The sequence below is a fragment of the Rhinopithecus bieti genome, unplaced genomic scaffold (assembly GCF_001698545.2).
Source record: "Rhinopithecus bieti isolate Rb0 unplaced genomic scaffold, ASM169854v2 scaffold_68516, whole genome shotgun sequence".
Lineage (NCBI taxonomy): Eukaryota > Metazoa > Chordata > Mammalia > Primates > Cercopithecidae > Rhinopithecus > Rhinopithecus bieti.
This window is the reverse complement of record NW_016825834.1, coordinates 99663-171751: the sequence shown is the minus strand read 5'-3', so window position 1 is coordinate 171751 and position 72089 is coordinate 99663. Positions and strand designations below refer to the sequence as shown.

At 41.4% G+C, this 72089-nt stretch overlaps 1 protein-coding gene and 1 pseudogene across 1 annotated transcript; one reads left to right on the top strand and one right to left on the bottom strand.

The window, feature by feature from the left end:
- The window catches only part of LOC108522752 (glucose-fructose oxidoreductase domain-containing protein 2-like), a 17416-nt pseudogene extending 11037 nt beyond the window's left edge, over positions 1–6379 (bottom strand).
- Positions 6380–29048: 22669 nt separating this feature from the next.
- Positions 29049–51003, top strand: RAB33B (RAB33B, member RAS oncogene family). Its single transcript, XM_017863171.1, has 3 exons — positions 29049–29309; positions 29552–29819; positions 49805–51003. Exons 2-3 carry the CDS (start codon positions 29571–29573, stop codon positions 50243–50245), a joined length of 690 nt encoding a protein of 229 aa, XP_017718660.1. The 5' UTR covers positions 29049–29309; positions 29552–29570; the 3' UTR covers positions 50246–51003.
- The last annotated feature ends 21086 nt before the right edge of the window (positions 51004–72089 follow it).

Here is a 72089-nt window from a genome sequence, read left to right as displayed (position 1 = left end):
TTTATTAGTTACAAACCGGATTAGAATTATTCTGTTTTTCTGATGAATTCAACCTTTTATCAGTAGGTAATGACCTTTTTATTCTAACAATCTTTTTTGTCTTAAAATCTTTTTTCTGATATTAATATATGTATGTGAATTCTTTGTATTAAGATCTGCCTAGTATATGTTTTTCTATCTCTTATCTTCTACTGTTTTGCCTGTATGTTTTCAGATTCTTGTATATGTCATACAGCTAGATTTTTCTTTTCATTTCAGTCTGACAAACTCTGTCTTTTAATTGGTACATGTCATACATTTATGTTTACTGTGATTCTTGATATTGTTGGATTTGTTTATACACCTTACTTGTTTGTTTATATTTGCCTTGCTTTCTCTGAGCTACTATTTTTATAGCCCCAATTTTTTTTTTTTTTTTTTTTTTTTTTTGAGACGGAGTCTCATTCTGTTGCCCAGGCTGGAGTGCAGTGGCGCGATCTCCACTCACTGCAAGCTCCACCTCCCAGGTTCACGCCATTCTTCTGCTTCAGCCTCCCCAGTAGCTGGGACTACAGGTGCCCGCCACCACGCCTGGCTAATTTTTTGTACTGTTAGTAGAGACAGGGTTTCACCATGTTAGCCAGGATGGTCTCGCTCTCCTGACCTCGTAATCTGCCTGCCTCGACCTCCCAAAGTGCTGGGATCACAGGCGTGAGCCACTGTGCCCGACCTGTTTTTGCATTTTTAAAAAACTGCTTTTATGGTTAGATTTTTAAAATTTCATTTATTCCTTTTTTTTTTTTTGGAGACGGAGTCTCGCTCTGTCGCCCAGGCTGGAGTGCAGTGGCCGGATCTCAGCTCACTGCAAGCTCCGCCTCCCAGGTTTACGCCATTCTCCTGCCTCAGTCTCCCGAGTAGCTGGGACTACAGGCGCCCGCCACCTCGCCCGGCTAGTTTTTTGTATTTTTTAGTAGAGACGGGGTTTCACTGTGTTAGCCAGGATGGTCTCGATCTCCTGACCTCATGATCCGCCCGTCTTGGCCTCCCAAAGTGCTGGGATTACAGGCTTGAGCCACCACGCCCGGCCTATTCCTTTTCTTACAACTGTCCCTGCACTTTATAAGTGTCTAACTTAACAAAATGTAAAGGCAAACATATCTTAACCTTCCTTCCAAACGAAGCAATGATCTTAGAATAATTTTAATTACATTGACCCCTCCCCAAATGCCTACATGCTATTGTTATTGAAGGCATTAGTTCAAAACTTCACAAATCAGACCTTATTTTTCTAGACTGATTAATGTTTGTTTGGACTGACAAGCTTGTTCACCATTTTATTCACTCACCATTCTGTTTTGTACTTCAGACCATTCTTCTATGATAATTTCCTTTTTTAAAGTTCTGACTTAACAAAGCACTTATATTCCAGGTTTGGTTCTAAGTGCTTTATTTTATATTAGTTCATTTAATCCTCATAACAATTCCATGAAGTAAATATAATTATGGGTCAAAATTTTACAATATTCACAAAATATGGGGGCAGGGAATATGTTCTCTTTCTTTTTTCCTTCTTTTCTTTTCTGAGATTTCCAATTAGTCATATGTGGGACCTTTCTGTATCAAGCTTCCAATCTCTTAATAGTTTTCAATATTTTACTTCCTTGCCCTTCTTAGTATGCTCTGGGTCTAATTTTAAAAGATATCTTCTCATTTACTTTTTTAATGAGACAAGGTTCTCACTCTGTCGCCCCAAGCTGGAGTAATCATAGATCTGGCATAGATCATTAGCACTCTGAAGCCTCAAACTCCTGGGTTCAAGTCATGCTCTGCTTTACTTGTTTTGGGGGATAAAGCTTAGAAAAAACAAAACGCACAGAGGTGTAACTCACTTGTACCAGTGTTCACAGCTTAGCAAATAGTAGAACAGGGATTCCACACCTATGGAGTCTCCAAACTGCGCAATTCTTGAATCCTGTAAAAGAGTACTTTATCTCGTCAACTACGCCACACATCACGTTTAATGATGGGATACATTCTGAGGAAAGGTGAAATGTTGTCTAAGCGATTTCATCATTGTGCAGACCACAGAGTATACTTACACAAACCTCAGATGGTATAGGGCCTACCGAACATGGCATAGCTACCTGCCTCCTAGGCTACAAACCTGTATAGCATATTACTGTTACTGAATGGGTTAACTGTAATACAGTAAGTATTTATATATCTAACATAGAAAAGTTCAGAAAAATACAGTATTACAGGCTGGTATCCATTAATCCTAAATTTAGGACAAGAAAATTTTTTGGTTTGAATTTTTTTTTTTTATTTGGAATATTTGCATTGATACTTGGTGTTGAGCATCCCTAACCTGGAAATCCAAAGAAATGCCCAAGAACATTCTCCTTTGAGTATCATGTGGCACTCAAAAATTTCAAATTTTGAATATTTTGGATTCTGTATTTTTTTGGATTAGAATACTCAGCCAAGTGTAATCTTACGGGACCAACCATTGGTATACGTGTCTGTTATAGATCAAAACTTGGTCATGTAGTACATGACTATGTGTCATTTAGGAGTTCCATGGCATATCTCTGAGCTAAACTCTCAATTATCACTTATCCTTAAATGATCCTCTATTTCACTTTTGTTCTTAAAAGGTAGGTCTGGGCAAGTATAATTCTAGTTGGACCATTATCTTTCGGCACTTGAAAGATATTATTCCGTTAACTTCTGGTTTCCATTGATGCGATAATCAATTCACTGTCATTCTCACTGCTGTTCTTTCGCAAGTGATCTGCCCTTTCTAGCTGCTTGTAACAGATCTTATGGATTCTGCCATTTCTTATATAATTATGTCATTATATCTCCGTTATGTATCCTGCTTTCATTATGCTGTGATTCCTAGATGTTAAATTCATTTTTTTCAATCATTTTTGCCAAAAATCACAGCACTATTGTATCTAAATTTGAACCTTCTCATTAGAAACACTTCTTACCAGTGGGGAGGTAAAGGGCAGGGATTGACTAGTAAGGGGCATAGGGAACTTTCTGGAAGAGCAGTATATATATATTTTTTTGATGGTTTGTGTTACACACTTGTAAAAATTGACCAACATGTTGCAACTTAAGATCTGTGGCATTTTCATTAATATGCAACATTTCTAAAATACAAAAAGCTATAAACAATATTGATACTAATGATGAACATAGTAAAATGTTTAGTGGTGATGTCTCAACTTACTCTGAAATGCATATAAAATAGGACTGATAGATGGATAAGTGGATACCTATATGATATATAAATATAACAAAATGTTCTGAGATTAATGGTAAATGTAAAAGTTCACTCTATAATTCTTTCAACTTTTCTGTATGGTTGAACAATTTCCACAAAATATTGGGGGCAGGGAAATATTGTCTCTTCTTTTTCCTTTTTTCTTTCTGAGATTCAATAGTCATATGTGTGACTTTCTTATCCAAGGCTTCCATCTCTTAATAGTTTTCATATTTTGTTTACTTCCTTGCCTCTTTTTCTAGTATGCTCTGGGTAATTTTTACAAGATATCTTCTCATTTATTTTTTAAGAGACCAGGTCTCACTCTGTCGCCCAAGCTGGAGTAATCATCAGCAACTCTGGGCATTAATCCATAGCACTCTGAAGCCTTCATAACTCCTGGGTCAAGTCATCTCTGCTTTAGGCCTTTTGATTAAGCTAGGACTACAGGCATGCACTCCATGCCAGCTATTTTTTTTTTTTGAGACGGAGTCTCACTCTGTCGGCCCAGGCTGGAGTGCAATGGCCGGGATCTCAGCTTCACTGCAAGCTCCGCCTCCCTGGGTTTAGCCATTCTCCTGCCTCAGCCTCCCAAGTAGCTGGGACTACAGGCGCCCGCCACCTCGCCCGGCAAGCTTTTTGTATTCTTTAGTGAGACGGGGGTTTCACCATGTTAGCCAGGATGGTTCTCGATCTCCTGACCTCGTGATCTGCCCGTCTCGGGCCTCCCAAAGTGCTGGGATTACAGGCTTGAGAGCCACGCGCCCGGCCCATGCCCAGCTAATTCTTAACTTTTTTTGGTAGAGACAGGGTCTCACCATGTCCAAGTTGGTCTCGAACTCCTAGCCTCAAGTGATCGTCTTACCTCGGCCTCCCAAAGTGCTGGGATTACAGGCATGAGCCACCGCAGTGGCTTCATTTATTAATTCTCTCTTCATCTGTATCAAATTTGCTCTTCAACCTTTCCATTGAGTCTTGTTATTCTAACAATTATATTTTATATTTCTAGAGCATCTCCCCATCTCCCACCTACCTTCCAACCTGTCTGTTCATTCCTGGTAATCTCTTGCTCATCTTTATAACATCCTTTACCTTTTAAAACATTTGGAACACAGAAATTCTATACTTTTCATATCTGTCAATTCCACTACCTATAGTCCTTGGAGTTGCACATCTATTGAAGGTTATTTCTGCAGACACTCATAGCAGTTTGGCTTTCCGGTATATTTTTCTCTGTGTGCTACAGCTTGAATAGCTTCTATTGCTATGCTTCAAGGTCACCAATTTTTCTTCTACATTAAATTTGCTTTAAACTCCTACAGTGATTTAAATTTTTTTCAGATATTACATAAGTCTAAAAGTTACATTTGTTTTTCATATCTTCAACTTTTCTTATGTTCATGTTTTCTTGTAAATTCTTAGTTATATTAGTAATAGCTGTTTTAATGGCTTTTTTTCCCCGCTAATTCCATGATCTCTGTCATTTCTGATCCTGTTTCTATTGACTGATTTTTCTTCTGGTATGGATCACATTTTGTTGAATCTTCATGTGTCTAGTAATTTTTTATTGTATAGTGGTAAATGTTACATTGCTTAGTATCTTGATGTTGTGAGGTTGTTTCCTTCTTTTACACAGTGCTGAATCCTGTTTTGCGGGGCAGTTTTTTATTTTTTTTGAAACAGAAGTCATTACTGGTGACATGCCAGATGCCACAGATGGTAGCATTCTGCCTCATGTATGTCTTGAGCAGTGTGTGCACCTTCTCAGCTCTCCAGAAGGTCGGGTGGGTCAGTAGGTCCATGATGCAGGTCCCCATTGTGTCAGGCCCCTGCTGCCCATGAGCTTGTCACAGATCCAGCTATGGCTGGGGCTCAGCAGGCTACCTGAGTAGATGCAGCTGTCGCAGATCATCACCACTCCTGCGTAGTGCTTCGAAATTGGCTGGTTCACGTGCACACAAAGGCAGGTAGCAAATGCAGCACGTTCCCCACCAGGCTCATCAGCTGCAGGCAGTAGCACAAGGCCATCACCATCCAAAAGGCATCCACTGATGTTGCTGTGTTCTTGCAAACCACGTTCTTCCCAATACCCTAATGGACTGTGTATTAGTCCATTCTCACACTGCTATAAAGAAATACCCAAGACTGGGTAATTTATTTATTTTTTCAAGATGGAGTCTTGCTTGCTCTGTCGCCCAGGCTGGAGTGCAGTGGCATGATCTCGGCTCACTGCAACCTCTGCCTCCCGAGTTCAAGCGATTCTCCTGCCTCAGCCTCCCAAGTAGCTGGGCCTACAGGTGTGCACGACCACGCCTGGCTAATTTTTGTATTTTTAGAAGAGATGGGGTTTCACTATTATTAGTCAGGCTGGTCTTGAACTCCTGACCTCGTGATCCACCCGCCTCAGCCTCCCAAAGTGCTGGGATTACAGGCGTGAGCCACCGCACCTGGCCCGAGACTGGGTAATTTATAAAGGAAAGAAGTTTAATTGACTCACAGTTCCACGTGGCTGGGGAGGGCTCAGGAAACTTACAATCATGGCCAGAAGGTGAAGGGGAAGCAAGGACCTTCTTCACTTGGTGGCAGGAGAGACAAGGGCAAGCAGGGGAAATGCCAGAAGCTTTTAAAACCATCAGCTCTCATGAGAATTCACTCACTATCATGAGAGCAGCATGGGAGAAACAGCCCCTATGATCCAATCACCTCCTACTGGGTCCCTCCTTCCACACATGTGGATTATGGGGATTATCATTCAAGGTGAGATGTGGGTGGGGACAGGAACCCAAACCATATCATACCAAGATGGATTCTGTTCACACAAGCTCGGGGGGGAACTTATCTGGCCAGCTTGCAGCAGAAACAATCATAGACACAGACAATAAATCTAGAGCCTTGACATGTATCTGCTGGGTGAGTGGAGGGGAGATGGTGATGCACACCAGATCCATATCTTGGTGCAGCAAGATGTCATTGGTCCGGCTAACACAGAAGCAGCAAGCTGCTTGCCTCCTCCTCAGTCTTTCTGCAAAGGGTCTCACCAGTGAACCCGTCTGCCCTCAGCAGCGAGAGCAGAACCTGGGCGGAGCTGCCAGTCCCAAACAGGCCCACTCCTGGAGGCATCTTCATCCTGGCCTCTCTCTTCACCAATTCATCTCCTCACAGGAACCTCCTGCATGGCTATGACCTTCCCAATGTTCTGGTCAAATATGGCTTCTGGCACACTGGCATCACCCATTACATTGGAGACCATGGGTCCGGATGGGTCTCCATGGCCACCCATCTGCCTTCAGGGAGGCTGGTGGGGATGCGAGAGCCCGGAATCCAGCCTGCCACCATCGGGAATATGCAGCCTGGTTTCTAAAGAATGGGAAGCTGTGGAAAGGGTGCTACTTATTTTTGTATGTTGATTTGTATCTGCAACTTTACGGAATTTATCAGTTCTAATACTTTTCTTGTGGCGTCTTTAGGTTTTTCCAAACGTAAAATCATATTGTCAGCAAACAACAATAATTTGACTTCTTCCCTTCCAATTTGGATGCCTTTTCTTTCTCTTGTGTGATTGCTCTATCTAGGATATACAGTACTGTGTTGAATAACAGTGGTCACAGTGAGCATCCATGTTGTGTTCCAGATCTTAGAAGAAAGCCTTTCAGTTTTTCCCCATTCAATATGACACCAGCTATGGGTCTGTCATATATGGCATTTATTATGTTATGTTCCTTCTATACCCAGTTAGTTGAGGGTTTTTATCATGAAGGGATGTTGAATTTTATAAAATGATTTTTCAGCATCAATCGAAATGACCACATGGTTTTGTCCTTCATTCTGTTGATATGATGTTATCATATTATCACACTGACTGATTTGCATTTGTTGAAACACCCTTGCATCCCAGGGATAAATCTCACTTGATCATGATAAATGATCTTTTTAATGTGTTGTTGAATATGGTTTGCTAGTATTTTATTGAGGACTTTTGCAAAAACGTTCATCAGGGATATTGGCCTGTAGTTTTCTTTTTTTTGATTCATCTTTGTCTGATTCTGCTATCAGAGTAATACTGGCCTCATAGAATGAGTTTGGGAGTATTCCCTCCTCCTCTATTTTTTGGAATACTTTGAGAAGGATTGGTAATAGTTCTTTAAATCTTTGGTAAAATTCGGCAGTGAAGCCTTCAGGTCCCAGGTTTTTTGTTTTTTTTTTTTTTTTTTTCTGAGGCAGAGTCTCTGTCGCCCAGGCTGGAGTGCAGGGCCTGATGTCAGCTCACTGCAACCTCCCCCTCTTGGGTTCAAGCAATTCTCCTGCCTCAGCCTCCCAAGTAGCTGGGATTACAGGTGCCCGCCACCACACCTGGCTAATTTTCTGTGTTTTTAGTAGAGATGGGGTTTCACCATGTTGGCCAGGCTGGTCTCGAACTCCTGACTTCAGGTGATCAACCTGCCTCCACCTCCCAAAGTGCTGGGATTACAGGCGTGAGCCACTGCACCCAGCTTGATCGATTCATTTTTATTGTTCTACTTAAGATATGAGTAATTTACACACCACAATTAGTTATAATATTCTTTATTTTTCTGTGTATTTACTGTTACCAGTGAGTTTTGTACCTTCAGATGATTTCTTATTGCTCGTTTAACATCATTTTCTTTCAGATTGAACTCCTTTTGGCATTTCTTGTAAGAAAGGTCTGGTGCTGATGAAATTCCTCAGCTTTTGTCTGTCTGGAAAAGTATTTCTCCTTCATGTTTGAAGGACATTTTTGCTAGATATACTACTTGAGGGTAAAAGTTTTTTTCCTTCAGCACTTGAAATATGTCATGCCATTCTCTCCTGGCCTATAAGGTTTCCACCAAAAAGTCTGTTGCCAGACCTATTGGAGTTCCATTGTATGTGGTTGTTTGTTTTTCTTTGAGACAGTCTCACTCTGTCACCCAGACTGGTAGAGTGGCACGATCTTGGCTCACTGTAACCTTTGTTTCCCATGTTCAAATGATTCTCTTACAGGCGTGAGCCACCGCACCTGGCCTAGAAAGTTCTAATGCTGTGCTGGGCTCAGAACCAGTGGACTTGGGGGACATGTGACATAATGAGACACCAGCCCAACTTCAAAAGATATCAATATTCAGGCCGGGCATAGTGGTTCATGCCTGTAATCCCAGCACTTTGGGAGGCCAAGGCAGGCAGATTGCCTGAGCTCAGGAGTTCAAGACCAGCCTGGCCAACATGGTGAAACCCCGTCTCTACTAAAAATACAAAAATTAGCCAGGTGTGGTGGCGCGCACCTGTAATCCCAACTATTCGGGAGGCTGAGGCAGGAGAATCGCTTAAACCCGGGAGGCAGAGGTTGTAGTGAGCTGAGCTCACACCACTGCACTCCAGCCTGGGCGACAGAGTGAGACTCTGTCTCAAAAAAAAAAAGCCTCAGCCTCCTGAGTAGCTGGAATTACAGGCACACACCACCATGCCTGGCTAATTTTTGTATTTTTAGTAGAGACAGGGTTTTGCCATGTTGGCCAGCTAGTCTTGAACTCCTGACCTCAAGCAATCCACTTGGTCTCAGCCTCCCAAAGTGCTCAATTACAGGTGTCAGCCACCATTCCTGGCCTCCACTGTATGTTGTTTCTTTTCTCTTGCTGCTTTTAGGATCCCTTTTTTACTCTTGACCTTTGGGAGTTTGATTATTAAATGCCTTGAGGTAGTCTTCTTCGGGTTAAATGGGCTTAGTGTTCTATAACCACCTTGTACTTGAATATTGTTTTTTTTTTTTTTTGAGACAGAGTCTCACTCTGTCGCCCAGGCTGGAGTGCAGTGGTGTGAGCTCAGCTCACTACAACCTCTGCCTCCCGGGTTTAAGCGATTCTCCTGCCTCAGCCTCCCGAATAGTTGGGATTACAGGTGCGCGCCACCACACCTGGCTAATTTTGTATTTTAGTAGAGACGGGGTTTCACCATGTTGGCCAGGCTGGTCTTGAACTCCTGAGCTCAGGCAATCTGCCTGCCTTGGCCTCCCAAAGTGCTGGGATTACAGGCATGAACCACTATGCCCGGCCTGAATATTGATATCTTTTTGAAGTTGGGCTGGTGTCTCATTATGTCACATGTCCCCCAAGTCCACTGGTTCTGAGCCCAGCACAGCATTAGAACTTTCTAGGCCAGGTGCGGTGGCTCACGCCTGTAATCCCAGCACTTTGGGAGGGCGAGGTGGGTAGATCACAAGGTCAGGAGTTCAAGACCAGCCTGACCAAGATGGTGAAACCCCATCTCTACTAAAAATACAAAAATTAACTGGGTGTGGTGGTGTGCACTTGTAATCCCAGCTACTTGGGAGGCTGAGGCAGAGAATTGCTTGAACCCGGGAGGTGGAGGTTGCAGTGAGCCAAGATCATGCCACTGCACTCCAGCCCGGGTGACAGAGCAAGACTCTATTTCAAAAATAAAAAATAGAAAAAAAAAATACCTTTCTAGGAGGTGCAGTCCTTGTGGTCTAGACTGTCTTTCAGGTTTATTTAGCACTGTAGGGCATGTTAGCCCATGGTGGCAAAGCTTGCTGAAACTCATGTTCTGACCTCTGGGATGGGCAAATTCCTTCTGGCTAGAGCTGGTCTAAATGCTCCCTCTGTGGGTGCTGGCTGAGTTCTGCCCAGTGTTGTTCTCAACTGCAACAGGGGAGCACTAAGTTCCAACACAGTCCCACAATCACTGCACTCTCCCTCCTTCAAGTGCAGAGTCTCTCTATGTGCCACGTGGCCACTGCCGGGGGCTGGGGAAGGGGAGGTGTTAGCAATTCAAGACTGTCTTTCCTACCCTCCTCAGTGCCTCTTCCAGTCATATGAAGTTAAAACCAGGTACTAGGAGTGCTCACCTGATTTTTGGTTCTTATGAAGGTGCTTTTTAATATAGAAAGTGGTTAAATTTGGTGTCCCTGTCAGGAGACACCTCCACAATTGGAGGCTTCCATTTAGCTGTCTTGCTCTGCCTCCTCCATTTTTGTTGTTGTTTTTTTAGACAGACTCTCACCCCGGTTGGAGTGCAGTGGCACAAAAGTGGCTCACTGCAGTCTCGACCTCTGGGACTCAAGTGATTCTCCCACCTCAGCCTCCTGAGTAGTTGGGACTACATGCGTGCACCATCGTGCTCAACTCATTTGTGTTTTTAATTTTTTTGTAGAGATGATGTCTTACTATGTTGCCCAAGCTGGTCTCAATGTCCTGGGCACAAGGGATCCTCTGGCCTCAGCCTCCCAAAAGTACCTGGATTACAGGCATGACCTGTTATTGTTTATGAACCGTGTGCTCTTTACAATTTTCTCTTTGCAAGAATTTATTCTTTGATTTAACCCACAATTACTACAACCACTGTCAGTCATAGATTTGCCAGAAATTAGGTAAATATTTTACTTGTTTTTATTAATCTTTCTTAAATGTACATGTAGCTTGTATTTTTTTCAGTGTTTAAAGCTGGAGATGTTTTGGGTCTTTCTTTAGGACTTTGATGATGTTTTTGTGACCAAATACATGCTGTAGGAACTTAATTCTTGTTTAGTCTTTTTTTTTTTTTTGAGACAGTCTTCCTCTGTTGGCCAGGCTAGAACACAGTGGCTTAACCTCAGCTCACTGCAATCTCTACCTCCTGGGCTCAAGTGATCCTTCTACCTTTTACCTCAGCCTCTCAAGCAGCTAGGACTACAGGCTTTTTTTTTTTTTTTGGTAGAGATGAGTCTCACTCTATTGCCCAGGGTGGTCTTGAGCTCCTGAGCTCAAGTGAACCTCCCATCTTATCCTCCCAAAGGGCTGGGATTACAGGTGTGAGGCAGTGTGCCTGGCAAGCCTATGGCAAAATTGGCTTCCTGATGTACCATTTTACTTAGAGTGACAGTTTCCAAGTACCTACCAACATTAAGTGATGACTTAAACTCTATAATCCTTTAACTATACTGCTGAATTCCGTATGCAAGTACCTTTCAGAGGATTTTGCATCAGTCTTCATAAGGGATATTGGTCTGTAGTTTTCCTGTAGTACCTTTACTGGCCTTGGTATTAGGTTAAGGCAGGCCTCATAGAATGTGCTAAGAGTATGCTCTCATCTTCAATTTTTGGGAAGTCTGAAATGATTGATGCAGTTTTTCTTTAAATGCTTGGTAGAATTCATCAGTGAAGCCATCAGGTTTTAGGGCTTTTGACATGAGATGTTTGATTACTGATTGAATCTCTTTAGTAGTTACAAATCTACTCACATTTTTTATTTCTTCATGGTTTAGCCAGGTAGGTTTAGTGTTTCTAGGAATTTCTCCACTTCACTTGGGTTATCCAATTTGTTGGCACACAATTGCTGATTGTACTCCCCTATAACCCTTTTCATTTCTGTGGAAATGGTAGTAATGTCCTCATTTTCATTTCTGATTTGTCTCCTTTGTCATGAGTAGATCTAGCTAAAGATCTGCAAAGTTTTTTGATTTCTGAATAACCAACTTTTGGTTTCATTTTGATTTTCTGTATTATTTTCTAGTCTCTATTTCATTTATATCTATTCTAATCTTTACTTCCTTTCTACTGCTAGCTCTGGGTTTAGTTTGCTCTTCCTTTTCAGTTCCTTAAATTGGAAAGTCAGATTGGTGATTTTTGTCTTATTTTTTAAAATTATTTTTAATTTTGCTTTCTTCAGACCAGACTCTTATTTTTTAATGTAAGAATTTATAGCTAGAAACTTCCCCCTTGGCACTGCTTTTGCTGTATCTCCAAAGTTTTGGTATGCTGTCTTTTCATTTTCACTTGTCTTTATAAGTATTTTATTATTTGTCTTGTGGTTTCTTTTTTGATCTAACGGTTAAGAGTGTGTTAATTTCCAAGATTTTAAAAATTTTCCAGTTTTCCTTTTGTTTTTGATTTCTAACTTCATCCCATTGCGGTCAAAGAAGATACTTTGCTGTCTTTTAAAATCAATTCACACTTAATTTATGACCTCTCTTGGAATTTATCCTATGTATACTTGAGAAGAATGTGTATTTCATTGTTGGGTGGACTGTTCTGTGTATGGTTGTTAGATCTATTTGGTTTATTGTGTTGTGAAAGTCCTCTATTTCCTTGCTTAGATTTTGATGGTTCTATCCACTATTGAGATTGGGATATTAAAGTCTCTAACTATTAATACAGAACTGTACTTTTCCCTTCAATTCTGTCCATTTTTGTTTCATATATGTTGATGGTTTGTCATTAGGAGCATAAATGTTTACAACTGTTATACCTTCGTGCTGTATTGAACCTTTTATGTTTTTTATTTTTCTAAGACAGGATTGTGCTCTGTCACCTAGGCTGAAGTGCAGTGGTGTGATCACAGCTCACTGCAGCCTCCAATGCTTTGGCTCAAGCTATCCTTCTGCTTCAGCCTCCTGAGTAGCTGAGACTACAGGCACATGCTTCCATGCTCAGCTAATTTTTAAATTTTCTGTAGAGACAGGGTTTCCTATGTTGCCCAGGCTGTCTCCAACTCCTGGTCTCAAGGCACCCTCATACTTTGGTCTCCCAAAGTGCTGAGATTACAAATGCATGAGCCAACGTACTCATCCTGAACCGTTTTTTAGTATATAATGTCCTTCTTTGTCATTAGTAACCTTTTTTGCTTTGAAGTGTATTTTGTTGGATACTAGTATCGCCATCCTTAATATTTGGTTATTAGTTTCATGGAATATCCTTTCCTGTCCTTTCACTTTCAACCTGTTTTTGTCTTTGGATCTTAAGTCTCTTACAGACAGCATATATAGTCATGTATCATTTATGTATGGGTACATATTCTTAGAAATGCAGTTATGCAATTTCATCATCATGTAAACACCACAGAAACAAACCTAGATGGTATGGTATAGCCTATTGCTCCTAGGCTACAAAGCTGTACGGCATGTTACCATATTATATACTGTAGGCAGCTGTAACCCAATGGTGTTTGTATATCTAAACATAGAAAATACATAGTAAAAATATGGTATTATAATCTTACCATTATATTACCATCCTATGGGCATTCCATCATTGAAATGTTATGTGGCACGGGAGTCTTGAATCATGGTTTTTTAAACCCATTCTTCTAATCTCTGTCTTTTCATTGAAGTTTAACCCATTTACATTTAAAATAATTACTGATGAGGGAATTCTGTCATGTTGCTATTTTCTATATATTGCAGCTTTATTTTGTTCCTCATTTCTTATCTGTCTTCTTTTGTGTTTAGTTGATTTTGTAATGAAACTTTTAACTTCCTTTCTTATCTTCTTTTAGCTATTTTCTTTGTGTTATCATGGGATTACATTTAACATTCTAAATAAGGAAGCTTCTAACATAAATTTATAGCAGCTTAATTTGAAAACATACAAAACTGCTCCTTAACTGCCCTGTCCCCCACCCCTTTCAGCTGCTGATATCACATAATCACATCTCTATACAACGTGTGTCCACGACAAACTAAATATATTAGTCCCTTAAATTAAGTAGAAAATAAAATGTGGAGCTACCTGTTGCGAAAATGTTTTCTGGGTACATGACCACAAAGTACATTGTAGGATGCAGTGACCTAAAAATGCATACCAGTGCTAAAATAACTGCTGCTGTCTGCAACATCCCTCCTCCCCTTAGGAATGTTGACCAGACTCTACAAAACCCAAACAGTTCCTGTAAGCAGAGAGTAAACAGATTAAGAAAACAACCAGATGGCTTAACATACCATCAGTGACTTCCCCCAGCCCCTCCATTCCCTCTTCATGAAATAAAAAACTAGATAGGCATGCGCTATAAGCACTGAAATCTACCTTGTCTTGCTGCTGCCTGAGGCTGCCTTGTAAATTTCCCCTGAATAAATCTTTGACTACCTGCCAACCTGGAATCATCTGCCTCTTTCTTTGGTCTGATGGCAAATCAGTAATTTGTCTCCACTTGTAGAGGGCAGTTCTCAGTCCTGGCAGGGAGTTTTCCCAACAAAACTAAAGTTACAATAATACTAGCTTTTGGACTAATCATTGGTTTTTGTTAATGTATTGGTCTCAAGTCATGTTGTAAACAAAAAGTGGAGTTACATACCATGTTACAATACTAGCTTTTATAATTTCCCATATATTTACCTTTACTTATCTTTATTTCTTTATACACGTTCAGTTACTGTCTAGTGTCCTTTCAACTTGCAGGACTCCATTTAGCATTTCTTGTAGGGGAGGTCTAGTGGTAATGAACTCCCTCAACTTTTGTTTATCTGGAAAGTCTTACCTCCTACTTCAATTTCGAAGGACAGTTTTTGCCAGATATGCGATTTTTTTTTTTTTTGACACGGAGTCTCACACTGTTGCCCAGGCTGGAGGGCAGTGGCACGATCTCAGCTCACTGCAAGCTCCACCTCCTGGATTCATGCCATTCTCCTGGAGTAGCTGGGACAACAGGTGCCCACCATCATGCCCGGCTAATTTTTTGTATTTTTAGTAGAGATGGGGTTTCACTGTACTAACCAGGATGGTCTGGATCTCCTGACCTTGTGATCCACCCACCCCGGCCTCCCAAAGTGCTGGGATTAGGGGCGTGAACCACTGCGCCCTGCCAGATATGGGATTCTCGATTGACAGATTAATTTTTTTCTTTTACCACTTTGACTATATTAGCTCATTGTCTTCTGGCCTCCAAAGTTTTTGATAAGAAATCTGCTGATAATCTTATTGAGGATCATTTGTATGTGAAGAGTCATTTCTCTTTTGCTGCTTTCAAAATTCTTTTGATAGTTTGATTATAATGTATCTCAGTATGGGTTTCTTTGAGTTCATCCTACTTGAAGTTTATTGAACTTCTTAGATATTTATATTCATGCTTTTCACCAAATATGGGAAGTTGTTGGTCATTTCTTCAAATACTCTCACCAGCCTTTTCTCTCTCTTCTCCTTCTGTAATTATCACAATGTGTATGTTGATCTGCTTGAGGTATCCCACAAGTTCCTTAGGCTCCTTTCACATTTCTTCAATCTCTTTTCTTGCTGTTCCTCAGACTCAATAATTTCTGTTATCCTTTCTTGAAGTTTTCTGATTCTTTCTTCTAACTGTTCAATGTGCCTTTGAATCCCTCTTGTGAATTTTTCATTTCAGTTATTGTACTTTTAGCTCCAGAATTTCTTTTGGTTTCTTTTAGGTTTTCTATCTGTTTTGATATTCCCATTTTGTTCATATGTAATTTTCTTGACTTTAAATTCCTTTTTTTTTTTTTTTGAGTCTCTTTAGGTTTCATTTGAATGGGTTACACTTTCCTGTTTCTTTGTATCCTTTGTGATATTTTTGTTGAAAACCAGACATTAGAATTTACTAATGTCTTAACTCTGGAAATCAGATTCTTCCTCTTCTCCACGGTTTGCTGTTTTTATTTTTCTTTTTTGATTGTTGTAAGCCCTCTTTTCCTAGGATGAGCCTGAAGTATATAGCTAAGGCCTTCTCAGGTCTTTTCTGAGCCTGCACCATCCCCTAGGCATGCGCCATGACTTTCTGATTTCTCTCATATATGCAATTGTGTTTTTGTCTGGCTCCCAAAAGGGGAAAATGAGAAATATGAATGGGAGTGGAGAGGGAAGCATCAGCTCTTTAATTCTCCTGGAAGTTACTTCAACCAGGTGAGGGGCTTGCAATAATAGAAGTGCAACAATGGCTAATGACTCTCTGCACCTCTGTGATCACAACTAGCAGTTAGGAATCAGAGCTCAGATCTAATGTTTTGAGGATATTGTCCTTTTTGCCCCCCTAGTTCCTACAAGCTGTGTGCAAACCACTCTAGGAACATGTGCACAGCTGCCTGCCATGAGATTCAGTGGTAGAAGATGGTTAGCTGCTACTGTGCTAAGAGTGGAAACTGATCAATTTTTTTTTTTTTTTTTTTTGAGACAGAGTCTCACTCTGTCACCCAGGCTGGAGTGCAGAGACATGATCTTGGCTCACTGCAACCTCTGCCTCCCAGATTCAAGTGGTTCTCTTGCCTCAGCCTCCAGAGTACTGGGACTACAGGCATTCACCATCATGCCTGGCTAACTTTATATTTTTAGTAGCGATGGATTTTGCCATGTTGGCCATGCTGGTCTTGAACTCCAGACCTCAGGTGATCCACCCACCTCGACCTCCCAAAGTGCTAGGATTACAAGCATGAGCCACTGAATCCCACTTCTCTCTCTTTCTTTCTTTCTTTCTTTCTTTCTTTCTTTCTTTCTTTCTTTCTTTCTTTTTTTTTTTTGTCTTAAAACAACATGCATTTATTTGGGTCACAATGCTATAGATTGGCTATTTGGGCTGGGCTCTGCTGGGCAATTCTTCTGGTCTTTGCTGGACTCACTCACGCACTTTTTCCCCAGTTGCTAAGTTGGCTAAGTGTTGGCTAGTCTAAGACAGATGGCTCACTGCTGCTCCACATAATCTCATCCTCCAATAGGCTAGCCCAGGTTTATTCTATAGCAGCTGAGCAGGATCCCAAAAAAGCAAGTGGAAGCATGCAAGACCTCTTAAAGGTTACGCTTAAAACATGATCACTTTCACCACATTCCATTGGGCAAAACTTCATAACAAGGCTAGCTCAGACTCAGGGTTGAGGAAATAGATTCCACTCCTTAATGAGAAGAGTTACAGAGACACATTGCAAATGAATGAATATAGGCAGAAACAGAACTGGAGACATTTCTGCAATGCTCTTCAAAGCATTAGCATATACATTTTGCCTTAGGCTTTATTTTTTAAGGGATTCAGGCAATGACAGTGTCTATCACACTAAGGTTTTTTAAAAAGAAATTGACCAAAATTAACCACAATGTACTGTCCAAGTCTTCCTCTGGAAGCTGCAAGTTTCAATAAATTCTACAGTTCTAAAATACAGATGTTCCTTGACTTATGATGAAATTATATCCCAGATAAATCCATCACAAGTTGAAAATATCTTAAGTCAAAAACACACTTTCAACATATTATTTTTAACTTACAACGGGTTTATCTGGGACATAACCTCACTGTAAGTCGAGAAGCATATTAAAATCTATAACATTTCTGGACTATTGTAAAGTTGAAAAATAGTAAGTGACACCATCATTAAGTCAGGTATTGTCTGTACATAAGACAGACTCTGCCAGTGTAATTTTTGTCTAGGTAAGGAGACAGATTTCTTGTGCTTCCTATTCTGCCATTTTCCTAGAATCCTCTATTTGTTTCATTTTCGTTCATTCTGTATTGATTAATATTAAACATCTAATATTGTGACTTTATATACTACTTTGGCTGAACTCTCATGTTTCTATTTTTTTGTTCTCATTGTGATTAATTTCTAAATAGTTTATAAATCTGCAATTGCAGTTGTGATTTTCTCCTTGACCCAGATTTAAGGCATTTTTCCCTTTTGCTTCCAATTAGATGAATTTCCTTTTATCTTTTATCTAAAAAATTATTTTAGTGCTGTTAACAGAGTGTGTAACTTAAAATTGAGATTTTTTTGGTGTAAATTTTAAAAATCAATTTTTATAAATGTTTCCTGGTCATTAAAGGTAACTTCTCTATCTGCAAGTTATGAAATTTAATATGGCTGTTAAATCTTGTATAGATACTTAGGTTCTTTTGAAAATTATTGTCTATTACTTCCCTGTTGAGGCTTCAAATACAAAGAATGGTATATAATCAAACAATTTAAAGGTGAGGAGAAAGAGAATGTGATGGTTAATACTGACTGTCAACTTGATTAGATTGAAGGATACAAAGTACTGATCCTGTGTGTATCTGTGAGGGTGTTGCCAAAGGAGTTGAACATTTGAGTCAGTGGGCTGGGAAAGACAGACCCACCCTTCATCTGGGTGAGCACCATCTAGTCAGCTGCTAGCACGACCAGAATACAAAGCAGGCAGAAAAATGTGAAAAGATTCGACTGGCTTAGCCTCCCAGCCTATATATTTCTCCTATGCTAGATGCTTCCTGTCCTCAAACATCAGATGCCAAGTTCTTCAGGAACTCAGACTGGCTTCCTTTCTTGCAGCTTGCAGATGGTCTATTGTGGGACCTTGTGATGGTGTGAGTTAAAACTACTTAATAAACTCCCCTTTATATATAAATATATGTATCCATTCCATTAGTTCTTTCTCTCTAGAGAACCCCAATACAGATTTTGGTATCAGGAGTGATTCTAGAGGAACAGAATATTAAGGATGGAGTTCTTTTGTTGGTTTTGGGGTTTCTGGAGTTGGCTGCTTAATATGATTAGACCCCAAAATGCTAAGGACTCTAATAGTATGGAGAACACTGATAGTCATTGGCATGAACTTTTTAGAGAGTTACGAAAAATAAATGCATTTGACACTCCTGATTCATCACTTGTGAGAGGCAAGGAGTTTAGTGACTCTATACATAATACCTTTGACTGTATATGGAGAACCAAGGAACACAATTAAGTTGGTTGGGTGTTCCTAAGTTCACTGGACAAAGTGAATCCAAAGGGATTCTAACTCCTGGCTTCAGAAGCAGATACTGAGCCTCAAATCTGCTAAGATTGTCCTAAGTGAGAGTCTTATCTCCTGTAGAGAAAGAGCTGAAATTGTGGAAAAACAGACACAAGCTCTTATCATGCAAGTGGCTGACCTGCAATGAAAGGTGCATGCACAGCCTCGCCAGGTGTCTACTGTTGAAGTGAGAGCATCGATTGGAAAAGAATGAGACGCTGCAAGTTGGAATGGGGGCGTGTGGGAGGACCCTGATGAAGTTGGGGACACTAAGCCTGTAAACACTGATGAACTTGTTTTGCCAAAAGAAACAGCTTCCCCATCCCCAGTAGTGACAAAATCCCCTCCCTGACCCACACTGCCATCAGCCTTTCTACCTTTGCCGGAGGAGATAAACCCTACGCTGCCTAAGGCAACACTGATGACCTCCCCTGAGGCAGTTGCCAGGCAAGATAATGTTGATTCTCTTCAGGAGCTACCCCAACACCCTTGTTTGCTTCCAGATCTATAACTAGACTAAAGTCCCGGCAGGCCCCTAAAGGTGAGGTTCAGAGTGTGACCCATGAGGAGGTGCACTATACTTGAAAATAACTGCTTGAGTTTTTAAATTTATATAAGCAGAAATCTGGAGAACAGGCACGGGAATGGATATTAAGGGTGTGGGATAATGGTGGAAGGAACACAGAGTTGGATCAGGCTGAATTTATTGACTTGGGCCCACTAAGTGGGGATTCTGCATTTAATGTTGCAGCTCGGGGAGTTAAAACAGGTTCTAATAGTTTATTTGCTTGGTTAGCTGAAATATGGATTAAAAGATGGCCCACTATGAGCAAGCTGGAAATGCCTGATCTCTCTTGGTTTAATGTAGAGGAACGGATCCAAAGGCTTAAGGATATTGGGATGGTGGAGTGGATTAGTCACTTTAGATATACTCATCCCAGCTGGGAGGGTCCAGAAGATAGACCCAGAACCCCTTGAATGAAGGGGAGGCTGGTCCCCTTGAGGAAGGACCCCACTACATTGCCAACAATTTAGGCTGTTAATCTTTCTCCCATTCTTCCCCAAGGAGATCTCCAGCCTTTTACCAGGGTAAAACTGTGCACTGGGGAAAGGGAAATGATCTGACATTTCAGGGACTACTGGACACTGGCTCTGAGCTGACGCTGATTCTAGGGGACCCAAAATGTCATTGTGGTCCTCCAGTTAACATAGGAGCTTATAAAATTCAGGTAATTAATGAAGTTTTAGCTCAGATCCAGTTGACAGTGTGTCCGATGGGTCCCCAGACTCATCCTGTGGTCATTTTCCCAGTGCCAGAATGCATAATTGGCACAGGCATACTTAGCAGCTGGCAGAACCCCCCCTCACTGGCTCCCTGACTGGTAGAGTAAGGGCTATTATGGTGGAAAAGGCCAAATGGAAGCCATTAGAGCTGCCCCTACCTAGAAAAATAGTAAATCAAAAACAGTATCACATCCCTGGAGGGGTTGCAGAGATTAGTGCCACCATCAAGGACTTGCAAGACGCAGTGGGGGTGATTCCCATCACATCCCTGTTCAACTCTCCCATTTGGCCTGTGCAAAAGACAGATAAATCTTGGAGAATGACAGTGGATTATTGTAAGCTTAACCAAGTGGTGACTCCAATTGCGGCTGCTGTATCAGATGTGGTTTCATTGCTTGAGCAAATTAACACATCTCCTGGTACCTGGTATGCAGCCATTGACTTGGCACATGCCTTTTTCTCCATTCCTGTCCATAAGGCCCACCAGAAGCAATCTGCCTTCATCTGGTAAGCCCAGCAATATACCTTTACTGTACTACCTCAGAGGTGTATCAACACTCTGGCTGTGTCATAATCTTATTTGGAGAAACCTTGATCTCTTTTTGCTTCCACAAGCTATCACACTGGTCCACTACATTGATGACATTATGCTGATCGGATCCAGTGAGCAAGAAGTAGCAAACACACTGGACTTACTGGTGACACAGAAGATGGAAAATAAATCTGACTAAAATTCAGGGACTTTCTATCTCAGTAAAATTTCTAGGGGTCCAGTAGTGTGGGTCCTATCAAGATGTTCCTTCTAAAGTGAAGGATAAATTGCTGCATTTGGCCCCTCCTACACCAAGAAAGAGGAACAATGCCTAGTGGGCCCATTTGGATTTTGGAGGCAACACATTCCTCATTTCGGTGTGTTACTCTGGCCCATTTACTGAGTGACCCGAAAGGCTGCCAGTTTTGAGAGGGGTCCAGGAGAAGGCTCTGCAACAGGTCCAGACTGCTGTGCAAGCTGCTCTGCCACTTGGGCCATATGACGCAGCAGATCCAATGGTGCTTGAGGTGTCAGTGACACCTCAAGGGATGCTGTTTGCAGCCTTTGGCAGGCCCCCATAGGTGAATCACAGAAGAGACCTCTAGGATTTTGGAGCAAGACCCTGCCATATTCTGCAGATAACTACTCTCCTTTTGAGAGACAGCCCTTGGCCTGTCACTGGGCTTTGGTGGAAACTGAACATTTGACTATGTCATCAAGTCACCATGCAACCTGAACTGACTATCATGAACTGGGTGCTTTCTGACCCATCTGGCCATAAAGTGGGTCATGCACAGCAGCATTCCATCATCAAAGAGAAGTGGTATATACATGATCGGGCTCAAGCAGGTCCTGAAGGCACAAGTAAGTTACATGAGGAAGTGGCTCAAATGCCCATGCTCTCCACTCCTGCCACCCTGACTTCTCTCTCCCAGCCTGCACCAATGGCCTCATGGGGAGTTCCCTGTGATCAGCTGACAGAGGAAGAGAAGACTAGGGCCTGGTTCACAGATGGTTCTGCACGATATGTAGGCACTACCCGAAAGTGGACAGCTGTAGCACTACAGCCCCTTTCTAGGACATCCCTGAAGGACAGCAGTGAAAGGAAATCTTCCCAGTGGGCAGAACTTTGAGCAGTGCACCTGACTGTGCACTTTGCATGGAAGGAGAAATGGCCAGATGTGTGATTATATACTGATTCACGGGCTGTAACTAATGGTTTGGCTGGATGGTCAGGGACATGGAAGAAGCATAATTGGAAAATTGGTGACAAAGAAATCTGAGAAAGAGGTATGTGGATGGATCTCTCTGAGTGGTCAAAAACTGTGAGGATATCTGTATCCCATGTGAGTGCTCACCAATGGGTGACCTTGGCAGAAGATTTTAATAATCAAGTGGATAGGATGAGCCCTTCTGTGCATACCACTCAGCCTCTTTCCCCAGTTACCCCTGTCATTGCCCAATGGGCCCACGAATAAAGTGGCCATGGTGGCAGGGATGGAGGTTACATATGGGCTCAGGAACATGGACTTCCACTCACCAAGGCTGACCTGGCTACCGCCACTGCTGAGTGCCCAATTTGCCAGCAGCAGAGACCAATACTGAGCCCTCAATATGGCACCATTCCTTGGGGTGACCAGTCAGCTACCTGATGGCATGTTGATGATACTGGACCTCTTTCATCATGGAAAGGGCAGAGGTTTGTCCTCACTGGACTAAACACTTACTCCAGATATGGGTTTGCCTATCCTGCATGCAATGCTTCTGTCAGGACTACTACTATCTGTGGACTCACAGAATGTCTTATCCACTGTCACGGTATTCCATACAGCATTGCCTCTGACCAAGGCACTCATTTTATGGCTAAAGAAGTGTGGCAGTGGGTTCATGCTCATGGAATTCACTTGTCTTACCATGTCCCCCATCATCCTGAAGCAGCTGGACTGATAGAACAGAACGGCCTTTTAAAGTCACAATTACAACATCAACCAGGTGAAAATACTTTGCAGGGCTGGGGCAAAGTTCTCCAGAAGGCCATGTATGCCCTGAATCAGTGTCCAATATATGATATTATTTCTCTCATAGCCAGGATTCACAGGTCCAGGAATCAAGGGGTGGAAGTGGCACCACTCATCATCACCCTTAAAGATCCACTAGCAAAATTTTTGCTTCCTGTTCCCACAACATTACATTCTGCTGGATTAGAGGTCTTAGTTTCAAAGGGAGGAACGCTGCCACCAGGAAACACAACAGTGATTCCATTAAACAGAAAGATTGTCAACTGGACACTTGGGGCTCCTCCTACCTTTAAGTCAACAGTCTAAGAAGGGAGTTACAGTGTTGGCTGGGGTGACTGACCCAGACTATCAAGATGAAATCAGTCTACTACTCCACAGCGGAGGTAAGGAAGCAGATGCATGGAACACAGGAGATCTATTAGGGCATCTCTCAGTATCACCATGGCCTGTGGTTGAAGTCAATGGGAAACTATAAGAGCCCAGTCCAGGCAGGACTACAAATGGTCCAGACTCTTCAGGAATGAAGGTTTGGGTCACTCCACCAGGAAAAAAACCACGATCTGCTGAGGTGCTTGCTGAAGGCAAAGGGAACAGAATGGGTAGTAGAAGGCTAGTTATCCATACCAGCTACAACCAAGTGAACAGCTGCAGAAATGAAGATTGTAATTGTCCTGAGTATTTCCTTCTTCTTTTGTTAAAAACATGTTCGTGCATATATACACTTGTACTAAGAAAATATCATCATTTCATTTCCTTTCTTAAGACAGAGCCTCACTCCTTTTTTTTTGAGACGGAGTCTCGCTCTGTCGCCTAGGCTGGAGTACAGTGGCAAGATCTCAGCTCACTGCAACCTCTGCCTCCTGGGATCAAGCGATTCTCCTGCCTCAGCCTCCCGAGTAGCTGGGATTACAGGCTTGCACCACCATGCCTGGCTAATTTTTGTATTTTTAGTAGAGACGGGGTTTTACCATGTTGGCCAGGCTGGTCCTGAACTCCTGACCTCAAGTGATCCACCCAGTGGGGCCTCCCAAAGTGCTGGGATTGCAGGTGTGAGCCACCATGTCCGGCCGTAATATTATTTTTGTGAAAATGTGTTCTGAGGTCTAAACATTCAGCTTACAAATCCCTTTTGCAACATGAGTGTTTGTAGAGTGAGCGTCTTGAATGTGTGCATGTGAGTATACGAATGTGAATGTGTAAGTGCACAAGTGTAAGTGCATGAGTGTTAGTGTGTGCATGCGTAGGAATGTGTGTAAATCTGGTTGTGTGTGAGAGTGTGACTGTGTGTGTGGGGAGGGCTGCAAGTGCTGAGAGCTGTCAAGAATGAGGACTTTTATTTCTCCTCACCAATCTCTAGATCCTGCTTTATTTTATCCTCTCCTAAGCCTTATGCAAACTTAAGACAACTCAGGTTGAGACCCTCTATTACTATCAAAAGCCATTACTCGCCTCTGCCTCCCGAAGTGCTGAGATTACAGGTGTGAGCCACCGCGCCCGGTCTCATTTTATCACGTGATGTAAGATTTACTTCATATCAGCATTTAAGTATTGTTAACTTTATGTAATAACATCTGGGTTGGGGACTGGTGTGTTTCCAGCTGTACAAAGGATAGCTGTATTAGATGTAATCATGACCTTATTATTGTCATTATTTGAAGATTATGAATGATCTCAGGAGATGTGTATGTGTTCAACTTGACAAGTGGTGGACTTGTGATGGTTAATACAGTCAATTTGACTGGATTAAAGGATGCAAAGTACTGATCCTGAGTGTGTCTGTGAGAGTGTTACCAAAGGAGATTAACATTTGAGTCAGTAGACTGGGAAAGGAGATTAACATTTGAGTCAGTAGACTGGGAAAGGCAGACCCACCCTTAATCTGGGTGGGCACCATCTAATCAGCTGCCAGCACAACCAGAAATATAAAGCAGGCAGAAAAACATGAAAAGACTAGATTGGCTTAGCCTCCCAGCCTACAACTTTCTCCCATGTTGGATGCTTCCTGTCCTAGAACATTGAACTCCAAGTTCTTCAGCTTTGAAACTCAACTGGCTTCCTTTCTCCTCAGCTTGCATATGGCCTATTCTGGGACCTTGTGATCATGTGAGTTAATACTACTTAATAAACTCCTATTATAGCTATATGTGTGTGTGTGTGTGTGTGTGTGTGTGTGTGTGTGTGTGTATCTCCTATTAGTTCTGTCCCTCTAGAGAACCTGGACTAATAAAGAGAACGAGATAGAGGAGGAAACAAGAGGCCATGATCGTACTTTTTACATATATCAAATATTTGCAAGTCTTGCTAATTCACAATTTGGGTTTATTAGCTAGAAGAATCCCACTACCACAGGCACACTCATCCTCAGTTTATTGTCCAATACAGGTCTGCCATCCTAGCTTCCTGTTTGCCTACAAGTGGGCAGAGTCATTTTTAACCTTTCTTACTGTGAACATACTTCAATTCATTTAGAATTCTTGAAGTCCAGGCCAAGCACCTCTAGGGTAAAATTTAGCATTCTATTTTATCCAGGTGTTCACTAACGGTTCCATATTAACTTGCTTCTGCAGATACAGTATAAATTCCTCATGGGCTAAAATCACACCTTCTTTCGTATCTTCCCCTGCACCAACCACTAGCATAGTACTGAATACATAGTTCAAATGCTATTAACTCCACAATGATCTTAACTATGAAGATATGACTTGAAAAATTCTGAAACTGACTAAGCTAACCTATAAAAGGATACTAATTTGCTACTTACGTACTGAAATTAAAGCCTTAGTATGATGTTTGGGGTTACCAAACACAGTGATATGGTAATTCGGTGGAGGCCAGCAAGGCCAATGCCATACTTCTCAGGGTAACTGGAATTGTGTCTTCAAAGGAGAAGTAATTCCCACTATCAACTGGGATACACAGGTTATCAGACTTGTGAGAAGAGCCCTTGTGTAGGCTCAAGAAGTGCCAGTGGCATTCAAGGAGGGAGGGAGAGAGGATTTTTGTCCCCAAGCAGCATCTGGCAACATTTTGAGACAGTTTTGGTTGGTGGTGGGGTGCTACTGGGATTTACTAGGTAGAAGCCAGGGATGCTGATAAACATCCCACAATGCACAGGACAACCTTCCACAACAAAGAATTATCTAGCTTAAAATGTCAATAGTACCAAGGTTGAGAACCCTTTCTTTCGTAGGCAATCAAGGGAATTCTTTGTCCTCTGTGCTCAGACCTGAACTTAAAGAGCAAAATCATCTAAGAGCTGTTTCTAAGACAAGTTAGAAAATTGGCACTGTCATCAGGAGGTGGCATCTCTAGTTAAAAAAAAAATGCTGAAATTGAGTAGTCTTATTTTGTATATAAGATTATCCTTACGCTATTCTGTTTTCTACTTTTCTTTTGAGACAGAGTCTTGCTCTTGTCACCCAGGCTGGAGTGTAATGGCACAATCTTGGCTCACTACAACCTCTGTCTACGGGGTTCAAGTGATTCTCCTGCCTCAGCCTCCTGAACAGCTGGTTTAAAGGTGCCCAGCACCACGCTCAGCTAATTTTTGTATTTTTAGTAGAGATGGGGTTTCGCCATGTTGGCCAGGTGGGTCTCGAACTCCTGACCTCATGATCCACCCTCCCAAAGTGTTGGGATTACAGGCATGAGCCACCGCGCCCAGCCTGTTTTTTACTTTTATGTTTTAGAGATGGGAGTCTCACTGTGTTACCCAGGCTGGAGTGCAGCGGTGCAACTATAGCTCACTGCAGACTTGAACTCCTGGGCTCCAGAGATCCTTCAGCCTCAGCCTCCTGAGTAGCAGCAAGTAGAGGTGTACACAACCACACCCACATTTTTTTTTTTTTTTTCGGAGACAGGAGGTCTCACTCTGTTGCCCAGACTGGAGTGCAGTTTTGTGATTTCGGCTCACTGCAAACTCTACCTCCCTGGTTCAAGCGATTCTCCCACCTTAGCCTCCGGAGTATCTGGGATTACAGGCGTGGGCCATCACACCAGGCTAATTTTTGTATTTTTTGGTAGAGATGGGGTTTCACCATGTTGGCCAGGTTGGTCTCAAATTCCTGGCCTCAAGCAGTCCTTCTGCCTTGGCCTCCCAAAGCATTGGGATTACAGGCATGAGCCACCACACCCAGGTACTACTGTGTGATTTTAATATCCGATGTCTTTTCTTCTATTACAAAAGTATCTTTACATACTTATCTTACCCTAAGCCATTGAAATTGTTCCATTTTAAGTTGTACTGACAAAGGATCCAAATTTACAGTTTCTGCTCAGCTGTGTAGCAAAGTATTAATGAAAGCGTTACATGTTCACACTTTGAGGCCACGTGGCAGTGACTCCAAGGATAAAATGAACTGTCAAAAAACAGGGCTGCATAATCCATCCATTTTTCCCAACAGCAGAATCTCCTCCAATTATCAATTCTGGAGATTCTGGGGTTATTCAATTAATAAGAGTAGCACATACTTCAGTCACATGAGGACACTCTCAAAATACAAGCTGAAAATACAAAACTCCTTATAACGATATCAAGAGCCAACAATGATTTTTAAAATTTAAGTGGGGCAGAACTGTGTGTAATTGGTGAAATGTTCAAGTTAACAATCCTTACATACAAAATCTCTCACTTCACTGACTTAATTCATTATTTGCTGAATAAACAATAAACTTCCAGTCAGTAGTCAAGAGTTGGCAATCTAGCTGGTAGGACATAACATATAATCATGAAACAGCAAAAACAGTATTCAAAGATTTAATTAGCAATACCCCAAAAAGTGTGTTAGACTTAGCGTAAAGAATTTCTGCATAAAGAATTTCTGATGCAGCTTACCAAGATCTAAACTAAAAAGTCCACAATACAAAAAAGAACAGGGGTGCAATGATGCTGAGTTTTTTCACCATCCTTGAAATTCTCCCATTAACCACAGCTTTCAGTTTTCAACTGCTCTTCATCCTTAAATCTTCAGATTCCCTCCTTTGAATGGGATAGGTAGAGTAGATTAGAAGAAATATATTCCGAGGCTCTCTAATAGTCTCTGGATGATTAACCTTCATGAAAATAACCTCACAGATAAGTAATTAGGATTTTTCACCCATTTCTATAAACTTGGTAAGTAAACTTTTTTTCTAGCGAACATAATTTGGTATATTAGTGACTGTAGAAAGTCTTTCTACAGCAACAGAAATTACTCTATCTCAAGGCTGTTGCAAATTCCCGGCAACTCCGGGCATGTTTAAGGTCTACCACTCATCTGTTCTGACTACATTTTCTTTTTTTGGGGGGTGGGACGGAGTCTCGCTTTGTCACCCAGGCTGGAGTGCTGTGGCCGGATCTCAGCTCACTGCAAGCTCCGCCTCCCGGGTTCAAGCCATTCTCCTGCCTCAGCCTCCCGAGTAACTGGGACTACAGGCGCCGCCACCTCGCCCGGCTAGTTTTTTGTAGTTTTAGTAGAGACGGGGTTTCACCGTGTTAGCCAGGATGGTCTCGATCTCCTGTCCTCGTGATCCGCCCGTCTCGGCCTCCCAAAGTGCTGGGATTACAGGCTTGAGCCACCGCGCCCGGCCTGACTACATTTTCATCTCATCTGATGGAATAAGCAGCTCATCTCCTTTCCTGTAATTTTTAGTGCCCAATTGTCCCCCTCACTTTAGTTAAGGCCTGCCATGTCCTCCTCTCCGACAGTCCTTGACTTTGCCAATGGCATATTCATCTGCTCAAACAGATGTCACTGCAAAACAAAACAAACTTTTAACAAAAAGCAATCTGTTTGCATATTTGGGACCTTTTGTATGACAATATAGGACGTTTCCTCAGAAGAACTCACGGAGATTCTTTAAGGTTGGGGGTTTAATCTATTGATATTTTCCTTAGGTAGACAAAGACAACCTCTAAGTGCGCTCAGTTAATCTTTAACCGCTACATTATCGTCACCCAGGCACTAAGACACAACTAGGGCATAATGAGTTTTATTTCCACCAGAGGCGCCTAGTGACTCCCAGGTTCAATGCTCCCAGGTGGCCGACATGTGATGTGCTCTACTTTTTGGGCTGGGGACATTAACCCAACAAACTGCGGTCACAAGGATCACGCGGATATTCTTGGGGACTTGGGGGATGCCTAGCGAAATGCGCTGTGCCTACGCCTCGAACTCTCGCCTGCTCTCCGGTGGGCGGCCTCGAACTCCAGCCTGCTCTCCGGCAGCCCACAGCAATGCGCCTGCCGAGACCTTAGACTTCAAAACTCAGTGCGGCTCAGAGCTCGCCTCCAAGCGCGCCCCGCACCAGGCAGGCTTTCGGCGATGACTCGCGTCCCACCCATCTAGCCCTGGCCGCCGTCCCAACTCCCGCAGTTCACAGAGGCGGCGGCGGTGGTGAGGGCAGCCGATGCCACATCCCCAGCGGCAAGCTGAGGGAACCTGCCTCCTCTCCGGGGCAACCAAACGATACATCGGTGCCGGAACCGACCCGACGCTGGAGCCCGGCGACATCCTTACCGTCGCTCTCCAGGCACACGCCCCCGTCAAAGGCGGCTCTGCGGCCCTCTCGCGAGAAAGCGCCCATGGTCCCTCCTTCCTCTCAGCTGTCTGTCTCTCCCCGCCCCCGGAGTGATTGCGCGGCTTCCTCCAGAGGGCGGGAACGTTGGACGTGGCGGGGCTGGGTCAGCCGGGGCGTTGGGCCTGGGGCGCTCGGCTCAGCTTCTCGGCAGGCTGGCTTTCCGCGCCGCCGTAAAGCCCCTGACAGGCCCCACGCCTGCCCAGGTAGACCGGCGCCAGCCCGAGTGACGCGTGGCGTGTGGCCGCGAGCAGGCGGCTCAGTGCGGCGGGGTGGGCGGGCGCCACACCTGTGCGGGCGAGGGTGGGGTGGGAAGGTGCGCAGGCGCGCTCGGGGCTGGTGGGCGGTGGCTCCTGGGAAGTTGCGCAGCCGAACTGGCCGGCTGGGCGCGCGAGCTCGAGGTGGTGTAATCTCTCAGCCTTTCTGTGTCTCCTTTCCTCTGCCTCAGTTTGGGGCGGGTCGGGGGAATGGCTGAGGAGATGGAGTCGTCGCTCGAGGCAAGCTTTTCGTCCAGTGGGGCGGTGTCAGGGGCCTCCGGGTTTTTGCCTCCTGCCCGCTCCCGCATCTTCAAGATAATCGTGATCGGCGACTCCAATGTGGGCAAGACGTGCCTGACCTACCGCTTCTGCGCTGGCCGCTTCCCTGACCGCACCGAGGCCACGATAGGGGTGGATTTCCGAGAACGAGCGGTGGAGATTGATGGGGAGCGGATCAAGGTGAGCGGATGGGGAACTGTTGGGGAGGACGGGATGACAGGTGTCCCAGTCCCACCGTGGGCTGGTCGCTGGCCCTGTCTGTGCACGGTGTGTGTGTGCTCCATTTTTTTCTCATGCTGATGAGATTGGAGTTGGGGATTGGAAGGATTCATATACAGCAAACTTCTGAGACACTGTTTTTCAGACTTCAGTGTGCATGCGATTTCCTTGGGGATCTAGTTGTTGAAAATGCAGTTTATGATTTGATAATCTCGCGGATGATGCAGGTGCAGCTAGTCCGTGGACCACACTTTGAGTTCAAGGGTGTAGGGTTTATCTACCGACCCATTGACTGTGTGTCATGTGCTGGGAGTCAGTGAAATATGAACGAAGGAAAAACGATATTTCGCTAGCATGGAAAATTCATTTAATCTGTAATAGTTATTAAACATTCATTTGAGCAGTGCCTTAGGTATTGTGGAAGTAAAGCTCATTACCTTTGAGGAAATACTTAGGTATTCTCTTGCATACAGTTTTGCTATAGTAGTTTCTGTATGATACTGATTTTAGAAAAATCTATTTTCCTGCAGAAATATTCTATATGTGATAGTTCCTACCCAGGTTGCCAAAAGCATTTCTCACGATGCCACCTCAGACACGCTTCTAATTCTTTATTCCCTTTAAGTCGTTATTGATGGTCCCTGGTACTGGGGACAGTGAGTGACAGTAATAGTGGAGAAGGTAGTATAGGCCCCAGGGCAGGTTTGAGGTTCTGAGGGGTTGGAATGTAACAGTGAAATGAGGATCAATGACAAGGCTTAGGACTCTTGATGGTATAAACCTTAGACACACCTTCATAGCAAGCCACCACTAAATGCCACCTGTTGATGCCACTCCTTAAAACATAGGTGGAACTACCCTGCCTTATACCACTGCTTTAAATCAGAGATCATCTTTACCTCAGTCTCTTGGTGGGGAGTGGTGGGAGAACAGGCTTGCTTCAGACATTCCTGCCCTCGTATCTTTGAGGCAAGAACAATTTATTTTTCAGTTCCCTAATCATCGACCCCCACCCCATTGGGTCTGCTAATGATGGTAGAGGTGAAGTAAGCAGGGTTAAAAGAAATTAACCTTTTTTTGGTGCTTTTGTCTTTTAATTTTCACATTAGTATTTCATGTCCCATATGAGCCCTCAGTGGTGGTTTTGGGGTGCTTTATATTAGGGAGTTTAGAAAGATTTGTATACTTGCAGAAGAAAAGATAGAATAAAAGGCTAAATATTTTTCACCAGAATTAGGTTTGGCCCAGAAGCCTTTGGGGTGAAAAATAATGGAGCTTCTGAAGTTCGAAGGGAGTTCAGTTTGGGAGAAGCAGGAATCTGGGAAGTACGTGGGCTTTGGAGCCCAACTAACCTGGATTCAAATCTGAACCTACGAAAGGGTAGGAATGGGCTATGTGTCCTTACTAGGGTGACAAACTTTGCCCAAGACTGTCCAGGTTTTGAAACTGGGTCTCACATCCCGGGGACTCCCTGTATTGAGCACGCCAAAATAGTTGGTCACCATGGACCTTAGGCAGATTCTTTAACCTCTCAGAGTCTGTTTTTTTCTTCTGAAAAACTGGGATCATAATACCTTATTAGGCTGCTGTGAGGATCAGATGAGGGCATATATGAAGCACCTGGTTCATAGTTGGTACCTTTAAAAAGATTCTTTGTCTTTCCTGGTGGCTTAACATTATTTTTCCTATTTGCCATCATTAGTTCTGCAGTTGTGCACCCAAAATTGAAAGCAGAGATAGTGGAGGGCATAGGTAGACAGCTAAGGGGAGAGAAATTTCAGAAACAAAACAAAAACAAAAACGCAAGTAGGAAATTCTTTCAAAAGTGGAGAGAATGAGGGTGGGGGAGGAGTTGGGATTTGAGGGCCCTTTATCTGTTCCTGGGTTGCCGTTTATACTTAAAGATCACAGATGAATCAGGTGCAAATTTAAGAGATAATAGTATTGAAAAAATACAAAGCATGTGCAGTGTATAAAGTCAATTACCTAACTACTGAAGTGAGTGCTGGCAGTGATAAATAAGACAGAACCACAGGTATGACAAATCTGGGAGCACAGAGTTGATAATTCTGGTTGGGAAGAGCAAGGAGAAAATATTTTTGGGGGGATTATTTCTACCGAACTTTAGCCTAACCTGTTATATTGATGTGGACTTGGATACTGAGATTGTTTTTCTTTTAAGGCCCTAGCCATTGATTTGTGCCACCAATGGTGAGACTTGAGAGAGATTTTTATTGTGGTTGAAATGACTACAGACATGTTCTGAGGTTTCTATAGTAGGAAAAGATATAACTATGTTGGGCATTTTTTTTTAAAACCACGAGCTTAATTTTTTTTAGTGCCCTTTTTTTCTAAAACTGAAAAGTGATATAAAGAGCTTTATTCTGTGTGCTGCTTCTGCTGCTTTTCTGTTAACCTGTAATACATCTTAAGTGCTGCTGAAATGTTCGTATTATGTCTTTGGAAAATTGTAGCCAGATCTAAAATGACATTTTCCTAGTTTTTCATCTTAAAGCTGGAAAGGTCTATGTCACTTTACTAGTAAAATGCCATTCTAGACATTATTTGTTTGATAAAAATGAGATATTGTGTTAAATGTTTTGATAATCGTGGACTAGAAAATTTTCAGAAAGCATGACTTAACGACAGTGCCCTTTCAGAATCCGTTAAAATGTTTTATGCAATGTAAGAAAGCCTATATCTGCTAATCCATTCCTAAGCAATACATGCGTGTAATTGAAAGAGGAAAATCTTGTTTGCGAAATTTCGGAAGTCGAATAAAATTATAAAATTAAATTCCTGAAATAAAAATACATTAGGCTTTTAAATTGAGACTCCTAACTCTAATCCTTATGCTCCTTCCTTGTGTGTGTATCCCCTTCATGACTAATTGTATTCCTTTTGCACAGTCATTTTCCAGTGACAGACACACACCAACCTGTTAAAGCCTGGTGTTGTATTTAATCCAGCCTCCCATTAGAGGTCAGCAGTTCCTACTTGAACATTTTAGTCGCTTACTTTTTTGTAGCAGTGGAAATGAAATGTTCCCATGTTAAGTGCAATTTAGTTAATATTAACATATTAACTAAAGGAAAATAATCAGGACCTCTCCCCACACTGGTAAAACAAATATTTAATGAGTAGTTGCTGGAAAGAAGACATTTTGATAAGCGCAGAGAATTATGATACAGTACAAGGGTTAGCAAACTATGCTTGAGGGTCAAAAATGGTCTGTTGCCTGTTTTTACATGGCCACAATCTAAGAATGATTTTTTACATTTTTTAATGTTTAGGGAAAATATCATAAGATTTCATGACACATGAAAATCATATGAAATTCAAAATTCACCTAGGTTGTACTGCTGTAATCCTTCTTATCCTTGTAGTGTCACCCCTCTCCTTTGCTCTCTGAGTCCAATTGGTTTTCCACCTGCACACTTTCTGTTAATTGTCTTGTCTTCAACATTCTAGTTCAAGTCCTTTTTTTAACCTCTCTTTGAACTGTTGGAGCACCTTAACAGTTGAAGCAGCTCACCTGTTCTCCCGGTCCTCAATCTATTTTGTACATTGTTGCCGAAATGCCAGATGAATGTTGTGCTTCAAAGAGATTTATCTCCCCTAACTCAAGCGCCCTGGGTGGTTCCCCCATTATATTATAAAATTCCAGCTGAGTGTTGTGGCGTGTGCCTGTAGTCCCAGCTGAGGTGGGAACATTGCTTGAGGCCAGGAGTTCAAGGGTACAGAGCACTATGATCGAGCCACTCCAACAGAACCTGTCTCTGTCCCCCCCTCCCCTTTAACACTTTTATTTTAGGTTCGGGGGTACAGGTGCAGGTTTGTTGTATAGTTAAATTCATGTCACAGGGCTTTGGTGTACAGATTATTTTGTCACCCACATATTAAGCATAGTACCAATAGGTATTTTTTCTGATCTTCCTCCTCCCACCTTCCACCCTTCAGGAGGCTCCAGTGTGTGTTGTTCCCGCCTTTGTGTCCATGCAGTATTTGTTTTTCTGTTCCTACATTAGTTTGCTTAGGATAATAGCCTCCGACTCCATGTTGCTGCAAAGGACATGATCTTGTTCTTTTTATGGTTGCATAGTGTTCCATGGTATGTATATACCACATTGTCTTTATCCCGTCTGCCATTGATGGGCATTTAGGCTGATTCCATGTCTTTGCTATTGTAGATAGTACTGTAATGAACATACGTGTGTAGATGTCTTTATGGCAGAATGATTTATGTTCCTTTGAGTATATACCCAATAATGGGATTGCTGGGGCAAATGATAATTCTGTTTTTAGCTCTTTGAGGAATCACGCCACTTTCCACAGGGGATGAACTAATTTACACTCCCACCAGCAGTGTTGTCTTTTCTCTGCAACTTTGCCAGCATATGTTATTTTTTGACTTTTTAATAATAGCCATTCTGACTGGTGTGAGATAGTATCTCATTGTGGTTTTGATTTACATTTCTTTAATGATTAGTGATGTTGAGCATTTTTTCATATGCTTTTTGGCCACAGGTATGTCTTGTTTTGAAATGTGTCTGTTCATGTCCTTTGCCCCCTTCTTAATGGGGTTGTTTCTATTAGGAACAGATCCCATCTCAAAACAAAACAAAACAAAAAAACTTGCAGCCAGCCGGATTCCAGTGGCTCACACCTGTAATCCCAGCACTTTGGGAGGCCAAAGATCACTTGAGCCCAGAAATTCAAGACCAGCCTGGGCAACTTAGTGAAGCCCCATCTTCACCAAAAATTTAAAAAAATTAGTCAAGTGCAGTGGCATGCACTTGTAGTCTGAGCTGCTCAGGAGGCTGAGACAGGAGGATTGCTTGAGCCCAGGAGTCGGAGGCTGCAGTAAGCCGTGATCACACCATTGCACTCCAGCCTGGGCAAGAGAATGAGACACTGTCTCTTAAGAAAAAAAAAAGTCTTCTCACACCTTCACTCTACTTCCTTCTGTGAACTCTTTTAGCACCTTACCCTGAACGTTTAGATGATCTCTGTCTCATTTCGTACGTACCTGTCTTACCTCCCTTACTAAGTTTTATTCAGGGCAGAATCCATGTCTGGTAATTTCACAGACTTCTTCCAATGTCTAGTTCAGTTCTTTTTTTTTTTCTTTTGAGACAAAGTCTTCCTTTGTTGCCCAGGCTGGAGTGCAGTGGCATGGTCTCAGCTCACTGCAACCTCCGCCTCCTGGGTTCAAGCGATTCTCCTGCCTCAGCCTCCCAAGTAGCTGGGATTACAGGCACCTGCCACCACACCTGGTTAATTTTTTGTATTTTTAGTAGAGACAGAGTTTCACCGTGTTGGCCAGTCTGGTCTAGAACTCCTGACCTCGTGATCCACCTGCCTCGGCCTCCCAAAGTGCTGGGATTACAGGTGTGAGCCACTGTGCCCAACCTAGTTCAGTTCTTAAACCACGTAGTAAGTATTCAGGGAAAAGTGTTGAATATATACAGGCAGAGAGATCAGTTGGTAGGGTGCTCTGGAAATCCAGAATTGAGGTGACAGGGGAAAATAAAGGGGTGATAAAAGAGGTATTTTGAAGATAAAGCCAAAGGCTTCAGTAACTGGCTTTTGGTGATGAGAAAGAAGAGGACTAGATGAGTGAGGTTGAGTCTGGGTGATGGGAGGTAGGTAGTGGAGCTAAGGGAGACTACGTGAAACATTGAATTTGGACGGATTCTGTAACATTGTGTTTTAGTCATGTGTTTATTAAGATGGTCCTATATTCAAATGGAAATATCTGATTGGCAGCTACAAATATAGGATTGGCACACAGGAGAAATAATTATGCACATGAAGTTGAAGTTTGGAAGCACAGATAGAACAAAATGTAGCTAACATGCCTAGAGAGAAGAGTAGAAATTTTGTTAAACTTTTTTATAGCATGATGAAGATGACATTCAGTGAATGCTGTATAAATATAAAGTATCGATTAGGTTACTTATCCTAATTTTTGTTCTGTGTTGATCTTCATTAAAAGTAAATTAATGTTTATAAGTCAAAAAATATTTTATATGAAATCACCTTGTACCCTACCTTAAAACAGAATCAAATTGATACTTTATTTCTTAAAATGTGGTGTTGGTGGTTGGAGAGATACCAAATTGATTCTCTTGATTTGATTTGATATGCATTGAAATTCAGTGAATAAGAATGAGCAATTAAGGTATCTTAAGAATGCTCAGGAATTTTGTGATCTCGTAGCTCAGAAACTTTTGGGCAGTTGGGTTTGGTCTGAAAAAGACTTTGAATTGCTAGGATTTGGTCCTGGGGCTGGCATGGTGTAAGTAATATACATTTTCATAGACCCAGGCCTTCCTACTATCTGAAGGATCCCAGGAACCAGGTCAGAATTCCTATTGTTCTTCCACCCTGATTTCAGAAGCCTATGATTCTCTTCTATCACTTCTTATGAAGATGGCAGCATTGGTGTGTACATTCAGAGGTGTTGAGAAGAGAGAGAATTACTTACTTCTCTGGAATCAGTGGTCAAGATCTCTTGCTTTGGAGACTGTGTGAGGACTCTAAGAAAATTAGTTTAAGCAAAATGTAATTTATTGTTTCACATAACTAAAAAGCCTAGAAGTAAATTTCTCTGTCTGCCAGTTCCAACTACAGTCCTACATGCCCATTTCCTGAACTATGGTAGTGACAGGGAGTGGGGGGTGTGATGCTCTGATTGTTCAGACGTAGGTCACACGCCCTCTCTGGGAGCAGTGGTTCATGTGAATGAAAAGCAGGAGAGGGCTGATTCCCAAGGAAAACAGGGTGTTATTAATAGAAGGGAGAATGAGGGTTAGGCTGGAGAAACAACATGCATTCTCTACAGAATCAGGCAGTCTAGGTTTAAATTCTGGCCTTAAGACTTACTCATTTTGTGGCCTTGGGTGAATTGCTTAAACCTCAATTTCCTCATCTGAAGATTGGGTAATTATTACATAGGGTTGTATATATTAAAATAAGAGCATGTAAAGAATTTAGCAGAGTTCCTGGAGTATACTTGGAATGTGCTAAGCCCCAAATCAGTATTAATAGTTTAAGAGTAAATGCTTATTCCTTCAGGAGAGAGATGGCAATGGGGGGGGAAAAAGTGAAAGAATAGGGAGAGAGGATGGATAACCGAGATTACTGTTCCAAATTGTATTTTTTTCCTCTAAGGCAATAACTAATTGGAAAAAAAAAAAAAAAGATGAGCCCATAATGTTGCAGAAGTTAGCCCAGGTTTTAAGATTAAAACAGCCTCTTGAAAGGCTAAGTGACTGGATCAAAGTTATACAAGTTGGTAACTGTACTGGGAATACAGGTCTTGCCTCTGTGTCCTTTCTCTCACCGCTTGCTCTCTTCCTTATCACCATTATTATTCTGTAATTAATCTTTCATTTAAAAAAACTTTTCACTGGACGTGGTGGCTCATGCCTGCCATCGCTTGAACCTGGGAGGCAGAGGTTGCAATGAGCTAACATCGTGCTACTGCACTCCAGCCTGGGTGACAAAGTAAGACTCCATCTCAAAAAAAAAAAAAAAAAACAATTCATATATACGTATACTTCCTTTATATAATACTTCATAAATCTCTAAATTCCAATATCAAGTTTTAACAAAAATGGCAACCTAGCTACTGCTAAATCCTAATAGTAGATTGTTGTTCATGAGTGCTCTTTTGGTAGTTTTATTATCCAAAATGAGAAATGATCTGACTTTAAATTGATTTAATACTCTTTTTGCTTGACTTAAAATGTTAAAGGTTTTAATCCAAATTTTCCATCCCTAATTAGCGGTCAAATTTCCTTCTCCCCTATTTCTTCAAAGAACACATTTTTTTTTCTTTCACATGAAAGATCATCTATATAAGAACAACATAAGAGCTTCTGTTAACATTTTAAGTTGTAAAACAACATCATAACTGGTATTAGCAACATCTCAAGAGAACTCTTTTTGCTTTTTGTATGTGGAGTAGAAATTTGTGCGTCTGGTGTACAGAATCAAATGGCAAATCTTTGAAATAAATTTTAGCTTTCTGGAATCTCTCTCAACCTCTACTGGTTCTGGGTGCTGCTAATTCATGTATTGGTCTGTGTTCACTTAAACCCTGTTAAAATTTTAAAATAAATAAATATTAGCTTCCTCAGAAGACAAGTAACAAAGTTTTGTGACTATTTGAAAGGAATCCTGCCTTTAAAATGAAGAATTTGGGCCAGGCGCCATGGCTCACGCATGTAATCTCAGCACTTTGGGAGGCCGATCAGATGAGCCCAGGAATTCGAGACCATCCTGGGCAACATGGAGAAATCCCATCTCTACAAAAAACACAAAAATTAGCTGGGTGTGGTGACACACTCCTGCTGTCCCAGCTACTCGGGAGGCTGAGGTGGGAGGATTACTTGAGCACGGGAGGTGGAGGTTGCAGTGAGCCAAGATTGTGCTGACTGTACTCCAGCCTGGGCGAGAGGGAGACCCTGTCGTAAAAAATAATAATATATATATTTTTTGAGATGGAGTCTCTGTCGCGCAGGCTGGAGTACAGTGGCGCAATGTTGGTTCACCACAACCTCTGCCTCCCAGGTTCAAGCGATTCTCCTGCCTCATCCTCCCCAGGAGCTGGGATTAAAGGCGTGTGCCACCAAGCCTGGCTAATTTTTTTGTATTTTTAGTAGAAATAGGGTTTCACCATGTTGGCCAGGCTGGTCTTGAACTCCTGACCTCAAGTGATCCACCCACCTCAGCCTCCCAAAGTGCTGGGATGACAGGCATGAGCCACCGCGCCTGGCCAAGTATATATTATGTTGTCTTTATAATGTTTAAAATGGGAATAAGATTGGTGTGAGCACATATTAGCCATTTTTCCTAAGATATTTAAGTATTAAATTGGGAAAAATTTCTCTGAAAATATTTCCTAATTTAACATTTACCAGATGAAAGCATCTCACTTCCTTGGGTCCAAAAGTGTCATTTTCTCTTCTTTTTTAAACATCATGAACCATTCCACTCATAGCTAAGCCTCAAGAGTTTTCTAGGCTTTGCTTTTTGCCTACTGTCTGTCTGTCTGTCTCCTTCAAAGTTTTCTCTAGCCTTTTATGACCAACAGTTTTTAATCAGTTGTCCTGTCCTGTAAAGGCTGGGTCTCTTGCTGCTCCTTTCCTGTCTCCTCATCTCAGTGTGCAGGCCTGGAAGGCAGCAGGCAGCAGTAGCCCTAAGCCTTCCCATCATTTAGTTATTCCGTGGGAGAAATTTTGAAGCTTTTTAAATATTCCTTTGTAAATGCCTCATCAATTATTAGTTACTTTTATGGCTCTCCAGTAAAGTGTAAAGAGTTATTTCAGGCTGGGCATGATGGCTCATGACTATAATCCCAAAGCTTTGGAAGGCCAAGGCAGGAGGATCACTTGAGCCCAGGAGTTTGAGACCAGCCTGAGCAACCTAGTGCGACCCCCCCGGCCCAGTCTCTACAAAAAATTAAAAGCATAGCTGGGCCTGGTGACACTCCCCTGTGGTCCCAGCTACTTGGGAGGCTGAGGCAGGAAGATTGAGCCTGGTAGGTGGAGGCTGCAATGATCCATGATTGTGCCACTGCATTCCAGCCTGGGGGAGCTGAGTGAGACACCGTCTCAAAAAAATAAAAATAAAAAAGGGGTAATTTCATACCTCTCTGTTCTGGAAGACTTGATATGATTAGAAAGCATAGAATTTTGAACAGGATTGATGGGAAGAGGAATTTTTTTTTGTTTTTGTTTTCTTTTATTAACTTTATATTCTAGGGGTTACAATGTGCACAAATGTGCAGGTTTGTTACATACGTATACATGTGCCATTGGGTTTGGTGTGCTTCACCCATTAATCTCATTTAATTAGTATTTCTCTAATGCTATCCTCCCCCTCCCCCCACCCCATGATATAGACCCGGTCTGTGTTGTGTTCACCACCCTGTGTCCAAGTGTTTCATGGTTCATTCCCCACCTATGAGTGAGAACATGGTGGTGTTTGGTTTTCTGTCCTTCCAATAGTTTGCTCTTGAATGATGGGTTTCATTTCAGCTTCATCCATGTCCCCTTACAAGAAAGGACATGAATCATCTTTTTTATGGCTGCATAGTATTCCATGGTGTATATGTGCCACATTTTCTTAATCCAGTCTATCTATTTGATGGACATTTGTGGTGGTTCCAAGTCTTGTGTTATTGTGATAAGTTTGCCGCAAATAAACATAGTGTGTGGCATTGTCTTTCATAGTGTAACATGGTTTATAATTCTTTGAGGGTATACCCGGTAATAGATGGCTGGGTTCAGATGGTTATTTCTAGTTCTGGGATCCTTGAGGAGTGGGACCGACACGTTTCCACAATGGTTGAAAACTAGTGTTATAGTCCCACCGAACAGGTGTAAAAGTGTTCCTGTTTCTCCACATCCTTTACCAGCTTCTGTTTGCCTGACTTTTTAATGATCGGCATTCTAACTGGTGTGAGATGGTATCTCAACTTGTGGTTTTTGATTTGCATTTCTGTGATGGCCAGTGATATGACATTTTTTTCATTGTGTCTGTTGGCCTGCTTTAAATGTCTTCTTTTGGAGGGAGTGTCTGTTCATATTCCTTCGCCACCTTTTTGATGGGTTGTTTGATTTTCTTGTAAATTTGTTCTTTTGTTAGGATTCTCGGATTATTAGCCCTTTGTCAGGATGGGTAGATTGCAAAAAGTTTTCGGTCCCCATTCTTGCAAAGGGTGCCTTTTTCACTTCTCATGGTAGTTCTTTTTGCTGGTGGCAGAACTCTTTTAGTTTAATTAGATCCATTGTCTATTTGGCTTTTGTTTGGCGTTTTAGTAATGAATCCTTGTCCCATTTGCCTATGTCGCTGGAATGGTATTGCTTAGGTTTTCTTCTAGGGTTTTATGTTTTTAGGTAACATTTAAGTCTTTTTAATCCATTCCTTGAATTGAACTTTCTGTGTAAGGAGTAGGAAACGGACTTCCAAGTTTCAGGCCTTTCTACGATTATGGCTAGCAGTTTTTCCCAGCACCATTTATTAAATAGGGAAGAGGAATATTGTTTAGTCAGTCTCATCTAAAAACAAAGGGTTTTCTTAAGGTTAAAACTTCTTTTTTTTTTGGAGACAAGGTCTCACTCTGTCGCCCAGGCTAGAGTGCAGTGGCACGATTATGGCTCACTACAGCCTTAATCTCCTGGGCTCAAGTGATCCTCCCACCTCAGCCTCCCAAGTAACTGGAAGCACAGGTGCATGCCACCACTCCCAGCTAACTTTTTTTTTTTTTTTTTAAAGAGACAGAGTCTTACTGGTAGAAACAAAGTAGAGACAAGGTCTCACTGTGTTGCCCAAGCTGGTAGAGACAGGATCTCAGTGTGTACAGCCTTAATCTCCTGGGCTCAAGTGATCCTCCCACCTCAGCCTCCCAAGTAACTGGAAGCACAGGTGCATGCCACCACTCCCAGCTAACTTTTTTTTTTTTTTTTTTAAAGAGACAGAGTCTTACTGGTAGAAACAAAGTAGAGACAAGGTCTCACTGTGTTGCCCAAGCTGGTAGAGACAGGATCTCAGTGTGTTTCCCAAGCTGGTTTCAAACTCCGGAGCTCAAGTAATCCTCCCACCTCAAGCTCCCTAAGTGCTGGGATTACAAGTGTGAGTAATTGCACCCGGCCTGGGGTTAACATTTGTCATTACTGCTTACATTTCTTGAGGACATCCACAGTTCTTTGAGGCAGGTCTAAATTCTGTGTAATCATTTTTTTTTTTAAGTTTGTTTTTATAAATGACATGCATGTCTGTTAAGGAAAATAGAAAAGTAGAAATAAAGGGAGAAATCACCTTGGAGACAACCATTGTTAATATTTTGGTATATTTCCTTTTTGTGTGCTTTTTATTTTTTATCTTGTGAATATAATTTGCTTAAAACATTGTAAGTCATTTTTCATTGATGAAGTGGTGCTTGAACATCTGAGTTACAGAAAATGTTATTAAAAGAGAAAAAAATCAGCTCTAGTTCCCTTGGATAGCTTTTATATAGGTCATCCAATTTATTACCAAAATATCTTTCTAAATGCTAAATATAGAATTTCAAGGGTCTTTTCCTTTTTTTGTTTTCTGTTTGTTTGTTTGTTTTTTGTTTTTGAGACATAGTCTTGTTCTGTCACCCAGGCTGGAAGTGACGCGATCTCAGCTCACTGCAACCTCCACCTCCCGGGTTCCAGCGAATCTTGTGCCTCAGACTCCCAAGTAGCTGGGACTACAGGCACATGCACCATGCCCTGCTAATTTTTTGTATTGTTGGTAGAGACGGGGTTTCACCCTGTTGACCAGGCTGGTCTTAAGGAACTCCTGAACTCAGGCAGTCTGCCCGCCTCAGCCTCCCAAAGCGCTGGGATTACAGGCGTGAGCCACCATGCCTGGTCTCAGGTATATTTTATTTGCAGATATTTTCTCCCATTCTGTGAGTTGTCTCTTCACTTTGATAGTGTCCTTAGAAGCACAAACTTTTTTTTTTTTTTTTGAGACAGGGTCTTGCTCTGTCACCCAGACTGCAGTGCAGTGGCATGATCTCAGCTCACTGCAGCCTCTGTCTCCTAGGCTCAAGTGATTCTCCCACCTCAACCTCTCGAGTAGCTGGGACCACAGACACCTGCCACCACACCTGGCTGATTTTTGTATTATTAGTAGAGATGGGGTTTCACAATGTTGGCCAGGCTGGCCATGAACTCCTGGACTCATGTGATCTGCCTGCCTTGGCCTTCCAAAGTGCTGGAATTACAGGGACGAGCCACTGTGCCTGGCTCTCCGCCCACCCCCAGGAATTTTTTTTTTTTTTTTTAAGAGACAGGGTCTCCCTATGTTGTTCAGACTGGTTTTTGTTTTGTTTTGTTTTGTTTGTTTTTTTAATGAAACAACATTTTGATTTCATTTTAAAACTTTTAAAAAAGTTTTGTGGATACATAATAGGTGTATATATTTATCGGGTACATTATATGTTTTGATACAGGCATGCAATGTGAAATAAGCCCATCATGGAGAATGGAGTATTCATTCCCTCAAGTATTTATCCTTTGAGTTACAAACAATTCAAGTCCGATGCAGTGGGTCATGCCTGTAATCCCAGCACTTTGGGAGGCTGAAGCAGGCAGGTTGCTTGAGCTGAGGAGTTTAGACCAGCTGGCCAACATGGCAAAAACCCATCTCTACAAAAAAATAAAAAAATTAGCTGGGTATGTTGGCTTGCACCTGTAGTCCCAGCTACTCAGGTGATTGAGGCAGGAGGATTCCTTGAGCCCAGGAGGTCGAGGCAGCAGTGAGCTGAGATCGTGCTGCTGCACTCCAGCTTAGGCAATAGAGCAATGTCCTGTCTCAAAAAAAAAAAAAAAAAAAAACAATTACATTATTTAAGTTATTAAAAAATATACAATTATTATTGACTATAGTCACCCTATTGCCTATCAAATAGTAGGTCTTATTCATACTTTCTATTTTTTTTGTACCCATTAACCATCCCCATCTCCCCTACCGTGAAACCCCACTACCCTTCCCAGCCTCTGGTAACCATCTGTCTACTCTCTATGTTCATGAAGTCAGTTGATTTGATTTTTAGATCCCACAAATAAGTGAGAACATGTGATGTTTGTCTTTCTCTGTCTGGCTTATTTCATTTAACATAATGATCTCCAGTTCCATCTATGATGTTGGAAATGACTGGATCTCATTCTTTTTTTATGGCTGAATAGTACTCCATCATGCATATGTACCACATTTTCTTTATATATTCATCTGTTGATGGACATTTAGGTTGGTTCCAGATCTTAGCTGTTATAAATAGTGCTGCAAAAAACATAAAGAGTCCAGATATCTCTTTGATATACTAATTTCCTTTCTTTGTGGTATATACCCAGCAGTGGGATTGCTGGATCATATTGTAGCTCCATTTTGAGTTTTTTGAGGAACCTCCAAACTGTTCTCCATAGTGGTTGTACTAATTTACATTCCCACCAACAGTGTAGGAGGATTCCCTTTTCTCTACATCCTCCCCAGCATTTGTTATTGCCTGTCTTTTAGATACAAGCCATTGTAACTGGAATGAGATGATATCTCATGGTAGTTTTGATTTGTATCTCTCTGATGATTGTTGATGTTGAGCACCTTCTCGTATACTTGTTTGCCATTTGTATGTCTTCTTTTGAGAAATGTCTGTTCAAATCTTTTGTGCATTTTTTATTAGATTATTAGATTTTTTGCTATAGAATTTGAGCTCCTAATATATTCTGGTTATTAATCCCTTATCAGAGGGGTAGTTTGCAAATATTTTCTTCCATTCTGTGGGTTGTCTCTTCACTTTTTTATTTACTTTGCTGCGCAGCAGCTTTTTAACTTATGATTCCACTGTCCATGTTAGCTTTGGTTGTCTGTGCTTGTGGGGTAATGCTAAAGAACTCTTTGCCCAGACCAGTGTCCTGAAGATTTTCTCCAGTATTTTCTTGTAGTAGTTTCATAGTTTGAGGTCTTAGGTTTAAGCCTTTAATGCATTTTGATTTGATTTTTGTATATGGCGACAGATAGGGGTCTAGTTTCATTCTTTTACATGTGAATACCCAGTTTTGCCAGCACCATTTATTGAAGAGACTGTCTTTTCCCCAGTGTGTTCTTGGCAACTTTGTCAAAAATTAGTTCACTGTAGGTGTGTGGATTTGTGTCTGCATTCTCTATTCTGTTGCATTGGTCTACATGTCTGTTTTTATGCCAGTATTGTGCTGTTTTGGTTACTACAGATCTGATGTACAATTTGAAGGTAGGTAATGTGATTCCTCCAGTTTTGTTCTTTTTGCTTAGGAGAGTTTGAGTTATTGTGGGTCTTTTGTGGTTCCATATAAATTTTTGGATTGTTTTTTCTATTTCTGTGAAGAATGTCACTGGTATTTTAATAGAGATTGCATTGAGTCTGTAAATTAATCTGGTACTATGGACATTTTTAAACAATATTGATTTTTCCAATCCATTGACATGGGATATTTTTCCATATTTGTGTGTACGCTTTAATTTCTTTCATCAATGTTTTATAGTTTTCATTGTAGAGATCTTTAACTTCTTGGTTAATCCATAGGTATTTTATTTTACTTCTGTTATTTTGTTATTTGTTTTCTGGTTGTTTTATAGTCTTCCTTCCTTCTTTCTTTCCTTCCTGTCTTCCTCGAGTGAAGGTAATTTTCTCTGGTGATATGATTTAGTTTCTTGCTTTTTATTATTTGTGTATCCATTGTATGTTTTTTGGCTTGAGGTTACCATGATGCTTGCAAATACTATCTTATAACCCATTATTTTAACCTGATGTATTAGTCCATTTTTGTGGTGCTGATAAAGACCTGAGACTGGGCAATTTAAAAAAGAAACAAGTTTATTGGACTTACAGTTCCATGTGGCTGGGGAGGCCTTTACAATCAAGGCAGAAAGTGAAAGCCATGTCTCACATGGCAGCAGACAAGAGAAGAGAGCTGGTGCAGGGAACTTCCCTTTTTAAAACCATCAGATCTCTTGAGACTTACTCGCTGTCATGACAACAGCACAGGAAATACTTGCCCCCATGATTCAGTTAACTTCCCACAGGGTCCCTCCCACAACACATGGGAATTCAAGTTGAGATTTGGGTGGGGACACAGTCAAACCATATCACCCGATAAAAGGTTAACACTCTTTATATAAACAAACAAAAAACTAATAGAAACTGTGTGCCTTAACTTCATCCTTCCCACTTTTAACTTTTCTTGTTTTGTTTATATCTTATTGTATTGATTATGTCTTGAAAAGTCATCATAGTTATTATTTTTGATTGGTTCATCATTTAGTCTTTCTACTTAGGATAAGAGTAGTTTACACGCCACAGTTACAGTGTTACAATATTCTGTGTTTTTCTGTGTACTTATTATTACCAGTGAATTTTGTATCTTTGGGTGATTATATATTGCTCGTTAATGTCCTTTTCTTTCTGATTGAAGTGCTGCCTTTAGCATTTCTTGTAGCAGAGGTCTGGTATTGATGAAACCCCTCAGCTTTTGTTTGTCTGGGAAAGTCTTTATTTCTCCTTCATGTTTGAATGATATTTTTGCCAGATATACTATTCTAGGGTAAAAGGTTTTTTTCTTCAGCAGTTGGAAATATATCATGCCAGTCTGTCCTGGCCTGTAAGGTTTCCATTGAAACATCTGCTACCAGACCTATTGGAGCTCCATTGTATGTTATTTGTTTCTTTTCTCTTGCTGCTTTTAGGATCCTTTCTTTATTCTTGACTTTTGGGAGTTTGATTATTAAATGCCTTCAGGTAGTCTTCTTTGGGTTAAATCTGTTTGGCTTTCTATAACTTTCTTATACTTGAATTTTGATATCTTCTTCTAGGTTTGGGAAGTTTTTTGTATTATCCCTTTGAATAAACTTTCTATCTCTGTCTCTTTCTCTACCTTCTCTTTAAGGCCAGTAGCTCTTAGATTTGCCCTTTTGAGGCCATTTTCTAGATCCTGTAGGCATGCTTCCTTGTTTTTTATTCTTTTTTCTTTTGTCTCTTCTGTGTATTTTCAATTAGCCTGTCTTCAAGCTTGCTTATTCTTTCTTCTGCTTAATCAGTTCTTCTGTTAAAGGACTCTGATGCATTCTTCAAGAATCTCTTCGTTGAATTTATCTGGTAGTGTTCTGAATTCCTTCTCTGTGTTATCTTGAGTTTCTTCAAAACAGCTATTTTGAATCCTCTTCTGAAAGGTCACATATGTGTTTCTCCAGGATTGGTCCCTGGTGCCTTATTTAGTTTATTTGGTGAGGTCATGTTTTCCTAGATGATGTTGATGCTAGTAGATATTCTTCTGTGTCTGGACAATGAAGGGTTAGGTCTTCACTGTCTGGGCTTATTTGTAGCTGTCCTTCTTGGGAAGGCTTTTCAGGCATTTGAAAGGACTTAAGTGTCATGATCTAAGCTGTATCTGCCTTAGGTGTTACCCTAAGCCCAGTAACACTGTGGTCCTTGAAGACTTGTAGAGGTACCACCTTGATGGTCTTAGACAACATCCAGGAGAATTCTCAACCAGGCAGAGATGCTTGCTCCCTTCCCTTTCTTCCAAACATACAGAGTCTCTCTTTCTCTCTCTCTGTTCTAAGCCACCTAATACTGAGAGTGGAGTGACATAAGCACCCCTGTGACCACCACCACTATGACTGCACTAGGTCAAAGTCCCCTTTACTTTTGCCTCTGCACTAGGTCTAGACTGCACTAGACCTGAAGCCAGCATAGCACTGTGTCTCACCCAAGGCCTGCTGTAACCACTCCCTTGCTACTGCCTGTGTTCACTCAAGGCCCTAGGACTCTACAATCAGCAGGTGGCAAAGCCAGCCAGGCCTGTGTCCATCTCTTCAGCGTGGCAAGTTTCCCTAAGTCTTAGATTGGTCAAGAAGTGCCTTCCACTAGAGTTAAAAATCTTAGAGGTCCACTTGGTGTTCTGTTGTACTGTGGCTGAGCTGGCACTCAAACTGCATGTCACAATCCTTCCCACTCTTCCCTCCCCTTTCCAAGGAGAGGAGCTTCCCACTTGTAGCCACTGCCACCCTAGGCTATGAGGAGTACTGCCAGACTACCACCAGTGTTCCCTTAAGGTCCAAGGGCTCTTAAGTCAGGTTGTCATGAATGCTGCCTGGCCTAGGCCTTACCCTTCAGAGTAGTGGGGTCCCCTCTGGCCCAGGGCAGGTCCAAAAATGCTGTCCAAGAGTCAAGTCCTGAAATCTGGGACCCCACAGGCCCCCCGTGGCCATGCTGGTACTTAAGGTACAAGACAAAGTCCCCTTTACTTTTGCCTCTGCTTTTCTCAAGCAGGAGTTTTGCCCTATAGCCGCCACAGCTGATTACGTGCTGAGTCTCACTTGCAGTCAGCAAGTCTCAGAGGTTCACCCAAGGCTGTCAATATAGTGCCTGGGTATGGCTGCTGGTTTTTCAGGGCCCAGGGGCTCTTCATTTGGCAGTGATGAATGCTGCCAGGATTGGGTTTTTTCCTTCAAGGCAGCAGGTTCCCTTCTGCCCAAGATGTACTTAGAAATGTCATCTAGGAGCTAAGGCCTGGAATGAGGACCTCACAACTGACCAGTGCTCTATCCTGCTATGGCTGAGCTGGTATCTAATATCAAGACAGTGTCGTCCCCACTCTTCCCTCTCCTGTCCTGTCCTCTCATCTCCTCTCCTCTCCTCCTCAAATGGAAGGAAGTGGTCTTTTTTGGAGCTGTGAGCTGTGCAGCCTGGGGTTAGGGAAGGGGTGATGGCAGCACTCCCTTGGCTACCCCAGCTGGAGTCTTAGTATGTCTCCTGCCTGCCTCAGGCCACTGTCTCTAGGCCTAGTTTAGCACTAAGACTTGCCTCAGAATTGCAATGCTTGTGGCCTAGACTGCCTTTCAAGTTTACTTGGAGACACAGAGGGCAAGGTTTGTGGGAACTCATGTTTGGACTGCTGGGATTGGTGGTTCCCCTTTGGCTGGGGCTGGGTTAAATGTTCCCTCTGTGGGTAGACATCAGCTGAGTTTGGTCCGGTTTTCCTTTTTGCTCCAACAGGACAGAACTGAGTTCAGTGTCTCACAGTTGCTGTGTTCTCTTTTTCCCAGTGCCCAGAGAAGCTCTCTGTACCACACTGCTGCTGCTGGGGGTGCAGGGAGTGGGTGTTGGCAATTCAGGACTGTTTTTTCTATCTCTTCAGTTCCTTTTTTAGCAATGTGAAGTTAAAACTAGGTACTATGAGTGCTCACCTGATTTTTGGTTCTCATGAAGTTTTTTTTTTTTTTTTTTTTTCCTGTGTAGATAGTACTAACTTGGTGTCCTTGTTGGGGAGTTGGGGGCATGATAGGTGGAGCTTTCTATTCTGCCATCTTGCTCCACCCTCCAATTTTATTTGTTCAGGCTGGTCTTAAACTCCTGAGTTCAGGTGACCCTGATGCCTTGGACTCCCAAAGTACTGAGCCACTACACCTGGCTGCACAAATATTTTTAATTTTGATGAAGTCCAGTTTATTTTTTTCTTTGGTTGCTTGTGCTTTAGATATCATATCTAAGAAACCATTGCCTAATCCAGGGTTACAAAGAATTAAAGTTTTAGCTCTTAAATTTAGGTCTTTGATCCATTTTGAGTTAAGTTTTTATATATGGTGTGAGGTAGGGATCCAGCCTCATTTTTTGCATGTTGTCCAGCACCATTTATTGAAATGACTAATCTTTCCTGCTGTTGCATTGTTTTGGTAATCTTGTTAAAAATCAGTTGACTATAGATACATGGGTTCATTTCTGGATCCACAGTTCTGTTCCATTGATTTATGTGTTTAATCTTAGGCCAGTTTCACAGTCTTGATTACTGTAGCTTTGTAGTAAGTTTTGACATCTATAGTTTTAAGCATTTTAATTGTATGTCGAGTATTTTTATTCTTGCTTTTTTTCTAGCCTTCTTAAATTTTCAAGGGGGCCTGGATTTCATAGACATACACATACATGTATGTTTGTTTGGAGGCTGGATCTCATAACAACATCTTTCCTAGGTTTAATATTTTAAATTAGACTAGTGAAAGGTAAAGAGGAGTATATGGTAACCAAATTTACAGAAACTAAATGCTTAACATGTTAACACCTGTTATGTTTTTCTCAACATTTTAAAATAAAATTTTGAGGTATAATTTTATTTAAACAAATTGGATTTACAGAAATTTAGAAAATCCTGTATTGAAATATTTGTTCTGACACTTGTATTATAATTTATGAGGTAACTGGTATCATGAAGTCTGGATCCCATAGGTAACACTGAAAAGACATTATGGAAGGGAGAAATCAAAATATTTTAAGTGAAGAGATAATAAAGACAGTGCAAGATGATTACATTTCTTGATATGTATAATTAGAATGAGATTTTCAGTTTTCTTCTTTTTCTTCCCATTTTTAGATCCAGCTATGGGACACAGCAGGACAAGAACGATTCAGAAAGAGCATGGTTCAGCACTACTACAGAAATGTACATGCTGTTGTCTTCGTGTATGATATGACCAACATGGCTAGTTTTCATAGCCTACCGTCTTGGATAGAAGAATGCAAGCAACATTTGCTAGCCAATGATATACCACGGATTCTTGTTGGAAATAAATGTGATTTGAGAAGTGCCATTCAGGTACCCACAGACTTGGCACAAAAATTTGCTGACACACACAGTATGCCTTTGTTTGAAACGTCTGCTAAAAACCCCAATGATAATGACCACGTGGAAGCTATATTTATGACCTTGGCTCATAAGCTTAAGAGCCACAAACCATTAATGCTTAGTCAACCCCCTGATAATGAAATTATCCTGAAGCCCGAACCAAAGCCTGCAACAACGTGCTGGTGCTAAATAACAGTCTTTATTGTATTATCTAATTTTGGCTAAAGAAATACTTTTCAAGTATGACAGTAATAAGTCATAAGATTTAATCTCAACTGTAATGGGTCATCTTGACACTTTGCTGTTTGTCATTGTCACGCTTTTGTATTTTGTATCTACTTAAGTTTGTCACTGTGACAACACAGGAAAAGTTGGTTTTCAGGTGAGATTGAAAATGAAGCAAAGATAGGATGAATCTGAACATCTGTCCATCTAGAGCCCAATGAAGGAAGCTTCAAACGAGAACATGATGGAATGTAAAGAATCAGTAACCGTTCCATGTTGTGTTCCTAGGATTGGATTAAAATATTAAAGGTTTAGCACACACCTAATAGTATGTCCTTTAAATGGGAAGTGTTCTTAATAGGGTAACAACTGGTATTTGCCTCTCCCCGGAGTACCTTTTTTGTTTTTTGGTAGAGACAGGGTCTTGCTATGTTTCCCAGGCTGGCCTTGAGCTCCCGGGCTCAAGCAATCCTCCCACCTCAGCCTCCCCAGTGACTGGGACTGTAGGTACTCACCACTGCATCTGGCCTTTCTTTGTTTTACTAACATACTTAGTTTTGTTATTATTGATATGTTTTAGAGCTAACACTTTAGTTCCAGTGGGATAAGAAGGCACAGAATATTTCCTGGTTCCCAGTCCATAAAGAATGACTTTTCCAAGAGTTCTAGATGTTTGATTTTCTAATTAATATTTATCAGATCTAAATCATTGTTATTTTTAAAAGAGTATTGAATTGCTTCTTTTTCTTTTTTTTTTTTTTTTTTTTTTTTTGAGAACGGAGTCTCGCTGTCTCCAGGCTGATGCGGGCACGATTTCGGGCTCACTGCAACCTCCACCTCCCAGTCAAGTGATTCCCCTGCCTCACCCCTCCCGGGTACTGGGACTACAGGCATGTGCTACCACGCCAGCTAATTGTATTTTATATAGACAGGGTTTCCACCATGGATCAGGATGTTTCAACTCTTGACCTCATGACCCCACCTCACTTCCCAAAGTGCTGATTACAGCGTGTAGCCACAATACCGGTCGAAATTGCTTCTACTAAATCCTATTAAATATGCAAATAGTCAGATTTAAGCAAATAAAGTGACATAGGTGCTTTATATATTTTGGTATATTAAACAGTGGTAAAAAACAACTGAAACTATGAGAGTGTAACTTGGGGGGAAAATAGAAACATACTTCTCGCTAACACAGGAGACTATCTTACTTGGCTTTAGTAATCAAGCCAGTGTATCTGGTATGAGTATCTCTTGCTCCCTTCAACTCCAATAAATTTAATTACTAAACGCCCAAGTTCAAATGAACTTGCATTTGGATTGTAGCTGTGAACCAACTCTAATTGCTATTAGTCTACATATATTCTTGTAATAGTATGTGTTGTACAATTTTTAAGATATCTAAATTTTATGGTCACAAGAAGCTGTTCCCTCAGATGAAAAATAAATTAAGATATGAAAAATTCCTGTCTTCAGTGATGGAAATAATATTCAAAAGTTTTTTAACCTACTTTATTTTGGAATTTAAGTCCTTTGCACATAAAATAAGCAGCTTACATATAAATATTTACTTAAGAATGTAAGCATACTTTTAACCAAAGGTTCACATTCACTATCTCTTTGATAGATTGCTGTCTTAATAACAAAGAAAAAATTATGTCTTACCAACAAACACTAATCTACAAGTTAAGATTTTGTTAATCATCATGGCGTCCTAACTGGATACTTAATATAAACACGACAAGCATATTCTATAAATGAACTAACTGAAAAATATAATATACGGAAGAGACACAATTAGAACTCAAATGGCTTTATTTGCATTTAGGAGCAGATCATTTTACTTAATCATGCTGAATTAAAAAATATAACTTGTACATGATTATAACTATCCTTTTGTATAAAACAGTGACAGCGATAGTAACTGTGATACGTGATGAAAAACACAAAGAATCCTGTTTATTGCTTTTTCAAAAGGAGCGAAGAAAGTTATAGACGTTCCAAGCACATAATATAGGTTTTATCTATTCTGTCCACTTAGGTTAATTTAAAAGAGTAACTAATTCCTTTCTTTTTGAAATTAGAAGTATCCTTCACAGTTCTGTGAAACATAAAATTTTAACTTAAAAGTAATAAATATTTGTATCTTATTTTGTAACAATTTGTTTTAATTTTTTATATGTATGTTTTATTTTAAAAGAACCTACAAGTTGAATGGGGATAAAGCTTTCAATATCTTAAAATATTTATAAAACAGTTCATTGACTGTTGCAGATCACTTCCAAAATGATAGCTATCTAACAACCAATTATTAATTTTAAGGAACAAATCACACATTTTAAAATCTGCAGAATTTATTTAAACTATGACCTTTAATTGAAAATAATTAAAATATCAGACATGTTTTGGAAAAGTCTTAATTTGAGAACACCAAAGGAAACTACCCCAGATTCTAATGTAGTTAGCTATTAATAACAATGCATTATTGAAAGTATATTGCAAATACATGTTTCCTCATGAAATCTAAAGTTAAATAATTTTGTTGTGGAATAGTGTCACTGTTATATTTCCCCCATGAAGTTCAATAAACCAGCTTAGCCACAAAGAAATTGTGTTTTATTTCCTTTGTTTGGTTACTGGGTAGAGTATAAAATAAAACAATCTTTTTTTCCTCCTGGTTTCCAGATAATGTTATATATCTGATACACTTAAAAACAACAAGAAGCCCCAACCCATTGGAAATTTATTTTCTCACGTACATTTGAGGTTAAATGTATACAAGAACTTCAGGAAAAAAACTCAACAGAGTATTAAAAGTAGCTGATAACATAGCTTTTGCATTTGTGTGGTTTAGTAATCCAACTTGTTTTAGAATACTTTGGTGCAAAAAGCAAATGGTGCAAGAGGGGTTGATGTGTATTTAGACATAAAAGCATTTAACAGAATGAATAACTATAAAAAGTATGAGAAAAGAGAACAAACTACATCTCAGGTATAAGATTGTAGTTACTGATTTAGACCCCATAGGATTAGGGATGTGGGGGCCTCTGATGTTGATTCTGCTTCCCCTGGTTTACGTATAAGTTACCCTTGTTGTGTTCAAACACAAAATTGACATTATTCATGAAAGACTGCTTTCTTAATCAGATATTAAAACAAGAAGTTGGTCATGTCTTTTGGGAGCACATTTGCTACAGCCCGTGTGGCAAGGGCGAATGCATTTGGTTTGTTGGAATAACCTGATTTATCAAACATTTATCAAGTATGGGTCATGTGTTCTCTATTTGTTAGTGGAGCTACATAGACACTGTCCTTGAAGAACTTAAAAAACAGTATATGAACAAATAGGAATTCTACAATATAATGTGATCAGTGTAATCAAAGAAGCATATACAAAGGACAGTGAGCCACAGAGAATGGAGTGGTCTTTTGACTTGGATATGGGAGCAGTAGATAATCAAAAAGCTTCACAATGAGTGGAAGCATTTTTGCAGCATCTCAGGGTAAATGCGAGGCATTCTCCATGTAAAGGAGAAGGAATAAAGTCATCCCAGGTGAATGCACTGCAGGGCTCAAGAGTGGAGTTGAATTTGGGGGGAGTGACTGCTAGGTCAGTGTGAGTATATGATAGAATGGAGGTGTGGTCAGAACACGGAAGTGAAACTAGCAAGGTAGATTGTGGTTAAACTGCCAAGTTGCCATATGCAGTGGGATTAGGACAGACTTAGGTGCAGTATCTGAAACTCAGTCTGAACCAGCCTGTAATGGGGATTTTAATGTAAGGAGTCTGACTTGTCTCGCTGGACTTGAAGACAAGGATGTGACTGGACTCAAAGAAGAGCTGGGATTGAGCACACAATTTCCTAACTCTGGGTCCAGCTTCTCTGCACATCTTCATTTTCTCTTTCTTTTATAACTAGACTTTTCCATTTTTTAGGTTTAATTAGCAGAAAACATAGCCACTGAGTACTTCTGAACTTTTGGATGCTACAGGCATCCAAAGAGAGATGAACTCTCAGTCCCAAAGTTGAAATTTCCAGCACAGACTGTTAATTGGCCTGGCAAGAGCCAGGTGTCCACCCAAGACCAATAGCCAAAAAAGATAAGCAATTTCCACATTTAGGAGAGAAGGTATTTTGGGGGAAGGGGAGCAAAAAAAGAAGACAGTCACACAAAAACATTTAAACTTTACTATTTAGGCAATGGGTAACTAATGAAAGCATTTTGCAAGGTAGTGAGACCATTAGATTTATGCCATAAATTCCAGCGGCAATGGGAAGGATATGAGGGGATGAAGTCATGGTGACAGTCGGCTTACTGAAATAGCCTAGAAGAAAGAGCTTTAACTGGAACATTGGCAGAAAAAAGTATGGATTTGAGGCACTTTAGAACTAAAATCCCCAGGAGTTAAAGACCAATAGGGTACATTGTTATGTGAAGAAACACACCAAATTCAGGGGCTGGGTGTGATGGCTGGCGTCTGTAATCCCAGCGTGGGAATCGGGGCGGGAGGCCAAGGTGAATGGATCACCTTGAATGAAATTCCTATTTCATTGCATGAAACAGTCAGTATTCTTTTCTAGGGCTACTAGTTGCACTCATGTATGTGGCCAAATGTTTTTTTTAAAAAGTCAGGCTTTGGTTTTATTTTTTAGATTATTACATTGCTTTAATTTGCCTTTATCAAAAGTTTGATTCTTGTGATGTTATTTTCATATGTTTTTCAAAGTGTTTTGAGTCAGATGAAACTTGTCATTTGAAATTATTTAAGTTTTATATCCTAAGCTTTTGATATTTTCTTGTTCTGAGTAATTTAATTATAGAAGATTCTGTATGTTTTCTTTGAGTCCCAGAACATTCTTCAAATTATGAAAACAATTCAACTTTTGTTTTGGTTATTCATTCCATAGACTTAACAGAGTATATGGAGCCATTTTATTACTTCTCAACTCAGTATTAATCTTGCTGGAAATGGAGAGTTCCATGTTTCAATAAAATGTGATCAGTAATGGGACTCCTTTTTTTTAAGTTAAATTTTTGTATAGGAAATAGATTCACATGGTTCAATATTTGGACCATTCACAAAAGAGTAAATGGTGAATTCTCCTTCCCACTCTTTCTCCCAGCTCCCCAGTTCTTATCACAAGGAACCAGTACCATAAAGTTTTGTTTGTTTGTTTTCATTTTTGTTTTGAGACAGGGTCTCAATCTGTCACCTACGCTGGAGTGCAGTGGTGTGATCTCGGCTCACTGCAACCTCCATCTCCCGTGCTAAAGCAATCTCCCACCTCAGCCTACCAAGTAGCTGGGACTACGGGCGCGTGCCACAACACCCAGCTAATTTTTTATACTTTTTGTAGAGACAGGGTTTTGCCATCTTACCCAGGCTGTTCTGGAACTCCTGGGCTCAAGTGATCCATTCACCTTGGCCTCCCGCCCCGATTCCCACGCTGGGATTACAGACACCAGCCATCACACCCAGCCCCTGAATTTGGTGTGTTTCTTCACATAACAATATACCCTGGAGATGAATTAATGTTAAAATATGTAAGCTTCATCATTCTCTTTTAGGCATCATGGAGTTCCTTTAGTTGGCCATTATTTAGACAGCCCTCTCTTGATGAACATTTAGGTTGTTTCAAATCTTGCTATTACAAGCATTACCGAGATGAACATCCTTTTACATAAGTCAGTTCTCAAATGTGTGAGTATATACAAAGGGAAAATTCCTAGAAGTGACGTTGCTAGATGAAAGGTGTCTGCATTTGCAATTTGGATTTCTAACCGCCCTCCTCCGAGGTTGCACTAGTAATAAAAAGCATGCCTGTTTCCTCACACACTCACAACACAGTCTATTATCAAAGGTTTTGACATCTGGAACATTAATAGGTGAAAAATGATATCTCACTGTGGTTTTAACTGGCATTTATCTTATGAATAGGGTTGAGCATCTTTATATTTAATGTTTATATTTCATTTTCTGCTGAATTGTCTTCTCATATTCTGTCAGGGTTTTTTTGTTTTTTTTTTTTTTTTGTTTATTTGTTTTGCATTTTGTAGGGATACTGAATATTTTGGGAAAGTTAGTGATAAAGTTTTATTTTTTTTTTTTTCTAGTTTGTTTTTTGCCAAATGGCATTTCTCCTAATGGTTTTTGGCATGAAAATAATTTTAATGTAGTGAAACTTAGAAGTCCTTTTTTTTTTTTTTTTTTGAGACGGAGTCTCGCTCTGTCACCCAGGCTGGAGTGCAGTGGCTAGATCTCAGCTCACTGCAAGCTCCGGCTCCCGGGTTCACGCCGTTCTCCTGCCTCAGCCTCCCGAGTAGCTGGGACTACAGGTGCCGCCACCTCGCCCAGCTAGTTTTTTTTTTTGTATTTTTAGTAGAGACGGGGTTTCACCGTGTTAGCCAGGATGGTCTCGATCTCCTGACCTTGTGATCCGCCCGTCTCGGCCTCCCAAAGTGCTGGGATTACAGGCTTGAGCCACCGCGCCCGGCCGAAACTTAGAAGTCTTTTCCATGACTCTAGTTTTGTGTCATAATTATAAAGACTAACCTTGCCTGAGATAATACAAGAATTCTCGGCCAGATGTGGAGGCTCATGCCTGTAATCCTAGCACTTTGGGAGACCCACGTGGGCAGAACACTTGAGGTTGGGAGTTCAAGACCAGCTTGGCCAACATGGTGAAACCTAGTCTCTACTAAAAATACAAAAATTAGCCAGGCGTGGTGGCAGGCGCCTATAATCCCAGCTATTTTCCTGAGGCAGGAAAATCACTTGAACCTAGGAGGCAGAGGTTGCAGTGAGCTGAGATGGGACTCCAGCCTATGGGACATAGTGAGACCCTGTCTCTCTCTCTGTCACACACACACACACAAGTGAATGTTACCTATGGACTGGATAATTATGATGTCTCAATGTAGGTTTATCAAATGTAATAAATGTACATAGTGAGGGAGGCCTTGTGTGTGTGTGGATGGGCAGGGGCTCTGTGGGAACTCGATGGTTTCTGTTCTATTTTTCTGTGACCCTACACCTGCTCTAAATATAAACCGTATTTATTATTCTTCTTCTTCAAGTTCTAGGGCATACGTGCACAACATGCAGGTTTGTTACACATGTATACATGTGCCGTGTTGGTGTGCTGCACCCATTAACTCGTCATTTATATTAGGTATATCTCCTAAGGCTATCCCTCCCCCCTCTCCCCCACCCCACGATAGGCCCCAGTGTGTGATGTTCCCCACCCTGTGTCCAAGCGTTCTCATTGTTCAGTTCCCACCTATGAATGAGAACATGTGATGTCTGGTTTTCTGTCCTTGCAGTAGTTTGCTGAGAATGATTATAAACCCTATTTTTTAAAATAGATGTGTCAGAGACTGCAGGTTGCCTACCCAATTTTTGTCTTCCCTCTTGTATTAATTTCCTAGGCTGCAGGAACAAAGTACCATAAATTGGGTGGCATAAAAAACAGAAATGTATTGTCTCACAGTTCTGGAGGCTGGAAGTATCAGCAGTGTTGATTTCTTGTGAGGGGTGTGGAGAGAATCTGTTCCATTCCTCTCCCGGCTCACTGCAGCCTTGACCTCCTGGGCTCAAGTGATCCGCCAACCTCAGCCCGTCAAGTAGCTGGGACCACAGGTGCATGCCACCAGGCCCAGCTAATTTTTTAAACACAATTTTGGCGGAGATAGGGTCTCCCTATGTTGCCCAGGCTCATCCCAAACTCCTGGGCTCAAGTGATCCTCTAGCCTCAGCCTCCCAAAGTGCTGTGACTACAGGGGTGAGCCACCACGCCTGGCCAGATTTTTTCCTCTTCTTTTGTGTGTGTTTGTGTGTGTGTGTGTGTGTGTGTGTGTGTGTGATGGAGTCTCACTCTGTTGCCCAGGCTGAGTGCAGTGGCGTGATCTCGGCTCACTTCAACCTCTGCTTCCCGGGTTCAAGTGATTCTCCTGCCTCAGCCTCCTGAGTAGCTGGGACTACAGGCATGCACCACCACGCCTGGCTAATTTTTGTATTTTTAGTAGAGACAGGTTTTCACCATGTTGGCTAGCCTGGTCTCAAACTCCTGACCTCAGGTGATCCGCCGGCCTCAGCCTCCTAAAGTGCTGGGATTATAGACGTGAACCACACCACCCAGCCCAGATTTCCTCTTCTCATAGGGACGCCAGTCATACTGGATTAGGGCCCATCCTGATGACCTCACTTTAACTTGATTACCTCTGTTAAGGCCCTATCTCCAAACAAAGTCACATTCTGAGGTACTAGGGATTAGAACTACAATATCTTTTTTGGGGGGAGCAGGGGCACAATTCAGCTCATAACACATCTCCCTCTTTTCTTACTAACAGAACCCTGGTTTCTTTTGGCCTGGCCACATAGCCCACAGGAGAAAACCAGTTCCCAGCCTCCTTTGCAGCTAGGTATGGCCACATGTTACAGTTCTGGCCAAAGAGATATGAGCAGGTACTTACTAGGGATTTCCAGGGAAACTTTGCTTCCCTGTAAAGAGGGCTGCCCTTTCCTCTGGTTGCTTCCTCCTCCTCTGTCCATGGCTGGCACGTGGGAGGGAGGCTATAGCGATGGCGTGGATGCCTTGGCATTACAAAATGCTCTGGAGAACAGTGTCCTGCAGCTACCACACCAGCTCAGGCTACTTACCTCATGACTTCTGGTGAGAAAAATAATCCCCACTGTTCGGGGGATTTGGATATCTGTAGATGAATGCGATTCTAACTGGAAGAACACTTGAGGTGAAATGTGGAAGAGACTTGGGGACACTGGGACTAAAACTTTTGGATGACGATTGCACTATCTCTGTTTAGGGACTGCTCGTGTGGTCAGGGAGCAATTTGGGGCCCACTCACTGTCCCAGTGCATCAGCCCTTCAAGGGTAGAAACTTGCTGGGAGAGCCTGAGTTAGTGCCTTTCTACCAGCCTTTAAACCTGCCCCAGGGGAAAACACCCTTTTAGGGACTTGGTGAAAAATGGGTGTGCCATGCAGATGTCATTCCTAGGCAACACCCTAGGAGTGGCAGAGCAACCAAAGAGAAGGAACTGGGGTCCCAGATGCTGTTCTGCTACCATCACAGCCCCAGACAGTTATGCTTGGAAGAGTAAGTGAGAGTCAAGCAGAAGACTTCCATCTTGTTTGAGCCAATGTTATTTGGACGTAACTAATACCTCATCTAAGTTATCCTAGAAAAGTATATCTAGCTTCAAATTGTTAAAATGTGTCAGTCTGTGATAAAATTGATGGTATACAATTTTACTACTGTATGAAAATAAATATACGTGTAAAGTCTATTATGGAACTGGTATACGTTAGGGATCTCTTCTAGCTCATTTAAGACAGGGACTGGCCGGGCACGGTGGCTCACACCTGTAATCCCAGCACTTTGGGAGGCTGAGCCGGGCGGATCACGAGGTCAGGAGTTCGAGACCAGCCTGGCCAATATGGGGAGACCCCCATCTCTACTAAAAATACAAAAATTAGTTGGGCTAATTAGTGGTGGTGCATGCTTATAGTCCTAGCTACTCGGGAGGCTGAGACAGAAGAATCACTTGAACCTGGGAGGTGGAGATTGCAGTGAGCTGAGACCCCACCACTATACTCCAGCCTAGGCAACAGAGTGAGACTCTGTCTCAAAAAAAATAAATAAATAAAATAAAATAAAATAAAAAGGAAGGGACTTAGAGAATTGGGGTAGCTTATGTTATCTTTAGGAGAACCTGGGCCCAAAATTTGGTTGCTACAAAGACAGGAACAATAGTAGCCAAGAGAAATGCCCAGATGTTGTAGCAGGAAGTTCACTATCACCACTGTCTCTCCTCAGCACCTATGACACTCAGGACTGGCCACAAAATGTCCCAAAAGCTGTCCCAGAAGTACTGAAATCTTCCAACATTATGCTGGCAAGAAAGGCCATTCTCCCTGTGACCCTCTCCCTGCTCACTTCCTAGAACTCAAGTTGCAAATACACCTTGGGAATGACAGGTTTTATCATCCCAGGCTCTGCAGTAGGAAAGCACACTAGAAGAGGATGGAGAGGCGTCGAGTAAGCCAGTCAGCATCTGCCGCAGAAAGTGATACTAGCTTACGCCTCTGAAGCTCTTCACTGGGAAACACAGCATACTGCTATTTTCATGCATTTCTGAAGTACTTCTAAAGTGTGAACTAAAAAATCCTTGCTAATTTGGTGATTTGTTATATTTTTGTAAACTCCTTATGCAAATGTAAGATTAGTAAATGTTGCCTGCTTCTGAGAGTGTATTCTTCCACTGTACATCCAAAGGCGCTATGGAGCACACATTTTTAAATTCTGAAAACATTGGGAACTTAATCACATAGGATAAGGTGTATGACCAGCTAAACAGGGAGGCACTCCCTGAGCCTTTGTCTTCCATCCTCTTCTGGCTGAACACCCTTTCCTTTATGATCTCACCTTCAGAGGCACTTGATTCCATGTTTAGAGCCTTAACTTTACCTCTCAGTTCCTGAATTGACAGCTGCATGTGGGCCATCTTTCTTTTGCAGTATCTGTGGACCACTCAAACATGTAATTTAAAATGTATAAACAGTGGGGCACAGTGGCTCACACCTGTAATCCCAGCACTTTGGGAGGCTGAGGTGGGAGGATCACTTGAGCCCAGGAGTTTGAGACCAGCCCAGGCAATAAAGAGAGACACCATCTCTACAAAAAATTTAAAAATTAGCTGACTGTGGTGATCTGTACCTGTGGTCCCAGCTACTCAGGAGGCTGAGGTGGGAGGATCGCTTGAGCCCAGGAGATTGAGGCTGCAGTGAGCCGTGATCATACCACTGTACTCCAGCCTGGGCAACGGTGAGACTCAATCTCAAAAAATAAAAATAAAAAATAAAAATGTATAAACTCAATCTTCCTCCTTAAATTTATTTTTCTTCCTGTGTTTCCTCAAATCCTCCAGGTTCTATAAAGGCTTCCCTTCTCCCAATTCCCACATCTAGTCTCCCACCTGGATCTATCACTTCCTCTGCCTTTGATCCTTGCTTCTGTCCTCTTTTGCTGAGAGGCAGAGGACTCCACTCTCAAACTGTGGAGTGAGACCACAAAGAAACTGAATCCAAGACGTTCTTTTTTTTTTTTTGAAATGGAGTTTTTCCCAGGCTGGAGTGCAGTGGCGTGATCTTGGCTCACTGTAACCTCCACCTCCTGGGTTCAAGTGATTCTCCTGCCTCAGCCTCCTGAGTAGCTGGGACCACAGGTATTGTGGTCAGATTACAGGCGTGTGCCACCACGTCCAGCTAATTTTTTGTATTTTTAATAGAGACGGGATTTCATCATGTTGGCCAGGCTTGTCCCGAACTACTGACCTTAGGTGATCAGCCCTCCTCAGCCTCCCAAAGTGCAGGAATTACAGGCATGAGCCACCGAGCCTGACCCAGATGTTCTTTTTTAAACAAATTATTTTATTTTTTTGTTTTTAGAGACAGTCTTGCTCTGTCGCCCAGGCTTGAGTGCAGTGGCATGATCTCGGCTCACTGCAACCTCTGCCTCCTGGGTTCAAGCAATTCCTGCCTCAGCCTCCTAAGTAGCTGGGATTACGGGAGTGTGCCACCACACCCGGCTGAATTTTGTATTTTTAGTAGAGAGGGGTTTTTGCCATGTTGGCCAGGTTGGTCTCGAACTACTGACTTCACGTGATCCATCTCTCTCAGCCTCCCAAAGTGCTGGGATTACAGGTATGAGTCACTGTGCCCAGCCTAAATCCTAGATGTTCTAACAGTCAAATCTCTCCATTCTTCAATTTCTTCATTTTTAAAAAGGGCTGACACTAACCCACGGGGTTATTGTGAGAATGAAATAATATATGTGTAGTATCTAGTGTTGTATAACAAGCTTCCCCAAAACTGAGTAGATAAGACCACAGTTATTGGTTGTCTCACCACTGCGTCGAGGCAGGAGCGTGCAGGCAGTGCAGGCTGGAGGTCTCTCCCGAGGCTGCAGTCATCTGAAGGCCAGGTGAAGATGCAGCAGATGGGGCAGAGCAGCGGGCACTCCTCCGGCATGTCTCTCTCTCTGTGCTGCTCCGTATGGCAGCCTCAAGGTAGCAGGACTTCTTACACGGTGGCTGCAAGCACCCAGAGTAAGTGGCCCAAGATAAACCTGCAAAGCCCTGGGGCGTTTTCTACATTAGCTCAAAGTTCACTCTTATCCATGTAGAACAGCAATCACAAAATCCTGCTTGAGTTTAAGGGGAGGAGATGTAAATTCTGTGAATGAGAAGCCGGTCAGAAAACCTGTGGACCTTTCCACAAACCATCACAGAGAGTGTCTATGAAGATGTTTTGTACTATTTGGATGGTCCACTGTTTATCTCATGACAGAGTAATTAAAACACTTATTAAACTGAAAAAATGTGCTACACATTTTTTTCCCACAGATACCTGATTCAAATTGTTGACCATTTATGTATGTATGTATGTATTTATTTATTTATTTTGAGATGGAGTCTTGCTCTGTTGCCCAGGCTGGAGTGCAGTGGCGCAATCTCTGCTCACTGCAAGCTCTGCCTCCTGGGTTCACGCCATTCTCCTGTCTCAGCCTCCTGAGTAGCTGGGACTACAGGCGCCCGCTACCACGCCCGGCTGATTTTTTTGTATTTTTAGTAGAGATCGGGTTTCACTATGTTAGCCAGGATGGTCTTGATCTCCTGACCTCGTGATCCACCTGCCTCGGCCTCCCAAAGTGCTGGGATTACAGGTGTTAGTCACAGTGCCCGACCATTGTTGACCATTTCTATAATGGCAGGTGTTTGAAATATATTTCATACTAAGGAATATGCTACCTTAATAGTTATTTTTAGATAAACAATCTATCTCTTCCTAGTGGATGTTTGGAAATGTTTCCATCTGATGTGTGTGTTTTTTCTAGTCTGTATCACCTATAAAAATTCTCCTACTCAAGCATTTTAAGAGTTAGAATTTTCCATCCTGTTTAAAATTCTTCCAAACTAAGACTAGGCTTTGGATCTTTTTGTTAAAAATATAAATATAATGCTTAATTGGTTTGCAAGAACAATTTGGGGAGATGGCAATCTAGCAAGTGAATTCCAGTATAAACTTCTGCATAACTTTATACTGAAGTTAAACTTCAGTATAAACATACCACCTTCTGCATAGCTGGTAGGTGGAATTGTAAACTCTGGATCAGGGTTTAACAAGCCTGGCTGATGATGCTTTTCTTCATTTTGGATCTGAGGATCTTTGTAAGGTCATTTGTTTTCACCATTGATAGTGATTAAATGCAAGCATCAACATAAACTGCATTTAGAAACAACCTTCACCTTGCTTCATCATGAAGTAGTGAATCAAAACTTTCAAAATAATGAAGCATATTTAATTTCAAAAAATGACGTTGAAAAATATTATTGGATGGGTGCAGGGGTACAGTGGCTCACGCCTGTCAGCCTGTCATCCCAGCACTTTGGGAGGCCGAGGTGGGCGGACCACCTGAGGTCTGGAGTTCAAGACCAGCCTGGCCAACATGGTGAAACCCCGTCTCTACTAAAATACAAAATTAGCCAGGCATGGTGGCGCACGCCTGTAATCCCAGCTACTTGGGAGGCTGAGGCAGGAGAATCGCTTGAACCCGGGAAACAGAGATTGCAGTGAGCTGAGATGGTGCCACTGTACTCCAGCCCGGGCAATAGAGTGAGACTCTGTCTCAAAAAAAAGGAAAAGAAAAAGAAAAAGAAAATATTATCAACAATATAGGCTGGTGTACCTGCGAATAAATAGGTTTTTTTTTTTTTTTTTTGGACTGGTAAGTGAAAATACAAATTATTTTAAAATTGTTTATTTCATCTTTTCATCCTTTTAAATTTCTATTTTGTAAATGTTTCTTAATCTACCAGCTAGTACGGTTTGTAATTATAATTTTAGGTGAACCAGTGAACATGCACTGGGAGTGTTTGCTAAAACAGTTTTTCTGACAAGGGTGTGATCTAAAGAGTGTCAGTGGTCTGTACAACAGCCCTTTGCAGAGGGACGGTTGTGTCTTCTTCAGCTTTGGGGCTCCATGGCTTCACAGCCTCTTTGCTGCATGGCAAGAGGCAGAGACAGGAACCACTGCTTGAGGATTTATATTATACTAAGCATCTTCCCTTTGTTCCAGTCCCCCTAGCGTATTTTTGTGGGGAAAAGGAGCACCTAGCCTTGTTAATTCTGCTTATATTAGCCTTCATTATGTTGAATAGTCTCCACATCTTTGTGGTCAGTATCTTGTAACTGAATGTCACTTGTTTCCTACACAATAATTCTCTTCCCCAAAGTGTTTGCCATTTGAAAATCACTCATATCCTGAAGTGGTTCCTCTTGATTCTTTAACAATTTGGCTCCAAGAGCTTTACAAGAGGAAAATGTTCCTGACATGATGGTGAGTCATGGTTTGTGAAAATGAGCAATTTATGCCTAGCATGATGCTATGGCCAAATTGCACTAAGACTTTGCCTAGAATATGTGTCTTCTGAGAGTTTTATTACATGACAGTAAAAATTAAGTCACTTTGCTTGTAATGTCTCTGCGAAGCTTAAGAAAACAAAGCTGCATTTGGGAGGCTGAGGCGGGCGGATCACAAGGTCAGGAGATTGAGACCATCCTGGCCAACATGGTGAAACCTCATCTCTACTAAAAATACAAAAATTAGCTGGGTGTGGTAGCACGTGCCTGTAATCCCAGCTACTCAGGAGGCTGAGGCAGGAGAATAGCTTGAACCAGGGAGTCAGAGGTTGCAGTGAGCCGAGATCATGCCACTGCAAAAAAAGAAAAGAAAGAAAGAAAGAGAAAGAGAAAGAAAGAAAGAAAGAAAGAAAGAAAGAAAGAAAGGAAGGAAGGAAGGAAGGAAGGAAGGAAGGAAGGAAGGAAGGAAAACAAATCTGCATTTCTGAATTTAAAAAATACAATGAACTTAAAATACTGAATTCCTCATCTCTTCTCTTGTATTGTGATAGCAAACAAAATTCAGTTCTGCCAGCCGCATCTCAGCCAAGACTCCTACAAACAGCTGCAACTCTCTCTCAGCCTCAGTTTTCCCACCTGCAAAGTGGGGATGATAACAATACCTTCCTCCTTTTAAGCCTTAAGACACTTATTTATTATCAGATTGACTTATACTAATTAAGTCCTCTTAGCAACATAAGGAGGACTTCATTCTTCTGCAACTGACAAACTAGTTTCTAACACAAACTTTTGTACTTCCTATTGTATTTTGTATTATCTCTCATTATCCCCAATTTACTGCAGCCAGAACCTTATATGACCTTGAATGATTTCTAATTAAATACCCTGCATTTCAGATATACTCCTTAGCAGAAACAAAACAAAATAAAAAAAGTCAGCAGATTCTCCAAACTATGTGCCTCAATCTGGAGTTTCTGACCAGTTTTGCTCAGAAGATGTCCTGTTATCTTCTCAAAGACAATTTCCACCATGGGTGACACAGGCAGAAAAGTGATGTCTCCCAGAAGCCACTTTCACCTTTCTCTCTTTCTTCTCCTCTGAGCCTCAGGACGTCTCACTGCCATCCAGTTTTTAGAACTTAAACCACAGAAACTGCCTTAGTGGGGAGAAAGTGTGGGCTTAAGTCAGTTTCTATTTCAAATGCCATGCACTGAAAGCTATCTCCCGCCCTCGGCAAGCCCTCTTTATCAAATAGGCAGCTTCTGTACCATGCCTAGGACCAAGGAGCTTTCAGATGGCCTACAAAAATTTTTGAGACCTGAAAAAAAAAGAATTGACCCCAATATGAAAATAAAATAAACAAAACAGAATTAAAGAGCATTTAATTAAATATCTGCAAACTAAAATTAATGCTGACATTAGTAGTTGATAAAATGTTAGTATTCATAAAATATAATAGTAATTACATTTGAAAACATTTAGTGGATCAGATTATTTTCCTTCAAAAGAGTTCCCAAGCATGTATTATGCTTGCTGAGAAACTATAACTGATTACAAATTAAGTGGTTTGATTATAGCTAAATCATTTCAGAAGCAAAATTATCTTTTAAAAATTTTTCAGAAAAAACTTAGGGTACCATGGGTGCATTTCAGTTTAACTGATATGATTATGACCTCTCAAAGAAGGAGTACTTGGAAATTTGAATACAGGCTGCATGTTAGATGGTATTAGGGAATGATTGTCAATTGTCTTACTTGTGATAATAGTATTGAGGTTAAGTGGGAGAATCTTAGGAGATACATATGGAAGTATTTAGGTGTGAAGTGTCGTGATGTCAACAATCTGCCTTCAGAATGTTCTGCAAAATAACAACAACTATACCTTAAGGGGGAACTAATTTCCTTAATTCTGGTTACGGTAGCCTTGAATATTTATAATAATCTCCACCTCTTCACAGTCTGTATGCTCTATTTGAATGTTATTTGTTTTCTACATAATCATCCTTTTCCCCAAAGTGTTTGCCATCTGAAAATCACTTAGTATGTCAGCTACGTACTTTCAAAAGGTTCTGCAAAATAATAACAAATGTGTGTGAATCCTTATGTGTACATATACTATACTATACTACACACACACACACACACACACACACACATACAGAGAGAGAGAGAATAACAGTAGCAAAATGTTAACAAATGCTTTGAAAATGATAACAAAGCAGGTAACAGGCTACAGAATGTTGGAGGCTGAAGGGCATTATTTGGATAGTATGGTCAGAAAAAGCTTCTTAGTAGGGTAACAACTGAACCAGATCTGAATGATGTGAAGGAACAAGCCCCGTGAAGATTTGAAGGTAGAGTATCCTGCTCAGGGAGGCAGCACATGCAAAGGTCCTGAGGCAGGACTTCACAACACTTGATATTATTCAACTAAATGATGTTTTGTTAATCTGGTGAAAGAAAAATGGATTCTAATGATTTTAGTTTGTATTTTTCTGTTTACTAATGAGCAACTTTCATTTCTTTGTTAAATTCTGGTCATGTGTTTGTTTTCTTGAAATTCTTGTCAGATCTTTTATTTGTCTGTTGGGTTCTTTGTCTTTTTCTTACTGATCTGTAAAGTTCTATACGTTCTGGATATGATTCCTTTGCTGATCATATGTGAGGCAAATAGCTTCTCTCTGTTTATAGATTGTCTCTTCACTCTTTTTACGGTGTCTTTCAAAGAACAGATTTTTTTTTTTTTTTTGAGATGGAGTCTCACTCTGTTGCCCAGGCTGGAGAGCAGTGGTGCAATCTTGGCTCACTGCAACCTCCACCTCCTGAATTCAAGTGATTCTCCTGCCTCAGCCTCCCAAGTAGCTGAGATTACAGGTGCCTGCCACCACACCTGGATAATTTTTGTATTTTTAGTAGAGATGGGGTTTCTGCATGTTGGCCAGGCTAGTGTCCAACTCCTGACCTCAGGTGATCCACCTGCCTCAGCCTCCCAATGTACTGGGCTTACAGGTGTGAGCCACTGCAGCTGGCCAGAACAGATGTTCTTAATTTTAATACAACTGAATTTATTGATAATTTTATTTATGGTGTGTGCTTTTGTGTCTTGTTTAATAACATTTTTCTTACTCTGAAGTAAAAAAAAACTGTTCCATCTATATATTATTCTAAATGTTCTATGGCTGTATTTTCACATTAGAAAATGAAGTATTTAATCCACACATAACTGATTTTTGTATAGTATAAATTGAAGATCTAATTTTGTATTTTTTATATGAATATCTAATTATCCTGCCACCATTTATTAAGTCACTGTCTCTTTCCCTATTGAACAATAGTGACCACTCTATCATCAATGAAGGCTTCATACATGCCTGGGTCTGTTTCTGAGCAATTTCATTTAATTGGCCTATTTGTCTGTTTCTGGCCAATGCTACACGTCCTTAATTCCTAAAGCTTTCTAACTTGATATTTGGTAGGTCAAGTCCCACATCTTGCTCTTCATCCACAGTTTCGGTAATTCTTGGGCCTTTGTTTTTTACCTAAATTTTAGATTCAACTCATCAAATAAAAAACAATGTTGGGATTTTAATTGGAATGCTTTGAATTTATCAGTCCACTTAAGAGAATCAATATCTTAACAATGTTGAGTTTTCCTGCCCAAGAATATGGTAAATCTTTCCATTTATTTAGGTTTTCTTTAAGTCTTTCTTTTTGAGACAGGGTCTCACTCTGTCGAGTGCAGTGGCCTAATCATAGCTTATCACAGACTTGAACTCCTGGGCTCAAGTAATCTTCCTGGCTTAGTGTTCCAAGTAGCTGGGACTATCAGTGTACCCCACCATGACTGGCTAATTTTTGTTTTTTACTTTTTGTAGAAATAGGGTCTTGCTATATTGCCCAGGCTGATTGCAAACTCCTGGGCTCAAACAATCCTCCCACCTCTGCCTCCCAAAGTGTTGGGGTTAGAGGTATGAGCCACCATCCCCTGCTCTTTAATGTCTTTCAGTGAAGTTTTATAATTTTCTTCTTAAAGGGTTTGATTGATTGAATTCTTTTTTTTTGAGGCAGTCTCGCTCTGTCACCCAGGCTGGAGTGCATTGGCATGATCTTGCCTCGTCTCACTGCAACCTCTGCAGTGTTCAAGTGATTCTTGTGCCTCAGCCTCCCGAGTAGCTGAGATTACAGATGTGTGCCACCACGCCTGGCTAATTTTTGTGTTTTTAGTAGAGACAGCGTTTCACAATTTTGGCCAGGCTGGTCTGGAACTCCTGGCCTCAAGTGATTCTCTTGTCTTGGCCTCCCAAAGTGCTGGGATTACAAATGTGAGCCACTGTGCCTGGCCAATTTGTATATATTAATTTTGTATTGAAGAACCAAGTGAAACATTTATTAATTCTAATTATTGGAGATTCTTTTTGGTGTTCTACAAAATTATATCACCTTCAAATAAAATAGTTTTTTTCATTCTTTCCAACTCCTATACATTTTTTGCATTTCTCTTGTTTTATTGCAATAGGCAAGATGTTCAGCATATTATTGAACAAGAGAGGTGACAGCTGACATCCATGTCTTGTTCTTTATCTGAAGTAGAATGCTTTTGACATTTCACCATTAAATATGATGCCTGCTGTAGGTTTTTTAACAAATACTGGGTTTTTTTTCTTTTTCTTATTAACCACCCCTCTCCTCCCCAGCCTCACCCTGCTTGTTTTGAAGTTATATAACTTTATTACTTGGCTCCATACTGGGACAGGTGCTTAATATAGTATCTCATTTAATCTTCACAATAACCTTTATGAGACAGGTATTATTGCTTCTCTTAGAGAAGTTAACTTTACTAAAATAATATTGCTAGAAGGAACAGAGCAATGGAATACAGCAAGAATTTAAAGCCAGGCTTGTCTGATTCTGCAGCCTCTGCTCTTCCCAGAAACCTTTGCTGCCTAATCCTTGGATTAAAATTTATCCAATACAGGGAACCTTAAAGGAGATGAATCAGAGTAGCTGGAGGATAGAGAAGGTGGGTAAAGAAAGGAAGTGAAAAGAAACAGAAATTCATATGGACAGTGAGAGCCACCTCACCCATGGCATGTGATTTTGAATTTGCAGGAAGCAGGCATGTCACCTTGACTAGGCTGCCTTCTCCTCCAAATGCCTTCTTCCAAGACCTCCTGAGGTGTCTGTAGCTGTGGCAATCCACCTAGCTATTGGTTGATAATGCAGACACAGCATTTTCCACGACTTTCTGCTCTCATCCAATCACAATTGCCCCCTTCCCTCCCTCCCTCTTTCTCCTTCTTTCCTTCCTTCCTGCCTTCCTTCCTTTTTCTTTCTTTTCCTTTTTCTTTCTTTCCTTTTTTACCACCAAATTGGCTCCTCTGATTGCTTTTTGCTGGAAGTCATCCACCCATCACGCAAGTCCTGTGTTAACACTTGTTATTCCTATTTTGCACTCATGTTTAGCCTTGCATTTCCTTTGATGAAGAGGAATAAATAGGAGATGGAGATTCATAGGGAAGGTTCATTCTTTTATTTTATAAATATTAAACAAGCATCCCTTATGTTTCAGACACTGTGTAAGGGACTAAGGATGTAGCAATAAACAAGACAGGCAAAGGCTGTTCCTCAGTGACGCTTATATTACAGTGTTAGAAGACAGACGAATAACAAATACACAAAACAACTGTGGATTAGGGATAACAATGAAACATTCTGGGTGGTAAGACAGTGGGTAAGTCGAGGAGGCCTTCTGAGACACGAGGGTTGGGGAAGGCATCTCTGATGAGGGCAGTGTGAGTCAAGGGCTGAAGGGTGTGAGAGAGAAGCTGTGCAAAGAGCTAGAGGCAAACAGGCAGAGGAATCAGCAGGTATAAAGGCCTGGAGCCAGAAAAATGCTTGGCAAACTTGAGGAACAGAAGGTCTGGCTGGAGTACAGTGGGTTGGGGAGAACTGACTGAATGATACTGGAGAGGGAGCAGGAGCCAGTCCATTGTAAATAGTTTGGATTTTATTCTAGCTGCAATGGAAAGTCATTGAAGTGTTTCAGCAGGGTGATGGCAAGATGTGCTTTACTATTTTTTTTTTTTTTTTTGAGACAGGGTCTCACTCTGTTGCCTAAGGCTGGAGTGCAGTGGCACAATCACAGCTCATTGCAGCCTTGGCTTCCTGTGCTTAAGTAATCCTCCCATCTCAGCCTCCCAAGTATCTGGGACTACAGGCAAGCGCCACCAGGCCTGGCTACTTTTTGTATTTTTTGTAGAGATGGGGTTTTGCTATGTTGTCCAGGCTGGTCTTGAACTCCTGGGCTCAAGTGATCCACCCACCTTGGCCTCCCAGAGTGCTGAAATTACAGGTGTAAGCCACTGCGTCTGGTTGCTTTACTGTTTTACATTACTTTGGTTGCTTTGTGAAAAGTGGGTTGGAGGGTAAGCAATGAAGGCAGCATGCCAATGGACTCTATTTCTTGTACATAACTTTTCTGGAGGCTGACTCAGTGACTGCCTGCCTCCCTTGCCTAACCTCACGTTGGCCAAAACTGAATCTGGTGGCCAGCCTTAGCTGCAAAAGATCCTTGGAATGTAACTATTTTAGGCACAGGAAGACAAGGGGAAAATGGCTTCTGAATGTCTTTTGGGTAGGCAATCCACAGTGTCTGCCACTAGGGTCATCTGCACTGTATCTGAAACAAGACTGTGAAATAGATGTGGCAATTCTTATTTGATTAATTTATAAAGGAGGAATGGCACTATAGCCAGAATATGATATTATAGATTGTAAGCAGTAAGTATTTAAAATGGACATATTTTTCTAGATTAATGCACAATCTCTTTCATTCATTCTTTTGTACTTTTTTCCTTTAACCAGTTTGGATGGAAATCTCTCCAAGTAATACCATTTTTACTAAGAAAATTAAATGAATTAACAAATGAAAAGTACCCAGTTCAGTGCTTGCTGCAGAGTAAGCCATTCAATAAGTTACAGCTATTGTTTCTCCAGAAATTCAAGGAAGGCAACCGCAAGCTCATGGGGTATTTATTCAACTGGTTGCCTTCTTTTAGAGTTGCATCAGGACAGATTCAGTACCTTCGAAAATTTTCCTTGGCAATCAGAGAATTGCTTAGTGAGTAGGAAATCAGAACCAGGGGCAACGTATCAGTCCATTTCCACACTGCCTTAAAGATACTACCGGAGACTGGGTAATTTATAAATGAAAGAGGCTTAATTGACTCACAGTTCTGCATGGCTGGGGAGGCCTCAGGAAACTTACAATCATGGTAAAAGGCAAAGAGGAAGCAGGCACCTTCTTCACAAGGCAGCAGGAGAGAGAGATAGGAGGGAAAACTGTCACTTTTAAACCATCAGGTCTC

Bases quoted from the DNA above. Each gene is read 5' to 3' on its own strand.
- RAB33B (XM_017863171.1), top strand. From the start codon at position 29,571: ATGGCTGAGGAGATGGAGTCGTCGCTCGAGGCAAGCTTTTCGTCCAGT. The intron at 29,820-49,804 runs GTGAGCGGATGG...TCCCATTTTTAG, and splicing joins TTGATGGGGAGCGGATCAAG to ATCCAGCTATGGGACACAGC.